Source organism: Anser anser (assembly GCF_964211835.1).
Source record: "Anser anser genome assembly, chromosome: 1".
NCBI lineage: Eukaryota > Metazoa > Chordata > Aves > Anseriformes > Anatidae > Anser > Anser anser.
Window position 1 is genome coordinate 164,341,937 of NC_139720.1, and position 72,089 is coordinate 164,414,025.

The following is a 72,089-nucleotide window of genomic DNA, read 5'->3' on the forward strand; positions in this document are numbered from 1 at the left end:
CAGACTACCAAGGGGCAGGACTCATCTGTATCCTTGGAGTGACAGGGGGATCCCAACAATTAACTGTAGTGGAGGCTGAAATGATCTTAACAGGGAATGAGTGGCAAAAGCACCCTATTGTGACTGGCTCGGAGGCTCCATGCATTCTTTGCATAGACTACCTCAGGAGAATTAGTCTAGGAGGTAGTCTTCAGGGACCCAAAATGGTATCAGTGGGCTTTTGGCATAGCTGCCTTAAGTACAGGGAACACTAAGCTGTTGACCCTCCCTGGTCTCTCAGAAGATCCTTCTACTGTGGGATTGCTGAGGGCTGAAGAACAGCAGGTATTAATTGCTATCACAACTGCACACTGGTGGCAATATCGCACCAAGACTCCCTGATTCCCATCCATGAGTTGGTTCATTGTCTGAAAAGCTGAGGAGTGATCACCGAGACTCACTCACCGTTTAACTGTCCCATATGGCCAATGTGAAAGTCTAATGGAGAGTGGAGGCTAATGGTGGACTATCTTCTGAATGAAGTCAAGCCACCAGAGTGCTGCAGTGCCAGACATGCTAGAACATCAATACAAATTATAGTCAAAGGCAGCCAAGTGATATTCCACAACTGATATCACTAATATATTTTTCTCCATCCCTTTGGCAGCATAGTGCAGGCGACAGTTTGCTTTCTCTTGGAGGGGCATACAGTACACCTTGAATCGACTGCTCCAGGGGTGGAAACACAGCCCTACCATTCGACATGGACTGATCCAGACTGCACTGGAACAGGGGGAAGCTCCTGAACACCTGCAGTACATTGATGACATCCTTCTGAGGGGCAACACAGCAGAAGAAGTTTTTGAGAAAGGGAAGAAAATAATCCAAATTCTCCTGAAATTTGGTTTTGCCATTAAACAGAGTAAGGTCAAGAGACCTGCACAGAAAATCCAGTTCTTGGGGGTAAAATGTTAGGGCAGATGTCACCATATTCCAATGGATGTGATCAACAAAATAACTGTTGTGTCTCCAACAACTAGCAAAAAGGAAACACAAGCTTTCCTAGGCCTTGTGGGATTCTGGAGAATGCATGTTCCAGGCTATAATCAGCTTATGAGTCCTCTATATGATGTGAATTGAAAGAGGAACTATTTTGAGTGCAGCCCTGAGCAACAACAAACCTTTGAACAAATCAAACAAAAAATAGGTCATGCAGTAGCCCATGGTTCTGTCCATACCAGACCAGTTGTGCAAAACGTACTTTACACTGCAGCTGGGGAGCGTGGCCTCACCTGGAGCCTCTGGCAGAAAACCTCAGGAGAAACTCGAGGTTGACCTCTGGGGTTCTGGAGCCGGGGCTATTGAGGATCAGAAGCCAATTACCACCCAACTGAAAAGGAGATACTAACAGCACATGAGGACATTCGAGCTGCTTCAGAAGTTGTAGGTACAGAAGTACGGCTCCTCTTGGCACCACAGCTACCTGTGTTACATTGGATGTTCAAAGGCAAAATCCCTACTATACACCATGCAACTGATGATACGTTGAACTACTGCGTAGCAGTGGGCTTAATGGGGAAACACAACTGCCTGGAAATCCTGGAAGAGATCATGGACTGGCTGGAAGGCAGGGATTTCAGAGTATCGACCAAAGAGGTAACTTGTTCTGAAGAGGCACTACCATATAATGAGTTGCCAGAAGACAGAAAGCAGTATGTGTTTTTTGCTGACAGATCCTGTCGCGTGGTAGGGAGCCATCAGAAGTGGAAAGCTGCTGTGTGCAGTCACACACGATGAGTTTTGAAAGCCATAGAAGGGAAAGGTGAGTCAAGTCAGTATGCAGAAGTGAAAGCCATCCAACTGGCCCTAAAAATTGCTGAAAGATTAAAAATGGCCAGTACTTTATCTCCACACTGACTCATGGATGATGGCAAATGCTCTGTGGGGGTGGCTATAGCAATGGAAATCGAACAACTGGCAGCACAGATGTAAACCTGTCTGGACTGCTACACTGTGGCAAGATATTGCTGCCCAGGTAGAAAACCTGGCTGTAAAGGTATGTCATGTGGATGCTCACATACCCAAGTCGTGTCACTGAAGAAGATTGGAAGAGGTGGACTGAGCTTCAAAAACTGAAGTGGCTCAGGTGGACCTGGACTGGGGATGTAAGGGTGAGCTGTTTGTAGTTCGATGGGCCCATGAAACATCAGGACATCTGGGGAGACTTAAACTGACCAAAGGGATATTCCATACCATATGATGGTACACTCAGCAATAAAAGGTGGGAAAGGGGAAGGAGAAGGGGGCTCCCGTTATGAAGATGTCTGTCCTCCCAAACAACCTCTATGTGTATTGAGGCCCTGCTTCCTGGGATGTGGACGAACACTGCTCATTGATGGGAAGTAGAAAGTAATTTATTTTCTCTCTCTGTGTGTTTCCACATTGCCTTTTGTTTGTTTGTTTGTTTGTTTGTTTGTTTCCCTCTTCCCTTTAATGAAATTATCCTTATCTCAACCCGAGAGTTTTTTTTTTTTCTTTCCAGAATATTTTCTTTGCCCCCTCTTCTTCTAGGGAGGGGGAGTGAGAGAGCAGTTGTGGTATTGTTCAGATGCCCGGCAAGGTAAAACCACCACACTATTCACCCTTCATTTCTCTAGGGTGTCCTACGACATATCAGGAAGTGCAAAAACATTTTCAGAGTTTGTTGGAGGACAAAATCATAAAAATTATAGCCTGCAGATTTGCCTTTATATATTTCCGTATTCTTAAATGGCTTTACATCTGGTCACATGTATAAAGTTGATTGCCTGATTTATCTGTTTATTTATTTTTCTCTTGTTTCTTGGTAATCATTTTCAGTTCTTTTAGTTACATGCCAGTCTTCATACATAGCTTTAACCTCTATGGAAGACAGTCATAAAACTGCATATTTCTTCTTTATTTTCTTGTACATTGTTAATAATAACTTAGATCAATAGGATATTTCAAAGTTACTTAAAACAAAAACAGCATCACACATAGTAATTGTGCATCATGCTTTCTTTATTGTTTGATTCTTAATGTGCAAATGCAAAGTTCAATTCAGAAGAAAGATTCCACAGAGAATGTTAAAACATATGTTTTCCAGGGGAGGAAATAATGTGAACATATATTTGGAAGATGCAGTTCACATAGCAATTGCAAATATATACATATATATATATATATGCACATATATATATAATAAAAAGACTAGTTTTTTGTCTTACAAAAATACTCTGAAGTCAATATAGTTATAGAAATTTACACTTCCTTAACTTTTATGCTTTTATATTTTGCAGTAAAATGAGATAAGCAGACGTTTGTATGTACTGGCATTCAGATTATCAACCTGCTTGCTTTATGAAATACTCGTCTCTTAGTGTTGTTTTTGCAGGTGTTCTCTTGTGTCCAAAATGAATTATGTTCACAAATACCACATACCTTCTTTATAAACATGGCTACAAAAATATACATGTTCTGAAGGTGGCAAATATATATATAAATCATGTGATGCTGCAACAATAATAGTTTGTGAATTTGTGAACAATTTGTTGTTCTAAACATATATTGTTTGTGCTTGTTTTTCTCTGCATGTGAAAGTGGATGTACTTAAGAGAGACCTACCATTATGCTATTCATGTTTGGAGCTCTAAGAAAATGAAAGCAATCACTTGCATGATTCATCAGTGCCTCTATAATTTGTTCAAGATATCCAGAGATTCTTTGACTGACATTTGCTTAAGTCCTGACATAACTCCAAGATGATTTCATATGTATCACAGTAAAAGTTTAAAACAATATGACAACTCCAGAAGATATTTTTGCTACTTGTTATAATTCATGGTGGATATATTGTGCATAGTGTTATTTCATCTTATGATGAATAAGAGTTACAGTAATTTTTATCTGAAAACCCTGAGGTCTTTGTCTGGAAGCCTTAAACATATTTTTTAATCTGGTGACTAAAAAGACTATCTATTACCTCAGATCAAATAGGGATTTGTGTGACTTGAGATGATTAATATTTCTCCCATTTATTAACACATTTATTTTTGTAAATGTGTGATGCAGATTGGACAATGAGCATTTATGGAAAAGAAATAGCTAATTAAAAGCACATTATTGTTCTGAGGCAGATTGATATAAATATATGTAATTTCAAAGATTCTGTCATTTATTCCAGTCAAAGTGCTGTCTCCCCTGTGTATACATCACTTTCACTTCAGTGTTTTGGTTTGTTTTTTCTTCTTCTTTTGCCTAACTGTCCCTTCTCAGTAGTCCGTGTTCTGGGGTGTGCATGACATTTCCCACAGTATTTATGCCTTGTGAGCTCTCTTTTATCATAAGAGGCAAGGATCTTTTCAACTCCACATTAATAAATATTAAAAACATTTGTTAATGAAATATTGAAGTATACCAAGGGCTATTTTGTAACATGTTGTGTATAATATGTGAGAATATGTATGAGTATGTGTTACATACTCTCATATTTTTCTTATTTTATCAGTAATGAAATATTTCATACAGACTCTAATACAAAACAAAAATGGCTGTGATATACTCTGTAATTAATTAATATCACCTGCCAAGGCAGTTCTTTGCACCATAATGATTGTTTCAATATTTCCATCGTTATTTTTATTTTCCACTCTTTTTATCCATCTCTTGATAAATCACACTTAACGTGGACGGACATATAATAACGTCAGTATCTAGTTGAGTAAACTGAAGATCTGGATATCTGACATGTATGAAAGTGTAACTTACTAATTTTTCACCTCTTCCATGATCTAGAGTATAAGTCCAATTCACAGAATCACAGAATAGTTGAGTTTGGAAGGGACCTCTGGAAGTCATGTGGTCCAACCCATGGGCTAAGCAGAGTCATCTAGAGCACGTTGAACAAATCGCATCCAGGTGAGTTTTGAATATCTCTGGAGAAGGAGACTCCACGACTTCTCTGGGCAACCTTATTCCAGTGCTCTGTCACCCTTGTAGTAAAGAAGCGATTTTTTGTTTACTATTATAGAATCATAGAATCATAGAATATCCCGAGTTGGAAGGGACCCATAAGGATCATCAAGTCCAACTCCTGGCACCGCACAGGTCTACACAATATTTTAGACCACGTGACTAAGTGCACAGTCCAAATGCTTCTTAAACTCCAAGAGGCTTGGTGCAGTGACTACTTCCCTGGGGAGCCTGTTCCAGTGTGCCACCACCCTCTCGGTGAAGAACCTCTTCCTGATGTCCAGCTTAAACCTCCCCTGCCTCAGCTTGACACCATTCCCACAGGTCCTATCACTGGTGACTAAAGAGAATATGTCACCTGCCTCTCCAGTCCTCCTCACAAGGAAGTTGTAGACTGTGATGAGGTCTCCCCTCAGCCTCCTCTTCTCCAGGCTGAACAGGCCAAGTGACCCCAGCTGCTCCTCGTATGTCTTCCCCTCTAGGCCCTTCACCATCTTCGTCACCCTCCTCTGGTCACTCTCCAACAGTTTTACGTCATTTTTGTACTGTGGTGCCTAGAACTGCACACAGTTCTCGAGGTGAGGTCGCACCAGCACAGAGTAGAGCGGGACAATCACTTCCCTTGACCAACTAGCAATGCCGTACTTGATGCATTCCAGGATACGGTTGGCCTTCCTGGCTGCCAGGGCACACTGCTGGCTCATATTCAACTTGCTGTCAACCACAACCCCCAGATCCCTCTCTGCGGGGCTGCTCTCCAGAGTCTCGTCGCCCAGTCTGTACGTATAGCCAGGGTTGCCCCGTCCCAGGTGCAGGACCCGGCACTTGCTCTTGTTAAACTTCACGTGGTTGGTGATCGCCCAGCTCTCCAACCTGTCCAGATCTCTCTGCAAGGCCTTTCCACCCTCTTTTGAGTCCACAACTCCTCCAAGTTTGGTGTTGTCAGCAAATTTGCTCAAAACACCTTCTAGTCCTACATCCAAATCGCTTATAAAAACATTGAAGAGGACTGGCCCTAAAATGGAGCCTTGAGGGACCCCACTAGTGACCATCCGCCAGCCTGATGTGGCCCCATCAACCGCAACCCTTTGAGCCCTGCCCGTCAGCCAATTGCTCACCCATCATATGATGTTTCTGTTTAGTTGTATGCTGGACATTTTGTCCAGTAGGATCCTATGGGAAACCGTGTCAAAAGCTTTGCTGAAGTCCAAAAAGATCACATCAGCTGATTTCCCTTGATTGATTAGATGTGTGATCTTATCATAAAAGGAAATCAGATTTGATAGGCAGGACCTACCCCTCATGAACCCATGTTGGCTGGGACCAATGACTGCATTGTCCCCCAGGTGCGCTTCAATAACTTCAAGGATAATCTTCTCCATAATTTCACCAGGCACTGACGTGAGACTGACAGGCCTGTAATTGCTAGGGTCTTCTTTCTTATCCTTCTTGAAAATTGGCACAACATTTGCCAGCTTCCAGTCCAATGGGACCTCTCCAGATTCCCAAGATCAATGAAAAATAATTGAGAGACATCCCCCAATGACGTCAGCCAGCTCTTTAAGCACCCTGGGAAGAATCCCATCCGGCCCCTTGGACTTGTATGGATCCAGGTGGAGCAGCAAATCCCGCACAGATTCAGGGTTGGTTGGGAGTTTATCATTCCCACCGTCATGGTCCTCCAGCTCAGGGCACCCTGTGTCCCGAAGCCCATCATCAGCGTTGAAGACAGAGGCGAGGAAGGCGTTAAACGTCTCTGCTTTGCCTATTTGTCTGTGAGGAGACCTTCCCCATAAAGTAGCGGACCTATGTTTTCTTTGGTTCTCCTTTTTCTGTTCACATATTTTAAAAAAAAAATATTATTGTCTCCCACAGACATGGCCAGCTTCAACTCTAGTTGGGCTTTGGCCACAGGAATTTTCTCCCTACAAACACGAACAGCCTCCCTGTATTCCTTCCATGTCACCTGACCCTCCTTCCAGCAGCCGTACACTTTTTTCGCCTAAGCTCCAGTAGAAGATCCCTGGTCAGCCAGGCCGGCCTTCTGCCCCGCCTGCCTGCCTTCCGATATTTTGGAATCGCCTGATCTTGTGCTTTTAGGAGGCAGTGCTTAAAGACTGACCAACACTGATGGACGCCAATGCCTTCAAAAGCAGTTTCCCAGGGGACCTTGCTGACTAGTTCCCTGAGCAGCCTGAAGTCTGCTTTCCCCATATCCAGGGCTGAAGTGTTGGTGGCAGTTTTCCTTCTGTCACCACAAATTTTAAACTCAACCACTTCATGGTCACTATGACCGAGATGGCCGCCAATTGCCACGTCTCCCACAAGACCCTCTCTGTTCTCCAGCAACAGATCTAGGAGGGCGCCTTTCCTAGTTGGCTCCCTTAGCACCTGCACCAAGAAGTTATCATCTAGGTGCTTTATGAACCTTCTGGACTTGCTCGTGTCAGCCATATGGTGATCCCAGTTGACGTCTGGCGAGTTGAAGTCCCCCATAAGGACAAGGGGAGTTGATCTCGAGGCATCTCTTAGTTCTGCAAAAAATAATTCATCGGCGTTGTTGTCCTGGCCAGGTGGTCTGTAATAGACTCTCCCAACGACATCCCCTTTATTTGTTCGTCCCTTAATCCTTACCCAGAAGCTCTCAACTTTTCCATCGCTAGCTTGAAGTTCCACACAGTCTAGCCCATGCTTCAGTCCAGCCCTGCAGTCCAGCCCTGCCACCTCGCCTACCCTTCCTGTCCCTCTTGAAGAGCCTGTAACCATCTATTGCAACACACCAGCCACAGGACTCATCCCACCAGGTTTCACTTATGCCAATGATGTCATAGCTGTGGGACTGGGCCAAGACTTCTAGCTCATCCATTTTATTCCTCATACTGCGTGTGTTTGTGTAGAAGCACTTCAAATGCACTGGGACTGTTTAGCCTAGAGGAAGGAAAGTTCAGGATGGATCTTATCAATGTATACAGATACCTGAGGGAGGATGTAAAGAGAATAGAGCCAGCTTCATTTCAGTGGTGCCCGGTGACAGGACAAGACACACAAACTGAAATACAGATTCCATCTGGACATCAGGAAACCCTTATTTTCTGTGTGGATGACTGAACACTGGAAAAGGTTGCCCAGAGAGGCTGTGAAGTCTCCATTCTTAGAGATATTTAAAAGCCATCTAGACATGGTCCTGGGCAACCTGCTCTAGGTGGGCTCCTCCACTGGCGGCAGTCTGGAGATATGCTGTGCTGTGGTACACCATGGGTTGCAGGGGGACAGCCTGCTCCACCAGGGGCCTCTCCACAGGCCACGGGAAACTTCTGCTCCAGCACCTGGATCACCTTCTCGCCCTCCTTCTTCACTGACCTTGGGGTCTGCAAGGCTGTTTCTCACTCATCTCTCTCCCAGCTGCAGTTGCCCAGCAGTTTTTTCCCTTTCTTAAATCAGCTGTCACAGAGGTGCAAACAACATCACTTATTGCCTCAGCTCTGGCCAGCGATAGGTCCCTTTTGGAACCTGCTGGATCTGGCTCTGATCTAACATTGGGCAGCTTCTGGACTCTTCTCGCAGAGGCTGCCCCTGCAGCCTCCGCTACCAAATCCTTGTCTTGTAAACCCAATACACTATTTTATTCACATATTCATATATATGAACCAATAAATAAATAAATAAATAATCTGTGCTATTTCTTCTTCTTTGCTATTAACTTTGTTTAAATTGTTAGTATAGACAGAAAGATAGCTGAATGCATAAAAAGTTAGTTTGGAAAAGTCTCAGAGACACTTTGGAGGTCTTTCTAAAATCTATGATTTGATTTTGAAGTGAGTGAAGAGCAAGGGGAATTGGGCTATAAGGTGAGATTGATGTTGTTGTATTTTATTTACACCTGGGAGAATATAAAACCCTTCAATTCTGTAATGGAAAGCGTGTAAACACAAGAAATTTTGGACTTTGGTGGTGAAAATAGTTATAATGACAATCAGATATGATAAAACATTCAAATCACAAAATGTAATGTAAGATAAGAGAAGAAGAAGGGCTGGATGAAAAGTTCTGCTGGGGCTGAATCAAAGCAGTTACATTCATGTGTCATTCAGATGATAAGGGATATCTCACGTAACAAGAAAAATGAGGTTAAGAATTTAAGACTGAAAATAAAAATCAGGGTACATCTTCACTGTTCAACGAGCTAAAGCTTAGCCTCTGTCTATAAAAGATCCACATCTGTAGGGCAATACCCACATTGTACCAAAAACTCATGTGTCAGCACTAAAATTTGCAGAGCTGAAATATCCTGTCCTACAGCTATGCACTTGCCAATAATAATCTGTTCAGTCCTTAAAAGTGTACTATGAAGGATAAGTTTTCCTTACTGGACAACCACTCTGAAATTATTCTTAGCTAATGCAATCTGCTCACATCTGTATCCTGTTCCACTTACATCTTCTCTCTATGAATGCTGAAGAGTGGAAGCCATTATGAGAGCCAGTCGTATTTCAGACTGAGAAGAACAACACAAAACAGAACTTGTCAGAGAATCACAGATGAGTTGCAGCACTTTTTGTTGCCTGAGAGAGGTGGCAGCATGACTTAACTGAAATCACATACGAATTTACTAAGGTCAGACATAAATGAATGAAAAGAATCCTTTGGTGTTTTCTTTCAGTTCTGAAGCAGGATTGAAAACATAAAACTTTGTAGCTGCTTTCTCCTGCCTGCCTCACATGCCTGAAACTGCATCTAGAAACTCTAGTTAGCTTCTCAGTACTGTCAGAGCTCTAACTCAGCACCAGGTGCTGCCAGATGAGAATCAGACTTCTGTTTTTCCTGCTACACAATTGTAGTTAAACAGATTGATTGAATGTGCCAATTGTTGGGCTAATGATTTGCAAAATAAATGTTCCCTATAGCTGTGGGCTGTGAAAAGACCTCTTAACTATGATGTATTTATCAAGGGTGTGCAGTCTGACTGAGTGTTTTACATGAATGTGAAGATTGGAGAAGACATTAGTAACTCATTAAGAACATTTTTATCAGTCAAGGAAGAAGAATAAGAAGCTCCATGATGGCAACTACAGCTGTATGGCAATGCACTTTTAAGTAAAACATGTATTTACAAAAGTTTCTTTCTATTGGTTCATTCCTGAAATGATAACAGTGCTTATCAGAACAGGATGTGGATTTGGCTGAGTAAAATCAAGTTGACAGCTAATAGGAAATAAGTGATAGCTTTGTACTAATACCATTCTGTTTGAATTGTAACCATCATTTTATATGAAATCAGTGCACTGGATCAGTGTACCTGTGTGTCTGGGTGTTTTTTTTCATCAATTTTACCATCATGAGAGTCTGAGATTTTAGAAGCTATGCTTCATAATTTCTGCTTTTTATTGTTGCTTTCCCTTAATACCTATAAAGGAAAAGGACAAAAAGAGCATAATCTTAACCATAAAAATCTATTAATCTAATCTTATAGTCATCTAGTTTCCCTCTCTATTTGGACAAGAAAGATAAGCACTGTCAGAGAATGGTAAATTCCCCTTTGAGACAGGCATATCAGACAGCTCTGAGGAATCCTTCTCTGATGGTATTCCTAGTTATAAAGAGTCTAAATGATAAGTTCAGGTGAGATCCCTAATATGGAATGACAGTATCTGTTCAGGGTTTCAGAAATGATGTGAAAGTCTAGCACTGCTCCTGCTAGAATTTAAACAACTAAACTAAAGACAAATTCAGATATCTGAAAATGAGAAATAAAAATATACACCCAAAATGTGATAGGAATTATTTTTTTTCAGGCTAATAATTCACTTTCACCTGAGGAAGTGGGTTGGTACATGCTTCTGCTTACAAGTTTCCATTCGTTGAACTTCATCAACAAGATAATTATCCCTTAGTAGTGCCTCAACTTATAGCAGACATGGAGGATGAAAAAGACTGAAAGTGGACTGGATATTGACAGAATTTTAGCCACCTACTGTGGGGAAGGAAAAGATCTTTGAAGAAGTGATTAGACGACACTACTCTACTCCCGCTCTACTCTGTGCTGCTGTGGCCTCACCTCGAGTACTGTGTGCAGTTCTGGGCACCACAGTACAAAAATGATGTAAAACTGTTGGAGAGTGTCCAGAGGAGGGCAACGAAGATGGTGAAGAGCCTAGAGGGGAAGACATACGAGGAGCAGCTGGGGTCACTTGGCCTGTACAGCCTGGAGAAGAGGAGGCTGAGGGAAGACCTCATTGTGGTCTACAGCTTCCTCACGAGGGGGAGTGGAGGAGAAGGTGCCGATCTATTCTCTTTAGTCACCAGTGATAGGACCTGTGGGAATGGTGTCAAGCTGAGGCAGGGGAGGTTTAGGCTAGGCATCAGGAAGAGGTTCTTTACTGACAGGATGGTCACATACTGGAACAGGTTCCCCAGGGAAGTAGTCACTGCACCAAGCTTGTCTGAATTTAAGAAGCATTTGGACTGTGCACTTAGTCACATGGTCTGAATTTTTGTGTAGACCTGTGTGGTGCCAGGAGTTGGACTTGATGATCCTTATGGGTCCCTTCGAACTCGGGATATTCTATGATTCTATGATTCTAGGACACCAAGTTAGGTGAATGAGTCGATCTGCTCGAGGGTAGGAAGGCTCTGCAGGAGGATCTGGATAGGCTGGACTGATGGGCTGAGGCCAACTGTATGAAGTTCAACAAGGCCAAGTGCCGGGTCCTGAACCTGGGGCGCAACAACCCCAAGCAGCGCTACAGGCTGGGAGATGAGTGGTTGGAAAGCTGCCTGGCAGAGAATTACCTGGGAGTACTGGTTGACACTCAGCTGAATATGAGCCAGCAGTGTGCTGAGGTGGCCAAGAAGGCCAACAGCATCCTGGCTTGTATAAGAAGCAGTGTGGCCAGCAGGGCTAGGGAAGTGATTGTGCCCAATTTTGCCCTGGTGGAAAAAGAGTTGCACCAGGGGAGGTTTACGTTGGATGTTAGGAAGAACTTCTTTACTGAAAGGGTTGTTAGGCATTGGAATGGGCTGCCCAGGGAAGTAGTTGAGTCACCATCCCTGAAGGTCTTTAAAAGACGTTTAGATGTAGAGCTTAGTGATATGGTTTAGTGGAGGACTTGTTAGTGTTAGGTCAGAGGTTGGACTTGGTGATTTTGGAGGTCTCTTCCAACCTAGATGATTCTGTGATTCTGTGACTTAAATCAATTACACAGAAAAGCATAAGAATATATTGTAAGCAAAATGAAACATAAAAACTCAAAAGAAATATAAAAAATGCATAGAATAGTGTTATGGCAGAACACAAATAAGAATGTGTGAATTTAGAGAGAGGATTAAGAGGAACAAAACCACAATTCAAGAATCATGAGAACAGAAACTCATACGTACATAGATGACAGAGAGGAGACAGTTCATCCACATGCTAGAAAGTACGGGAAACTCACTAGAAGAAAGAAAGTTGTCCTTTGCAGTACTGAGCTAGGAAGAAGCTAGGAAAAAAAATAAAAAATAAAAAATAACACAAACATTTTGGAGGTCAAATTATCTCACTTAAATTTATGCATTTAACTCCCGTTAGTTTCAATACAAACTGCCTGTGAATAGCAAAAGTTAGAATACTATGTTTATGCAGTAGGGAATAATTTTAAAAGTTAAATGTAAACACATAAATGGTCATAAAATATAAGTTGGTTATATGTTAAGTACACATATGCATACACAAAGGAGACAAATCATTGTATTTTTACATTTGTCTGGATGAGTTATGACAATAAGCATGTTTTCATTGTAATTTATGTCTCTAAGTCCAGTTACTTTCTTTCCTAATAAGAGTGATCTTATCTTCTGGGTCATTTATCCTTCATGAGCTCATAACTTCAAGGTGAATTGATTTCAGTTAAAGAGAACAAATATATTGCTTTCAGATATGTTTTATAAATGTTATCTGGTATTTTGTCAGTGTTTTAAAAGCCAAGTTATAAATAAAATGGCAAAGGTTGTTTTAACCAATAAGAACAACATGCTTCCACTTTATTAGACACACACAAAACATAAAGGCAACTCAGCCATTGGAGAAGCTAAGGTTCTGTATCTTTATGAAATAATAGCAAAGAAAAGAGAAGAAAGAAATTTTGTGTTTGGAAGAATTTATTTCAAAGAAAAACTACAGGAATATTTACTGGGAACTAGGTGATGTTATCTAAATTCACTCACAATTGTAGCATTCATTGAAAGTGTGATGAATGAAGTTTATGACAGAAGTTAATGCTTATCACCATATATAAAAATATTATCCATACATATAATAATTTTGTTCTCTCATTTTGTCTTTTAAATAGAAATCAAATAAAACTTTTATTCTGAGTGGTAAATCATGACAAGTGATGACTCCTTGATGGCAAGAGAGGAAAAATTAAAATGGAGAATGAGACTGGAACAACAAAAACAGGATATACATTAGGAGCCTATTTCCATTTTAAACACCGTTAGCTTTTCTTACCAGTGCCAGTACATTTCTTTATTCTTACATTTTGAGTCCAAATTCCTAATGGCATATATTTGTGGTAATGAAGAAACTGTTAGATATATATACACTCATATGCACAGAAACGGTACAAAGGAAAATATGAGAATTACCATGGGGTTCTTTTTTCTTGGAATACAAAACTTTTGAATCTGTAAATTCTGGATATACTAATAATATGTCTGTTAGAAATCAACTTCAAGGTGGGAATGGTGCAGTTGAAAGGACTATTTAGTCAAAATAAATAATAACAACAACAACAAAAATTCCCCGGGATAACAGCAACAGAGATCCAGAGCTCTTCCTTGCTGAAAACCAACCACAGAATTCTGTTTTCTGTATATTAACAGAGTAAGTAAGTAAGAGTCACTTCTTTTGGTTTTGTATGTAGTTAGTGGGCTACACAAGATTTTCCAGAAGAATAAATATCTAATTTATGTTAGGTGTCTGTTTGTTGGGACAGACGGACAAAACAAATCAACAACCCTCATCACCACTACCACCACCAAAATAAAAAACAAAAAAAAACACCACCACCACCAACAACAACCAAAAAAACACCCAAGCAAAAGTTTCTTCATGTTATGTAGCTCTAAAAGTATTTAGCTAATGAAGGTGAGTAGAATTTAGTCCTTCTACTGAACTCTGACAAATTTAGGCATAACAACAAACATCCATAACTATTTAAATGAGTTCCAGTAAATGACTATTCCCAGTCTGAGTGCCGCAAGTAAAATTATTTGTATACTATCAATAACATATATGATATAATTTTGCTTCCAAAATCTTAAGCTTTATCTCTACTGACTGAATTAATTCGTTATGAAAAGACGATATAATATTTCTTGGAAATGGTTTGCGTATTTGCTTTCACCTAAAGTTTATAATAGCTGTATAGAAGGACTCTGAAATGTTGTGTTTGCATCTTTCTGGAAAATTCTATGCAGTGTTCAATGTTTGGAAAAAAAATAAAAATAAAAGGAAGAAAAGATAAAAAAGAATACTGTTATCACAAGCACTGCTTTTTACTGAATATGCTGAATTGCAACAAAAGAAAATGAGGCTTGTTTCTCACATCATAAAATCCTCTTCTATAATATTCACACTTTGATTATAGGATTGCTATTCTCCATTTAGTGCATGTAATTTTGTCTGTGGGGTGCTGTTTAACTTGTGATAGAATAAGAAAGTAGGCAGTACTTTGCATACAATAATTTAAGGTGGAAAAATTTTCAGTGGAAAAATGTTTCTCCTATTTTTACCTTAGTAACTTCTTTGTGTATGTTGATAACACTGCTTGGTTTTAAGGGAGAGTTAAGAAAATAAACATGTTACTATCTGGGAAGTACCCATGTCTTGTAACAAAGACCTCTACATAAAAAAAAAAAAAAAAAAAAAAGGATTAGTACAATTATATATATATATATTTTTTTTTTCCCAGAAAAAATACCAGTATGTATACATGTGTTTTAGATATATAGGTAGATAAACAGATAGACAGACAGAAAGAAAATGGCACAGAGCCCAGAATGAAGCAATGACATGACAGAAAAATAACTTGCAGCTAGTACATGAACCAGTATTGCAAACTTTTGCTTTTTTTTTTTTTTTTGCCTTTTTTTTTTTTTCTGGTCCTCTCCTAATGACAGAATGCTTGATTTTTCACTCTTAATGTATTTATTATTTTATTTATTTTATTTTATTTTATTTTATTTTATTTTATTTTATTTTTTTATTTATTTTATTTTATTTCATTTCATTTCATTTCATTTCATTTCATTTCATTTCATTTCATTTCATTTTTCCCTGTGCAACCAGTATTTAAGACAGCTGCATGATGTACAATAGCTATTCTTTGATGCAGATGTTCCTATGGTAGAGAATGAATGGGAATCCTATCTGAAAAATTCTGAAAAACGAATCATTGCATTTCTTCAAGAACCACTCAGAAGTAGCATTGGCTTTTCTTCATGCTTTTTAACTGATTTGTTAATGCATTTGTGAATAAAGTATAATATTTGTGTATGGAAACTTATTAGGTCAGCTAAGATATGAAAAAAAAAATAATAAAAATCCATCCTGATGCATAAAAATAATCTCCAATACTCCTGGTTTATGAAAGCAGAGCTTTTATTATTTTATAAAGAGACATGATAAACTCTCCTGTAACAGGAAGTGTTCTCACAAAGAGTAGTCAAGCTTGTGCACATTTGCTGTTGATGGGCAGCTGGCATTTGTTCTAGCTATCTGATGATCACCTCTCAAAAATTTCAGTATTTCCTTACTTTATTTAAATAATTTGATAGATGATTATAAAGTAATAAAATAACAAAACTTAATTCCCAACAATATATATATGTGTGTGTATATATATACACACACTATATATATACACATATATACATATATATACATACTTACATATATATATATATATTATGAGGAGTATGGACTAATACTTCTCTTCTCTGCTTATGGTTGCCTCCAGCAACAAAGGAGAGAAGGCAGCCAGCGCCACCTTATAGGGGTTCAGTGGAAGGAAGCCTCTAGATCCTTATATGTGTGCAGAAGTAGAAACACATTCAAATAGCTATCATACTGGTGCCAGCAGTTGGACTTGATGATCCTTATGGGTCCCTTCCAACTCGGGATATTCTATGACTCTATGATTCTATATTTTTACAGCTGTGTAATTTTAAAATATTAACATGGAATTAACATGATATTGTATCAAATGTAGATAAAAGTAAAATAAGAATGCTATTATGTAATAAAAGTTAAAGGATTTGAAGTATACTTAATGAAGCATAGCATGAGGATGGAATTAAACGGAACCAAACCAAACAAAAATCCCCAGTATTTGAATATATACACACAATATTCATTATCATTATATTATTATTATTATTATTGTTGTTGTTGTTGTTGTTGTTGTTGTTGCTGTTGCTATTATTGCTATTATTACTATTATTATTTTTTAACTACTGTATTAAGGTTTATGTGGCAAAGTTTTGGTAGCAGGGGTGCAGCAGGGGTGGCATCTGTGAGGAGTCCAGAAGCTGCCCCATGTCAGATCAGAAACAACTCCAGCTGGCTCCAACAGTGACCTGCTACTGGCCTTAGCCGAGCCTGTGAGTGATTCTGGTTCAGACTCTGAGAGAGCATATTTAATAAAGTAAATATCTTCTCTGCAAGAGCAGCTGGGAGAGAGAAGTAAAACAAAATGTGAGAGAACCAGCCCTGCAGACCCAAGGTCAGTGAAGAAGGAGGGGGAAGAGGTGCTCCAAGTGCCAGAGCAGAAGTTCTCCTGTGGCCTGTGGAGAGGCCCCTGGTGGAGCAGGCTGTCCCCCTGCAGCCCATGGGTCCTGTATGGAGCAGATCTCCACGCTGCAGCCCGTGGAGGAGCCCCCGGTGGAGCAGGTGGATGTGGCCTGGAGGAGGCTGCGGCCCATGGAGAGCCCCAGAAGGAGCAGGCCCCGGGCCGGAGCTGCAGCCCATGGAGACAAGCCCATGCAGGAGCAGGGGGTCTGGGGGGAGCTGCTGTCCATGGGGGATTCGTGCTGGAGTAGTTTGCTCCTGACGGATGGACCCCGTGGTACAGACCCACACTGGAGAAGCTCCTGAAGAGTTGCTGCATGTGGGAAGCCCACGCAGGATCAGTTTGGGAAGGGAGGGACCCCACGTGGAGCAGGGCAGAGTGTGATCGTGAAGGAGTGGCAGAGATGAAGTGCTATGGAATGACCGCAGCCCCCATTCCCCCCTTCCCCCTGTGCTGCTCAGCGGGAGGAGGTGGAAGAGGATGAATGGTGGAAGGTGTTTTTAGTTTGCTTTTAGTTTCTCACTTCTCTAGTCTGATAGTCATAGGCAACAAATTATATTAATCTCCCTATGCAGAGTCTGTTTTACCTGTGATGGTGATTGCTGAGTGATCTCCCTGTTCTTATTTCAACCCTTTAGACCTTTTCATCGTATTTTCTTCCCCATTTCCTTTGAGGAGGGGTAGTAAGAGAGTGGTTGTGGTGGAGCCCAGCTGCCCAGCTGGGTAAAACCACAACTATTTGTAAGAAAATAAAAGTAAAAATAAAAATAAATAAAAATAAAAATAAATAAAAAAGGTATTAATGAAACATTTGAAAAGAGATCGAAGGAATTAGTCCTCACTCCACAATCCACCTATAGTTTTGTATATATCTGTTTACTACAGCTAACTTCTTGCAGTCTTCTTCCTGTAAAGTCCTTCTGATCCATGTGAGAAATTGAATGAAGTATGAAGGGAGAAAGTGAAGTGATTTTTCTGGCCTTTACTTATTTATTTATTTTAAATGGATCTATCTCCATCTTTAGACAGTATTAAATAACTTACGACAGATAAACCATACTTGGGCACACTAAACAAAGAAAGGAACGTATTTACTGTTTTATTTGTTATTTTTATTTTTGAAACATGCTGTCTTGTGTCAAGTACAGTCTGTTCCCAATCAATAATGTTGTATCCCTGCTCCTTCCCCCTGAGACCGGCATTGCAAGGTTGTATTAGATATGTTGTACAATTTAACTCTTCATTAAAATTAGAGATATATTAGAGATATATTCATGGAAGACTGAAGATATGAGCAACATATATTTCAACAAATAGAGGATGTAAGTTTTGATAAGTGAATATTCTTTTAAGGCACAATTCATCTTGCCTTTTTTTTTTTCTTCTTTTTTTTTTTTGATTCTTCTTTAAAATGAGATGAACCACGCTCTAGAAATGACTATTTATCTCAACTGTTTGTAAGTGAATTTAGGGTAGTGTAACAGAGGTACAGACATCTATATGCATTCAGATGAGCTCTGCATTATACAACTACACTGAAAGAGTGAAAGCCACTGATAGAAGTGTTCAAGGAGTTTACAGTTGAAAATACCTATTTTTAAATATGAATTTGCTATTTCTGTAATATACATTCAGAGAATTGTATTTTATTGATTTGGAACCTGAATTTATTTTCTGTTTCTTTTAAAATTAAGCATGAATATTTTCAGTTAATAATGTTTAACGATTTTACTTCCCTTCAAAACCCATGTTTGGTGCTTTGGAAACTGGAGAATATATTATGTAATCCTTTATTGAAGTTTTGAGTTTTTAGCATGAAATACTTCAGTTGGAGGTAACATTTGTCTTCAATATTTTACTTCATTTTTTCTCCATAGAATTCAGGATTTCAGGATGAAATCTTAATATAAACTGGATTCATCTAAGAGTTCAATAGCCCTGACTCTGTATACAAAAATAAATGATACTATAATAAATACTAAAATAAATGAATACAGTTTTAATAATAATAATAATAATAATAATAATAATAATAATAATAATAATAATAAAGGTTCCTAACAGAATTAAACCTTGAAAGTAATATATATATATGTGTGTGTGTATATATTTCTGCTTCCAAATATCAGGCCACTAACAAAAGCTTAATATTCCAATAAACTCCAGATGTCTTTGATCCATCTATATATTCCTTCTACAATCTTATCACACTTTCCCTCAGCCTCATACTTCGAAAAGAGTTCACTCTTTCGATTGCTCACATCTGAGTTTCTGACAATATCTCATATTTAGCACTAAACTCATATTTTATTTTATTTTATTTTATTTTATTTTATTTTATTTTATTTTATTTTATTTTATTTTATTTTATTTTATTTTATTTTTTTTTATTTTATTTTATTTTATTTATATTATTATTATTATTATTATTATTATTATTATTATTATTATTATTATTATTATTATTATTTGTTTCCTTCTAGCAACAAGTCAGCACTTCTTTCTATATTTTCCAAACGCTGAGTGGTCTCCCACATCTCTGATGTTGTGTGGTCAGGAATTTAACCTGTGACTTATTTATCCAAGTTAGGACTTAAGTTCTAGCTTGAAAGGTAAAATTAAAGAAAACAAAAAGATGAGTAACTTTCTTCCCCCCTCCATCTCTGCTGTTAAATTCATCACCTAGCACTGCTCATAAAATAAAACAAAATACATAAGGCCTCTCATCCCTAAATACACATAAGAAAACAGCATACAGAACACATTTCTGTTCTACAAATTCCTCCTCAAAATTCACAGCTTTTGACTACATCTCCAAGGTGACCTGTATATGTATTCATTAAAGACGGAGTACAAGGCACATCGGATGAAAATTCTTTACCTTCAACATCCCCTCTTTATCTACCCTAGATACAACAATTGTACTGAAAATTGTATTTTATCGATTTGGAACCTGAATTTATTTTCTGTTTCTTTTAAAATTAAACATGAATACTTTCAGTTAATGTTTTACCATTTTGCTTCTTCTCAAAACCCATGTAAAGAAAGTAAATCCTAAGTAAAGAAAGTTTTCTTCATCTGGTAAAAATCCTGTATGATAATAAATAGCATTGTTTCAATAACCATAAAAATATTTCAAATAAAATACATTAGAGAAAAAAAAAAAAAGACAATTGCATGTGGTAGATTATGGAGAATAATAAATATAAATCAGAGATTGATGAGGGTAGCGCTCTGATATATAATTGTTTTTTCTCTAACTCAGAGCATTTTTTTAAAGAATAAAGAAAATATTTGTGTTATGAAATAGATTCTGTGACACAGAGCTTCCTATCTTATAGAGGTTAGATTCAAAGGCTAGAACACATACCGCGTGATTCATCATTGCACAGTTTTTCTGAGTCAGCTTGTAGCTTCCTCAGTAAGAATAGAATCATACAATTGCAGAATGACTAAGGCTGGAAAAGAACCTCTGGAAGTCATCTCGTTCACCCTATCTGCTCAAGAAGGGCAAAAGCTATTTGCCCAGTACCATGCCCAGATGACTTTTGAAGATTTTTAAGGAGAGAGATTTCTCTATACTGGTACCTTATAGGCACCGGGCACAGCTAACAGCAAACTACTGTGATGTTTCCACTTCATTTTATGCATTTGTATTTGTCTTCCTTTATTTATCAATCAATTTGTTTCTGTTCACCATCATTTCCCTTTTTGTGTAGCTTTGTTTTGCTGGTTTCTTAATTAGCAACAGACTCTCTTCTTAGCTGATCAAAATGTCCCCTTTTAAAACAAAAATACATTCTAAGAGGTAAAAAATCGCATACTTTTTTTGTCTTGTGCTGTTTAAAAGTAGTTGCATTCTAAGCAACATCAGTCTAATTATTGAGAATGTCTCATAAATAATAGACTAGATTATGTAGCAAATGTAAAAGTGAATTAAAAAGGTTTGTGACAATTTCTTCTTCAAGCATACCAAAAGGAAAAAAAAAAAAAAAAAGGCAATTTTTAAAATATATGCCTGTTTACTTAATAGATTAGTAGAAAATAGTAGAAAAGCCTCCAAATACATAACTCAAGTGTCCAGATTCCAGTTAGGACAGAGTTAATTTTTCCTCATAGTAGCTGGTAGGGTGCTATGTTTTGGATTAGGATGAGAAGAGCGCTGATAACATGCTGATGTTTTAATTGTTGCAGAGCAGTGTTTACACCAGGCCAAGGACTTTTCGGCTTCTCGCTCTGTCCTGCCAGCGAGCAGGCTGGGGGTGCAGCAGGAGCTGGGAGGGGACAGACCCAGGACAGCTGACCCAAACTGGCCAAAGGGGTATTCCATACCATCTGACGTCATGCTAAACAATATATAGGGGTGGCTAGCTGGGGTGGGGGGCTGGCTGCTCGGGGATAGGCTGGGCATCGGTCAGCGGGTGGTGAGCAATTGCATTGTGCATCACTTGTTTCTTACACATTATTATTATTAATACTATTATCATTATCACTATTATTATTATTATTATTGTTATTATTATATTCCTGTCTTAATAAACTGTCTTTATCTCAACTCACCGGCTTCACTTTCCCGTTTCTCTCCCCCTTCCCAGAGAGGGAGGGGGGAGGGTGAGCGAACGGCTGTGTGGTGTTTAGCTGCCGGCCGGGTTAAACCACAACATCAAGTAATTGTGTTATAGGAAGAATACAGTGGAGAAAAAGGGCAATATGTTTAGTTTGTTTAGACACAGACACTCACATACACACAGAAGCAGACATTGTCCTCTATTTTTCTATTCTCCCTGTAGTTCAAATACTAAATAAATAAATAAATAAGGAAAAAAAAAAAGAGAGAAAAAGAAATTTATTTATTTTTGTAAGCTTGGATCCTGAGTAGGCCTTGGCCATAGGAATATGCTATAAAGTTTGGTATCAAAACTTTGGTATCAAAACTGGTATCAAAATAAAATGTTTGTTCTTTCATTAAAAATGTCTTCTGGATTTTTTTTTTTTTTAATACTTTTAGATGTAAGAAAACTAATAGAATAACTATCTTGTAAGAGACAAAGGATATCAAGCTCTGACAGGCTGAATAGAATTCAATTGACAATGCAAAATTGAACTTAAGGAGATGCCAAACAACAACCGCTATTTTTATGGAAAATAAACTAGCTAACAAAAGACAGTCTTAAGCAGATGTGTCACTAACGAAAAGCTTTAATACTGGTTTACAAATGCAGTAAAGACTCAGGGTCCTCATGGAATAATTCTGACACGGATAATAAGATTAATTGTTAATTATCTAAATAGAAAGACACAAGTGATATGTATATGGTAACAACCAAAAATTATCAAAATTATTTTTTATCTTAGAAATTGATATGTATATTTTCTTACTAGAGTTTGGATTAACTTAATGAAAAATGCGTTGTTAGTGATGCTTAAAGAAATAAAAGCTTCTCTAAAGAAAATTAATAACAACCATTTCAAAAATAAGTTATTCTGTTCATTTTAGGCAGTCATTGCAAAACTGTAAACACAGACGTAAACTCAGATTTTCAGCTTTCTCTGAATTCCATTTGGAAAAAAAATGGTTAAGGACAAAAAGATAAGATCTCAAGGTTCTTATATTTATACTGATTTATAAGTTGCAGCCATTTGTCACTGAAGGACAGCTTTTCGTGTATTTCACATTAGGGAACCATCAGAAGAGAGAGAACAGCAATAACATATAAACAGTTTTTTTGTTTGTTTGTTTGTTTGTTTGTTTGTTTGTTTTTAACCTTCAGTGCTTCTGTTTCCTTCTGACTTTTCCAATCACAAACTAGAGACATTTTTCAGCTCTTAGTTTTAGAGCCCATGTATCTGTATCATGTCCTGGCTTCAGGAAATACATCAAATGCTCTTAGAGAGTACTCTACAGCAACTCATAGAGTAATTCTCCTGGCATGTGAGAAATATGAATTTAAATGACCAAAGAAGGCCTTGAATGAGGGTATATCAATCTTTCTAGACACATGCTCTGACAGTCACCACCCATCCCACTTTACTATTCAGCAATTTTACTCTGTCCTGAATATATCTAACAAATAAGACCACACAAAGTTCTTAGACACAAGTATTTTTGTTTTTAAATTGCTTTGGACAACCTGTAGCTGCCTTGAAGCCTGCTTGGCTAAAATTCTGGTCCTAGTGGTTGGGGGTGGGGAATGATTTAATGATGAAAAGAAATTTTCCCACAAGCTATGGGTTTTACAACTCATTTTACTATGAGAGTACTTTCTAGATTGTTTATTTTCTGTACTTTTTGATGGATCTTAACTTCTTGAACCCTTTCCAAGCTTCATATTTGTGAGTTCAGTACTGTAAACTTACTACTGTAAGATTTTTCTTTTATCTCTAGAAAAATTCTGCAGTGTTATGGAGGTCAATATTATACAATCAGAGGTAAGCATCATATTTGCTTGTGTTCCCATCTCTAAGATTATATTTCTTTAAATATTTCCTAAATGTATTCAGGACCATTTTATATCTGTTCTTTATTGTGCCAATATTTTCTTTATTTTACATGTCTCTTTGCTAGCCTTTCCAGATGTTTGTGTCATTGATATATTTATAGAAATATACTGAGATATTGAAATACTGAGATATGGAAATACACTGAGATATAGAAATACACTGAGATATTTATAGAAAGCTGTCACATCCCATTCAGATTTGGCTTTGCCATACTAAACTAGATAATCCCCTGTAATGTCCTGTTGTAAAAAGGGGCTCTCCATTCCTGTTATCACTCTACAAATTCTTGTCTATTTGTTTCACTCTGAAATCATGTTTCTAGACCACAACTATGTCCAAAATTATACAAGTGATGTTCCAGATGATTCATTCATTCCATGTGTCTTTTTAGTGGGACTGAAACATTCCCAGTTCTACTAATAAACCTCTCTGATACATACAAGAATGGCAGTTTCCTTTTTAAGAGGTCACTCTTCAGTTTCTTCTTTCTCCCTTTATTTTGTCTATTTTTTTTCTAGCTTTTCAGAGACAGTCTCTTGCATAGACGATTACAATTGTGTTGTCATTTGCACCCTCGATTAATTCAATTTTTTTCTCCATTATAGTGATTCACACTAATGATAGATATCAGTGGTGTCTGGCTAACATTTTAAATACTTAAAAATCCTCTTATGCTTTAATGTATTTGGTGATTGGAGAAATTAATTGTTTTCCTGGGGATGTTTATCAACATTGTCCAACAAAAGTCATGTGATGAAGAAATTAATGTTGTTGTTTTTTTTTTCTTCTTTTTCAAAAAAAAAAAAAAAAACCACAAAGACATTGGCATAATTTTCTGATTAAATGCCAGTAGGATGATTTTTTCCTTGTAGATAGTCAAAACTATTCAGATTTCACCTCACCATGTAAGTAAGGAAGTGTAAAGGAACAAAAAAAATAGGTAAAAAAAAAAAAAAAAGGTTTTCATAAGATAAACCTTGCTGTCATGATTTTAGCTGGGGTTAGTGCTAATTGTCATCTTAGGTGTTCACACAAATTTTATTTTATTTTATTTTTTTTGGAGCAAAACAGTGACAATAAAACACCAATGTTTTTAGTTGTTGCAGAGCAGTGCTTGCAACAAAAGCCAAGGACTTTTCTACTTCTCATGCTGCCCTGACAGCAAACAGGCTAGGGGTGCACAAGCAGCTGGGGACACAGCCAGGACAAGTGACCCAGACTGACCAAAGAGATATTCCATGTCATATGATAAAATGCTCAGCAATAAACGTTGGGGTAAAGAAGGAGGAAGAGGAGGAATATTCAGAGTGATGGTGTTTGTCATCCCAAAAAACAGTTACATGCGATGAGTCCAGCTTTCCTGGATGGACCTGACATCTGCCTGCTGTTGGAAAATAATGAATGAAAGCCTTATTTTCCTTTGCTTGCACGTGTGGCTTTTGCTTTAAAGTGTCTTTATCTCAACCCATGAGTTCTCACATTTTAACCTTTCCAGTTCTTTCACCCATCCCACCTGGGGAGAGTGAGCAAGCAGCTATGTGGTACTTAGCTGCCTGTCAGGGCTAAACCACAACACCTGCGTTTGAGAAAGATCCCAAAACAACTTTCAAGTATACACTTCTACAGGAAGAAAAAAAAAAAAGAAAAAAGAAAAAAAAAGAGTACTAAATGTAAACTACTGTAAGAAAAACACTTTCAGTAGTTTTTTGTAGGTCACAGAGTACTTTGAAATGTTTTTCCAGCTTTTCTGTGCAGTGTGCTGCTGACATGGCATCAAGTCAGTTGTCTGCTTCAGAAACCTCAGCAGTTCTATTTTTTTGTTTTGTTTTACTGGAATAAATAAGACTGTGTGCTGTGGCAGTAGATGGGAAGTTAGCATAATAATTTCTGAACCTTTAAACAATGAATGTGACAAATGAACTCAATGCTACATATCAACCGTATGTTAGCCTTTGCAGTTTGTCAAGATCCTTTTTTTTTTTTTTTGTCTGCTACTATATTGAAACAGACCTCAGTGATGCCATAGGCAAAATAAGTTTTTGTGTAATAACAGTTTGTTTTAAAGTGCTTCAAAACTAAAGAGAAAAGAAAATAAACCAAGGCAGATTATTTGGGATAGCAGCAGCTATTTGATAAACACTGTATATATATGTAGATTTTGACATTCTAGTCTAATTTAAAACTTCACTAGTGTTACAGTAATAAACAATAGCAATAATTCTATATGATTCAGTTTACATTTTTTTTTGTTTGTTTCTTCCTGAAAGATTTTGGTTAAAACTTATAAAGAATAAATATCTTTTGGTTAAGTCACAATATGCATAAAAATATTAATTTTAATAACCCAAATTTCTGAAATTGTCAGAACAATAGAGAGAGAAGAATTGCTATATTTTATAATAGTTACCTATGATTAGGACAATACCAAAAATATGTTTTCAATGGTACTTATCCATATAATAATAACCTTATTAATCACCTTAAAATGTATTATAGTTATATATATAGGGGCAAATTAATTTATTTGTATTAAGACAATGAATGTCTTTGATCTAGAGTACACATGATTAAATATATTTAAGATGTTTTCTTCAGAGGCTTTCTTCTCTAGGCTCAAAAAACAAAGTGACTTCAGCCACATATATCTAAACCCTTCACCATATTTGTTGCCCTCCTTTGGACACTCAAAAAAAAAAAAAAAAAAAGTTTTGTTCAATAACATTATATCATTGTAATTGTCTTAAAAATGCTCTTACTTGAATATCATGGAATTTAATAGAATAATACAATATCCCAAGTTGGACAGATCCTCACAAGGATCATCAAGTCCAACACCTGGCTCCACATAGGTTCACCCAAAAATAAGATGATATGTCTTAGAATATTGTACGAATGGTTCTTGAATTCCAACAGGCTTGGCGCTGTGATCACTTCTGTAAGGAACCTGTTCCAGTGCCCGACCACCCTCTTAGTGAAGAACCTTTTCCTTATACCACCCTGAACCTCCTCTGATGCAGCTTCAACTTGCCATTGACCAAAATTCCCAGATCCCTTTCTGCTGGGCTGTTCTCCAGTAGGTGGAGTAGAGCAAGTGCCACTGTTCTTTTCTCTCTGGTGAACAGAGATAGGACCCAAAGGAATGGCATGAAGCTGCATCTGGAAGGGTTCAGAATGGTTATTAGGAAAAGGTTCTTCGCTGAGAGGGTGGTTGGACACTAGAACAGTTCCCCAAGGAAGTGGTCATAGCACCAAGCCTTATGGGGTTCAAGAAGTGTTTGGACAATGTTCTCAGACATATAGTTTGATTTTTGGGTGGTCCGGTGTGGAGCCAGGACTTGGACTTGATGATCCTTGTGAGGATCCGTCCAACTTGGGATATTGTATGATTCTATGATTCTAAGCTTAGCAAGGACTAGGTTGAGTATATTTTTACATTGCAGGAAAACAGGTTTCCAATCCCCAATCCCATAACCTAGGAACATAGATCTCATGATGACATGACAGTTCTGTTTAATGGCACTGGCTTTCATGCCTGGCTTCCTGCAAACACTGCTAAATCAGTATTTATCAGGAGATAACACATGACTCTCCAAAAAAACAGTTTGAAGACTCTTAATCCAAATAAATTGTTGCTTTTATTTGTTAAGAACATATATATATATATAGAAAGAGAGAGAACAAAAAAATCAAATACAAATGGAACCATAAGAAAATATAGAAAATTTGTATTTGTATACAGTACTGGCCTACATTTGGGGACAAAAAAAAAATAAAAAAAAAAAATACACATCAGTCACATTGTTTTACTTCGTAGAAATTTATATCCCAGTAAGCAAGATCAGAAAGACCATCTAAATGGTGAATAAAAATATTTTAACAGCTGAAATACATTATTTCTCAGTATCATAATGTATTAGAGAAAATAGGAGAAAAAAGATCATATGCATAAGTTCAAAACAAACAAACAAACAAAATAATAAAAAAAAAAAACTTAACAGAACAGAATAGATATTGTTACCAATAAGTACTGTTGCATGAGAGACCTAAATCTTATTGCTGTATTTTAATATAGGAGCCGTTAAAACAAAACTTCTTTTATTACACATAGGCAGAATGTATTCTTTACATAGATTGATTTCATATCCCTTATGGGATATCAGGAGGATTTAGTTATTTTCCGTCAGAATAGTAATTGCTCAATCCTATCATATGTATAGTCACTGTTGGTTGTCATTTTAGGAAAGAAATTCAATGGAGTGTCTTCACTATAGATGTTGGTACAATCACTTCCATCTTGGTGTTATAAGTGTCTTGTAGCTTGAAAAGCACATGACAGGAAATAAATTAAGTCACTTCGTTTACCCTACCTAGTAAAAGTCCATTTATTTTTTATGAACTAGTCAGTTGTGCTGAATATTTTAGTGCCACATTTCTGTTTCATTAATTTTATGTTAATAGAAGTTTTAACTTTTAAAAGATGTTGATACTTATACCTGGAAGTTACTAGCTGAAAACAAAGAAACCAAAAAAAATCTTATTGGTTATCAGATTTTCTGTCTCAGAATAGATCCACACTGAAGATGGGAAAGAGTTCCTTATCACTATTTTGCTATCAGAGATGTTTTGATTTTTTTTAATAATAATATATTGCTATTAATTAAATCATCACACAAATGATTTTTTTTTTTTCTGTATATCAAAAAGTGACACTAAGAAAGTACCAAAGAACATGTATGTGCTGGGTCCTGCACTTTGGTCATAACAACTCTATGCAATGCAACAGGCTTGGGGCAGAGTGGATGGAAAGTTGTGCAGAGGAAAATGATCTGGGAGTGTTGGTTGACACTTGCCTGAACATGAGCCGGCAGTGTGCCCAGATGGCCAAGAAGGCCAACAGCATCCTGGCTTGTATCAGGAATAGTGTAGCCAGCAGGACCAGGGAGGTGATCATCCCCCTGTACTCTGTTCTGGTGAAGCTGCACCTCGAGTACTGTGTTCAGTTTGGGGCCCCTCACTTCAAGAAAGACATCAAGGCCCTGGAGCGTGTCCACAGAAGGGCTACAAAGCTGGTGAAGGGTCTAGAAGACAAGTCTTATGAGGAGAGGCTGAGGGAACTGCTGTTGTTTATTCTGGAGAAGAGGATGCTCAGGGGAGACCTTCTTGCTCTTTACAACTACCTGAAAGGAAGTTGTGGGGAGCTGGGAGTCAGCCTCTCTTCACAGATAACCAGCAGTAAGACTAGAGGGAATGGCCTCAGGTTGCACCAGGGGAGGTTTAGGTTGGGAATTAGAAGATATTTATTTTCAGAAAGAGTAATCAGTCATTGAATCAGGTTGCCCAGGGATGTGGTGGAGTCACCGTCCTTGGGGGTGTTTAAAGAAAGGTTGGATGTGGTGCTTAGGGACATGGTTTAGTGGGTGACATTGGTGGTAGGGGTATGGTTGGACCAGGTGATCTTAGAGGTCTTTTCCAACCTTAATGATTCTATGATTCTTTGTTCTTCGTATTGCCACTCCACCTCACAGACCTAAATTTGGGGCAGTGAAAATATTGTGAGGAAGAACAGTGAAATAGCAGGTTTCATCAGTAGTCTCTGTAAACCAGACTTCATATATTGTCTTACATCCCAGTCATAGTACATTCTCCAGAGTGTTGGAGATGTTCAATTTAAGACACTAGTTTATTTCCTACAGAAACTTAACTGCATTGGAGATATTACACCAGGTATATTTGACAAGACTTAATTTTCTTAAAGCCATATTTTTAAAAATACTATTTCTAAAACTCTCTAGTTTTTTGTTGTTTCATCCCATATGATCTCTTCTGTAATTTTGGTCTGGTTGCTGTCAATCTATTGTGTGGTAAGTAAATTTAGATTTCCTGACCATCTTTTTTTTTTTTTTTTAAATATATTTTAATTAATTCTCAAAGTAGACTTCTGATTCATCCTCACCAAGTTGTATGACATTTCAGAACTTTCATCTAGCCTTTTGCAAACTTTTAGATATTTCTAACAGGTCTTGCAAGTTACATGTTTCAGAAACATTTTTAAAAGAATATATTCAACTTAAAACATTTTACCATCCTCTTTAATTGCAGAAAGAATAATTTTATCTTTGCATGTTAAAGTATATATTATAGTATATAATAGTATAGTATATATTATATATATATATTATATTCCTATATGGAATATAGGAAAGATACATTTGTCACTATCTGATTTATGACTATAAACATCATTATTAGTCCTATTTTAATGACCTCAAATGTTTGTTTGCTTGTTTGTGTGTGTGTTTAAATATGTTGTCCCTGCATTAACTGCAAGACTTTTTTTAATGATATTTTGCTTCCTTAATCAATTCTTTTTTTTTTTTTTAACTGAACCTAACTGCTAGAGTTCAGTACAATATTATAGTTCTAATCTATATGAAATTAATTAACAGGTTTGACAATCTGAATTTGAAGCTTCCTATACTTTCATTATTAATTACATATAAATGTAATCTAAAATGCAAGATGAAAGTGCTGGAGAGAAGTTGAAGCCCACCTGGCTTGACTATATTTATCTTCATTATTATTCAGTGAACAGCCACAGTATATCCTGAAAGCTCTTTCATTTGTAGCTTATTTGTAAATCTTTTCCTGATATCAGCTTCATCTTGAAAGGAAACTATTATTTGACTTGGGAATACAGGGGAATTACCTTGAGCTTTATTAAGGTCTTTGTTAAGACATGAAACTTAAGGGATGCAAGAAAATCAGTTACATATTATTCTTCTAAAAATACAGAAGAAGTTTCATCCTAATATTTCTTCAAGTATTATAAGGCTGGATGATGACAGGGAAAATCATGTATCTGTGAGATCATCTCCAAACTAAGAGCTCTATTGTAAATAAATTATATGCAGAAGGCATATATTGACTCTAACAGTAACTTGGGGGAAAAAACAAAAACTAAACAAAACAAGAGATGTAAATAAAAGGGAAATTGGTAAGCAAGGAAGCAGTGACAGAAATCTTTAATATGAGTGTATTCCTCTGGGGGTCCTCTCTAATGCAGCAGGTGGTTGCCTCATAATACTTTCCAGATAATAATTACGGAGTTTTTTCCAGGAACTTGACAGAAGTTTTTGTTCCTCTGTGTGTTGCCCATAATGATGCTATTAGAGCTGACTGAAGGATGCTTTATTCAGGTGCAGAAATTACACTCTGATTTGATGCTAAGCTTTGTGAAAGTTCATGAAAATAACAGCAAAAGAAAAAATGCATGAGACCAGTAGCAGAAAAATACTGATACAACAGCTCAGTCAAAAGGATATGCAGTTGCAAGTGAAAGATTGTAGGGTTGAAAGTGAAGACCTACAAGCATACAGGTGGAACCCCTTTTTATTGCAAAACTTAAGGTGCTTAGGACACTGTGCAACACAAGAAACATAAGGGCAGATATGCTAATTGCAGGATTAAATCCTTTCTTAGAATCATAAGATAAAATCAATAGAAGTGTAGGAAATCCTGGTTAAATTTGGGAATCACCCATATAGTCACTCATAAAGAGAATTTAATTCTCTGTGATTGTGGCAAAGGAGATAAATGATCATTCTGGAACCATAGCACCTGCAGTGCAAGCTTGCCTAAATCTCAGCAATATCTTACGTGTGGTGTAACCACAAGAATGACAAAGAAATCCGCACCATGCACAACACCAATATTTAATAAATAAATTTAATAATTTCAAAGATCTATATGCAAAAGCCTGAATACAGAAAGAAGAAATCACAACATGAAGAGATGAAACAGTTGCCTATTCAAGCAGGACTGAGAGTGGTCAAGTGTGAGAGTGTGGCCGTGGGGGTTGACAAGCCCCATGGCTGGTGGTAACATCGGACTCTTAACAATGAAGCCATCAGGACTGTAAAGAGTTTAGAAGGAACAAAGAAGGGTGATTCAGGAGACACCTTGCTTGTTCTTGACTGCTTGTTCTCCAGTCGTTAAGACATGGAAGTTTCTGGGTGTTTGCTGTTGCCGGGCAAAGTTGTTGACCAATGAAGAGTTAGTGGAAAAGTACTGCTGTAGAACAATTGGTATAATTGGTGTACTGTCCTCAGTAAAGTTAGATGAAGTTATGCCCTCAATAAAGTGGTAACAGTTACTGATCCTAAAAGAACCCTGGTGTCGGTGGGGTCACTACACCACAGTCAAGGTCTTCTCTTTTGACATAAAGTTTTCATGCAGAGCACAAGCGCTAAGACAATAAAAGACACTAAATACTACACATAAGTAAGAAAAATTCCAAGTACACTGCACTGAGATTTGAGAGCCACTGTCTGCCTCTTATGTGGACATTTCATGCGCTGACTGGGACATATTGTCTTTTTGACCTCCCATGGCTTGCAGCTCAGTTGAATAGCATCAATTGGACTGGCTTATTTTCTCTAATGAGTTTAGATCTTTGTTTCTCTTTTAAGAAACAGTGACATATGAAAACAGTGTTTTCACAAATAAAACGACTTTAAAAATAAAATAATTATGTAATTACTGTACGTTTTCTCCCAGAATTAACTTTGTCATTTGTCTGCAGAATTACTGAATAAACTAACAAGAGACAGTGCTGTAACTAAAAAATAAAAAAATGAATGTTTCTGTTTTCACAGAAACAGTGAAACTAGATACTTGATAAAAATGAAGAATAGCAAACAATAAAGGACATACTTGACTGGTGCAATTTGAAAGACAGTATCAGTCACACCTCTAAATGTTCATTATTCATTTCTGCAAAAAAAGCATGCAAAAAATAGTCCTCATTACTTATTTAGATATTGTGAGCCTTTGTGGTAATGTTGATTCACAGATTGATATCTTTTGGTTATTGTTGCATTATTATTGTTGTACTATCAGCATTTACATCCAAGAGATAGACATATGCTTTCATTTTCAACATTTTCTCCAAGTAAAGTTCTGTTCTATCTATATTTCACATTTTGTTTTATTTTTCTTATGCTAAAAGGTACTCACTGGTTACTTTATTCATACTACCATAAATTATAATGAAGATGTAATTTTTTTCTGAGAAACAGAAAAATGAAAAAAACTGGTTTTTTTTTTGTTTGTTTTTCAAAATAAACTTAGGCCCAAGTATGTTTATAAAATAACCAGGAACAAAAAAACAACAAACTTAGTAGGAATTGCAAACATATGGAAGACAGTGTGGAACTCCTTACCTGATTGTCTAGCCTACAAACTGTCCTCGGTCAGCTCCCTTTGGTAATTTAATCTGTAGAAATAATTAAACATTCATGAAAGGAGACTTCACTGGCTTACCAAATTTTAAATCATAGTTCTGCCTATGGACTGTGAACAGTTATTCACTTTACAGTGCAATCCTTTTGGGACATATAATAAATAAATAAATATATATATATATATAATTTATATATTATCAAATAACCTGACCTCAGCCTTAAATCACATTCTGGAAGAGCTTATCTCACTCATGCACACACAAAAGTAGGTCAAGCTTGTGATTTAGAATCAGATCCACATTGTAAAGCATAAATTATGTCTTTCTTTAGAATAAAAACCCTTTGTGTAAATATATGCATTAATACAGTTACATATACATATACTACATAAAATATACATATATACTTGCACAAAGGATTTATTTATATATATATATAAACACAGAGGGTCTTTTAGTCCTAATGTATATATGAACACATCTAATGTATATCTGTATGTCTTTCTGTACTTCTGTACCGTATTTCTTTCTTCTAGGCATCTCTTTTTCTTCATTTCACTACGTAAAATTACAGTTTTACATAACCATTCTGCATTTTCCTTCCACAGAATATCAGCCACAGTGCAAGAGATACTGAACATTAAATCTCTTATTAATAACATCAATTTACGTACAAATATATTTTCTTACCAAACCTCTCAAGTTAGAAATAATCAGTCCAGATCATGTTTACAAAAAAATATTTATGTTTGCTTGTTAATATTTTTTCCAAGCTTGCATCTTCTTCTAAGGATATAACAATTAACATAACACAGCATCTCATAGCATTTTTTAGGCTGGAGAACAGCAAACAACAGGATTCAGAAAAGGTGTTCTTATTGAAAATATATTCCCACCTACTGTAATAATGCCTATTTCACTGTTTCCCACAAAGCTGGTGGACTGAACTAAGTGATCCTATCACCCTTTCCTATCTCCAATCACAGAATTTGGGCTCTTCCTCTTGTTAGGAAAATGGTGTAACAATGTGATACAACATGTAATAGAAGTTTTAGTCTGACACCACATTCTCTGCATGTCACCCAGTTTTGAGAAAGTACCCAGTGCACTTGCCCCACCGTTGTTCTGAAATGTTCACTGAAACTGCCTCAAAATTGATGATACATTTTATGATTGCTAATTTTAAGATGGAGTATCATCATTAGCATAAGAGAGTCCTATCTGTTAACTCCCGATTAAGAAGAGAATAGTTCAGTTAGAAGGGATTTACAAAGATTATCAAGTCCAACTGCATGACATATTCAGATCTAACCAACAGTTATAGCATATTATTGTGGCCGTTGTCCAGGTGTCTCTTGAACACTGACAAGGATGAGGCATCAACCACTTCACTAGGAAGCCTGTTCCAGTGTTTGACTGTCTTTGCAGTTAAGAAATTTCTCGTTATGTCTGAGCAACCTGATCCAGTGTGTGGTGTCCTTGCCTATGGCAGGAGTGTTGGAACTAGATGATCTTTGAGGTCCCTTCCAACCTGAGCCATTCTATGATTCTATGAAAATCTGAACCTCCCTGGATGCAGCTTTGTGCCATTCTCACACATTGTGTCATCGATTAGTAGGGAGAAGACACCAGCACCTCCCTCTCTGCTTTCCCTCTTCAGGAATTTGTAGACAGCAATGTGGTGGCCTCTTAGCCTCCTCTTCTAACCGGACAAACCAAATGTCCTCAGCCTTTCCTCATAGGACATGCCTTCCAACCATTTTATCAGCTTTGTTGCCCTCCTCTTGACACTTTCAAGTATCTTAACATCCTTTTCATATTGTGGAGACTAGAACCACACATAGTATTCAAGGTGAGGCTACACCAATGCTAAATACAAAGGGAGAACAAGTGACTAGTTGTGTTGTGTTTAATGCATTCCAAAATGTAGTTTGTCCTCTTGGCTGCCAGGGCATACTGCTGACTCATGTTGAGCTTGCTATCAACCAACATCCCTCGATCCCTTTCTGCAGACTTGCTCATCTCCCAGTTTGTACCTGTGTCTAGCATTACTCTGCTCCAGGTGCAGAACCTGCCATTTATCTTTGTTGAACTTCATGCCATTGATGATTGCCCAGCATTCCAATCTATCTAGATCCCTCTGTAAGGCTTTTCGTCCCTCCAGAAAGTAAACAGCATCTTCCAGTTTAATAACTTCAGCAAACGTGCTAAGAATGTATTCAAATCCTGCATCCAGATCATTAATAAAAGTGTTTAACAGAGCTGGCCCTAGAATTGAGTCCTGAGGAATGCTACTAGTGACTGGCTAGTTAGCAGGACGCTCCCCAGACTCCCAAGACTTTAGGTGAATTACTGAGAGGAGTCCAGCTATAACATTTGCTAACTCCTTCAGTACTCTGGCGTAAATACCATCCTGCCCCACGGACTTATGAATATTCAACTGATATAATTGCTCTGTTACCATTTCTGTGGCCACAAATGGAAAGTCATTGCTCCAGCATGAGGGTGCTCCTAAACAGCTTTCTTGACCTTCTTAATATTCTAATTATGTGGAATTTAAACTTATTATTTTAACGTTTAACAAGTACAGAGTAGAAATAATCTATTTCACAATTTTTTTCATGTGTATATTTTCTCATGTAACAATATACATCTAATATGCTTCAATACAATTTATTTTTTATTTTTTTACTAGAGACCATATTTTGCTAGAGGCAGATTTCTAATCTAAATACTACTTGGAAAAAAAAATCCATTAGTTTTAATCTTAATACACTCTTCACTATTTGGTTTAGTTATTCCCCGAGGTTTTGAAAGAAAATATACTATTATCTAATAGATTCTGGCATCATAAGCTTTAAGAAAAATCTTCATTAACATGCTTATCACAAGTATTAAATTATTTCATGGGAGATGGAACAAATCAATATACTGCTGAAACCTCCCCAGAGATGTATGGTTCAGTTATGTCTATAATAAACAGCCAGGCATGTATTCCAAATCATCTAGAATGATGATAACCTTGGTTAACACAGCTAATATCTTTATTCAAAAGGTAGAAAGGTTTGTTTTTATTGTTTGCTGTTTCCTTAATTAATTTTATATATGTGAACAAAGCTTCTGAGTGCTAATGATGTGTGGTTGGTATGGTACAAAGAAAGAATTTACCTCTACTTCATCCTTTCATGCTAAGACACTGTTCACTTCCTTATCCAGATTCAGTGGTCTCTAACAGAGTCATTGGGGAATTATTTTGACTTTGCATCATAAATAATGGAGTGAAAGAGGGTCTATGAGAGTTATGGCAGTATATTTGTAGGGAATCTGAAAAAAAAATAAATTGAAAAAAAATATATATTAGCTTGTTATTCAATACCTATAGTAGGTATTCAAAATAGTAATTTTCTGTCCTGACTCTGAATATTGCAATGAATATTGAGAGTTAAGCTTCTGGAGAGAGAGAAAAAATAAAAAGAAAAGAAAATATTAAAGGGTACTAGTGTGTACTATGTGTACAAAGATATATATATATGGAAAAATGTGTTGGGGTATAAAGAATTAATAAATTAAAAGATTGAAACATGAAACTCAATATCACTGGTATAGACCTTCACTCTTCACTTGTTATAAGTAAGGTGAAAACACATATCTACAATTTGTTTATTATTTTCCACAGAGAAGCTACATGATGTAAGGAAAAGTATTGTGTTTTCTGTTTGTTTGTTTGTTTGTTTTGTTTTTCTACTAAAATGTCAGGAGATTGAACTAAGATGTTTTATACTCTTTATCCCTCCATTCTCCATTACTGCACCCTTTCTACATTTCAAGAAAATATTTCTGTCTCTCTCTTTTTTTTTTTTTTTTTCCGTTGTCTGGAGCTGCATCAAAAGAAGTGTAGTTGACAGGTTGAAGGAGGTGAGTCTCACCCTCTACTCTGCTCTTATAAGACACCACCTAGAGTACTGCATTCAGTTCTGGGGCCCGCAGCACAAGAAAGACTTGGACCTGTTAGAGTGACTCCAGAGGAGAGCCATAAAGATGATCAGGGGGCTGGAGCATCTCTCCTATGAAGAAAGGCTAAGATACTTGGGGTTGTTTATCCCAAAGACAAGAAGGCTCCAGGGAGACCTTACAGTGCCCTTCCAGTATCTAAAGTGGGACTACAAGAAAGCTGGAGAGGGACTTTTTGTGAGGGAGAGTAGTGATAAGACAAGAGAAAATGGTTTTAAACTAAAAGAAGGTAGGTTTAGATTAGATATTAAGAAGGTATTCTTCACAATGAGTATGGAGAGTCAGAGAAGTTCTGGATGCCCTGTTCCTGGAAGTGTTCCAGGCTGGGTTGAATAAGGAAACCTTATCTAGTGGAAGGTGTCCCTGCCCATGGCAGAGGAGTTGGAGCTAGATATCTTTAAGGTCCAACCCAAGCCATTCTATGATTCTATGATTCTATGTACAGCCCGGAAGACATAGATTACAATTTAGCACAGCCCAATGTATCCTAAATAAAACAGAGAGTGGATTTGGAATGAAAATTATTACTTGGGGGGGTGAGGGGGGGAGGGAGGAGAAGCTTCAAGCTGGCCTTCTGGATAATTTCAAAGGTCTTCATGTCTCTGTATCTATCTGTGATCTCTGATAACAGCTAACAGAAAACTTTAAATTTATTCAAGGATTTTTCTGAGTCAGATTATTTTTCTAGGTCTTATAGTTCTCTCTCTTTTTTTTTTTTCCTAACTGTCTGATCAATTACAAAACTCAGTGGCAAACTTCAGCAGATATAGTATTCTGTAGCAAATAATTCCTTAGCTTTGCTACTTGTGGTGGTGGATTGTACAACGAAATGGTCATTCAGATTATGGGGTCTGAAGTGTGCATGCAAGAAGGGGGGTTGTTGACATTGTTCCAATTAGTAAGTAAAAATAAAATAAATTAATAAAAGAAAAAAAAGAAATAACTCTTTCTTTGATGATTTTTCTCTGTAAGATTAAAAAAAAAAAAAAAAAAAAAAAACCTTTCCTTTCTCCTATTCTTATAATTATCAGGTCTTCAGTTAATTTCTGATTAAAATGTTTTCCAGTTGAGGACATATTTTCAAAAATTCAGTTATAATTTTGGACAGATGTAGCTACTGTGTTCAGTCTTTTCCCAGGTGCTTACTCTTGGGTTTGTTTCAACCCTTGACATCTTATATTTGATATGTAACGTAGAATGTCACTTTTGTTTTTCTTTATCATTCATCATTCCATTTGTCACTCATTTTACACAGGGTGTTTCTGAGAAGAGGTGAGGTGTTTCAAAAATGTTTAAGCAACATTTCTATGTATGAAACAATCTCTAAATCAAACCATCTTCTACAGACCTTAGCCTTTTCCTTCACTCTTTCCATTTCTTTATTTTTACACATATGGTGGATACTGTCTCTGTATTACTTTTTAAGCAAAATGTATTAGACAGTGCTTCAAATTTATCCCATACTTATAACAACAGAAATATTATTATAATTCTGCTACATTGGAGTATTTGTTCATTAAATGACAATGAGATTATCTGAATGAGCTAAAATTTGGCAACTAAATATAAGACGTGCACACCAGTCACAGAAAACCACTTTGTATAATTAAAAAAAATTCTTGCAAAAACATGTAGGATATTGAAATCATTTGTATCTCTTGCTGTTTAAAGCTGATTAGTCATCTGTATAATTGCTTCTGACCTACGAAATAGGAAGTAAAATCATTTAACTCACTTTAGATCACCAAGGAATAGGATTTATTTCATATTTATATCAGAAAGGTAGGCAGAAAAGCAGTGAGATAGATCCCTTTGCATCTATTAATATTTTTTTGTTTATATACTATATTGCAACTGCACTCTTAGACATGAGAAACTAGTTAAATAGTAGGATCTCTTGCCATTGATTGTAACTGGAACACAATGGGTGACTGTGTCAGGGACCAGAGTGCACCCTCCTCATCCCACCCAAGTGTTCGGCTGTTAATGCCTCAGGCAAGTGTTGGTTTGGTACAGCTGTGTGAACTGAGATTGGGCTGATGGGAAGCAGCAATGCGAGAAATGTCTGGGAGATGTGGGGCCTGACTCCAACTCCTTCAAGTGCTGCTTTTAAGCTCAGGATCTCGCAATGGGTCCTGGCTGTAGTCAGACTGAAGACATGCCATGTGCCTTGTCAATACTGACCCACAGGCACAATTATACACTTGTATTTGGACCTTCCTGGTCACTGCAGACTGGGCCAGGCCATCACATGTCTGACCACAGTCACTGTCCCTGTCCTGGCCCTGCTCTCCTGACTGTGGGACTGCACCCCTTGGTGAGTTACTGTCACACCCACCTCTCTCTCTCTCAGCTCTTGACTTCACCACTCCTTGACACTTTCACTCATATATATATATATATACACACACATACACACATATATTATTATTATTATTATTTTATTTATTTATTTATTTATTTATTTATTTATTTATTTTTAATGTATGTTTCATACATATGTATCCACCAATTGTGTCAAAAAGTTGTCTTCAGTGCTCTGCAGGAACATCCTGGACTGTTTGTGCCTAGCTATGTTGTCTTTCCAGAAGATGCCAGGGTGGTTGAAGTCCCCCATGAGAACCAGGGCTTGTTATTGTGAGGCTACTTCCAGCTGTCTGTTGAAGGTTTCATCTACTTCCTCTTCCTGATCAGGTGGCCTGTAGCAAACACCCAAAACAGTGTCAGCCATGGAAGCCTGACCTTTAATCCTTACTGATAAGCTCTCAACTTGCTCTTTATCCACCCCTAGGCAGAGCTCAATGCATTCCAGTTGTTCTCTCACATAAAGAGCAACACCACAACCTCGCCTTCCTGGCTCGTCTTTCCTAAAAACACGTATCTGCCCATGACAGTCATCCCACCATGTTTCTGTAAATGCAATGAGATAAAAGCCCTGCAACTGCACACAGGTCTCTAATTCTTCTTCTTTTCCCCCATGCTACACACATTGGTGTACAGGTATTACAGAGAGGTATTCAAGTCTGCCAATATTCCAGGAGGGGTGCAAGAGGACACCCCATAGCATGTTAAAAGACTATGCTGAGAGCAATGGGTGCTGGGACATTCAAACACTCGGTACACATTCAGCAAAAGCCACCTGGTTAATCAACACTAGGGGATCTGCCAGCTGAGCTGGTCCTGGCCAATCAAAACTGTTATGTACTGTAGAAGGAGATAAAGTTCCTGTAGTGCACATAAAAAAAACATGCTGGGGAAGACAGTCTAGGTTATTCTAGCCTTGGGGAAAGGAAAGCCCATCCATGGGATGGCTTTTGTTCAAGGACCTGGGTGAACTTGGTGGGTAATGCAGAAGGATGGGTAAGTCTGGACTAGATGGTGTTTGTCACTCATACATTCTGTGATGTTTATGTATTTTACTTCTATTATCCCATTCTTATCCCATTCTCATTACGTCCATACCCCTTTCTACATTTTTTATTCTATTCCTCTGTTGAAGATGAAAAAAATTAAAAACTAGAAAACTAAGCATAATTAAGTCTAATTGAATATACAAAAATGTTGTGTAACAGGCAGTGTGTTTTTGACTGGATTACTAGTTTGTTTTTAACCCCATATTCTTTTGTCAATATATATATCATATAGCCATTAAAATCTCTTCTCCACAGGGTTGCTGTCTGTCCACTCATCAAATAGACTGTATTCATGTTTGGGATTGCCCTGATCCAGATGCAGGACCTTGCACTAGGCTCTGCTGAACTACAAGAAGTTCACACAGGTCCACCCCTCAACCCTAACAAGTTTCTGTGTTGACCTCATGACACAGCCTGGTGTCATTGGCAACTTGCTGAGGGTGCATTCAATCACACTGTCCATGTCTCCAACAAAGACGTTAAATAATACTGGTCTCGATATTGACCCCTGAGCTATACCACTAGTCACTGGTCTCTGCCTGGATATTGAGGCATTGCCCACAACACCTTGAGTACAACCATCCAGCCAATTCCTTATCGACTGAGTAGTCCATCTGTCAGATCCATTTCTCTCAAGTTTGGAGACAAGAATGTCACGCAGGATAGTGTCAAAAGCTCTGCACAAGTCAAGATATATAGTGTCAGTTGCTCTTATCTTATCCACCAATGCTGTAACCCCACTGTAGAAGGCCAACAATTTGTGAGGCACATGTTGCCTGTCACTGATCACCTGTCTATCTATGTGTGCCTTAGAATACTTTCCAGGGTGATCTGCTCCATAATCTTGCCAGGCAAAGGTGAGACTCACTGGCCTGTATTTCCCCAGGTCTTCCTTTTTTTTCCCTTTGTGAAAATGGGGGTTATGTTTCCACTTTTCCAGTCTCTGGGAACTTCACTGGACTGCCATTACTTCTCAGATAAGATGGATAGTGACTTAGCAACTTCGTCTGCCAGTTCCCTCAGTATCCATGGGTGCATCTCAATAGATCCCATGGATTTGTTAGATGTCCTTGACCCTTAGATGGTCTTGAACCTGGTATTCTCCTACAGTGGGTGGTTCTTCATTCTCCGAGTCATTCTTTTACCTTCTGTGATTTGGGCAGGATGGCTAGAGCTCTTGCTGGTGAGGGCAAGTGTTTCATAGGCTTAAGTCCTGTAGATATTAAATTGGGTGGCAGACACTTACTAAATTTATGTTGTGGTTTAACCCAGCTAGCAGCTAAGCACCACACATCTGTTTGCTCACCCTCCCGCCTCCCTCTCTGGGATGGGGGAGAGAAACAGGAAAATGAAGCCTGTGGGTTGAGATCAAGTCAGTTTATTAAGACATGATGATGATGATGATGATTAATAATAATAATAATAATAATAATGTGTATGAAACAAGTGATGCACAATGCAATTGCTCACAACCCACTGACCGATGCCCAGCCTATCCCCGAGCAGCCCGGCCCCCCCACCCCGGCCAGCCACCCCTATATATTGTTTAGCATGACATCAGATGGTATGGAATACCCCTTTGGCCAGTTTGGGTCAGCTGTCCTGGGTCTGTCTGCTCCCAGCTCCTGCTGCACCCCCAGCCTGCCCGCTGGCAGGACAGAGCGAGAAGCTGAAAAGTCCTTGGCTTAGTGTAAACACTGCTCTGCAACAATTAAAACATCAGCCTGTTATCAACACTCTTCTCAGCCTAATCCAAAACATAGCACTATATCTGCTACTAGGAGGAAAAATAACTTTATCCTAGCTGAAACCAGGACAATGTAATAAATTTTATTTACTTTACTAAGTTTTTTAGGGAAGATTGGCATGCAGGACTCTTCCCACGTGTCTTCTACCAGACTTTTAAAAGAAAAAAAAAATCTAATTTGTCTTGTTTTTCATATCAAATTTTTGTATATACATTAATCTTTTACCCCTGTGAAACTGAGATTATAGCTCTGTGTGGAATGATTTCAATATCTGTCCAACTTTTTTTTTTCAGAAAGGACCTGTATTTCAGCATTATGGACACTACTTGAATTTCAAGACAGTCTTTTCATCCTCACTTCTCTGGCATGCTGATTCTTATTTTAATGATTGTTTTACATGTTCCTTTCTTGAAGTCTTTGTGTCAGCCATTCAAAGAATGAATAAAGTACAAATGAGTTACTTTTGAAAATTCAGCTCCCCTCAAACTAAAGACAGAACTCACCTGCCTAAAAATAATCATCTAGAGTGCTTTGATATATCCTAAAGTATGCTACTTTGCCAAAAACAGGTCTCTGTAGGTCTTCCTTGGTTTTATTAGAATAATATTATTTGATCTTGAAATATGTTCTAAATTGGTATTTAGATGTCAAGAAACACAGAGGTGTGTTCTATGCTGATGAGGGCAGTAGATGACTTACAAGGTGTTACATGAATGGCTTGACAACTACTGTTTGAGATGAAGGTTTGATTCTTGTTTGGAAGCTTTTAACAGGACACAGTCCAACTGCTGTACTTCAAAATACGTTTACACTTGAACCAATTTGTTTTGTTTTAATTATTATTTTTAACTTGATTACCTCAGAAATCTTTTTTGTTTTGTTAAGGTATGTCTATGTGACTTCAATGCGATGGGCTATACAAACTCTCCCCTTGACTGATTTTTTTATATATATATTTTTTTCCCACTACAAATCAATGAAATTTCAAGTAGTTTTTAAATTTATTTTGTCCTTAGGACACAGAGTGCAGAGTTCCCTCATTATCACTGTAAATATGTTAAGTTATGAAATTAGAAATTAATGAAATATATACTATATGAACATAGGGTTTACCCATTTTAATTACAGATTCTTTAATTATTATAATACACTGATTTCATTGCTTCTAGTCTTCTTACACTCTTTAAATTCAATTTATTTCTACTAATTATGTCAGTTGCAACACTATCAGTTCAACAACATCAAGATTTCATCCAAGGATTCTCAGTTAGGTACCAAATGGTGGACCAGCATGCTGAATGTGACTCTAGTGTGATAAAGTCACATTAGAGCATGCACAAACACTTTGTGTTAAACTATCAATACCTAACTAGTCTTTATACTGTCTGGTATATTATCTGCAGTACTACCTGGTAGTTAATTTGTTTTACAGGAAGGTCAGGTAAATTAGTAGAGCAGATCATAACACTTTCAGTGATTTCATGCTTACATGAATATAATAAATGAAATTGTCATGACCACAAAATACTACTAAGGAATTTTTTTCTCATAGTATTTCATTTTTGACAACTTCAATAAAACACATTTTGGAGGTTGTTGTGTCAGTGGCTCTCCAGACATTTAATTCCCAGGAATTTTCAGCTGGGAAATGGAGGCTCCATGTTGTTATTTGTGATGACTTTCTTAGAAACGTTCTTTCTGTGATAAATCACCACAGTTTCCCTCTGCAGGAAACACTACAGTACTTCATAGAAGTCTCAAATATCATATACTTTATGGAAGCCTCATAATGTACTTCTAGACATGTGTGACAGGTAAGTTCCTTGCTTTTCAGTCCAAATAGAAAAAAGCAAAAATCTAAAAGTAGAAAAATATATAAATAAATAAATAAAAAGTGTAGGTATTTGCTAAGCTCTCTTGCAAGCCTCTGGGTCTCATGCTACAGTGTGCCAGTATAATTTTTCTCTTCTGGAGCAGAAATTACAAATCTTTACTTCTCTTCGATTGGAACAATAATGACAGGATAACCATTTATTTATTTATTTATTGACCTTACAGAATCAATGCAGGCATGGGAAAGTGAAAGAGAATTCTGTGTTTTGCACTTCATTATCAGTGCAATTAAAAAAAAAAAAAAGAAAAGAAAGAAAAAAAGAAATTACAGGGAAATATCCTGCTTTAAATCAGTGAGAAGCTCCATCATTTTACCTTTTTTTCCCTTGTGCAGTCTTTGTGGAAATAACTAAGACAAGTGTAACTGTCATACCAAACTTTTATGACTGCTGAAAAGATTGTACAATACAGGAAGAATCAAAATTAGCTTATTGAATTAATGGGATTGATGTCTGCAAATGTAATTCAAATTAGATATTTAATCATATATGTTGCAAAAATGCATAAAATGCAATAAATGAAAATGCACAATATTATTTTAGGTTCATTTCTCCAAATACACACAAACTTAAAAAATCCAAGACATTTCAGCACCTCTGACTTTTTTAAGTTTATTTGTTCTTTTTTTTTCTTACTGTAAAAATGCCCTATTCTGCATTTTTTTTTTCCAAAAGTAAATGATTACTTTTCACAGTGCAACAAAATAGTTATCTAACAATCATTTGCTGTTATTTTGAAAGGAATAGACCTAACTATTATCAAGGAAAAAAATTATAATCCAGTATAATCTTTCATCTAATAGAATGGTATTTTGATATTGTAATATTTGCAGTGCAATTACCATTAAGTATTTCACTTTGTAATATAACTTATTCTGATTGAAATAGCTACTTGAAGTCTTCAGCTTGTAATAATGACAAAATAATTGATACATGCCTCTCATTTATTCCAGTTAAACCATAACTTCCCCCATATTTCTTGCTTTGCAGAAAAGAATACTAACAGAACTATCCAGATGCATTTCAGCACATATATGTAGTTATTCTTTCTTACAATTCTTCAAGAAAACACCATAGTGAAACACTAAAATGGATTTCCAAGAGAGACTCTGTAATCCCTGTCATTGAGCACATTCAGAACTCAGCTGGATAACGCACTGAGCAACCTGACCTACTTTGACCTGTTTTTAGAAAGAAGCTCGACTAGATGGCCTTCAGAGGTCCCTTCCATCCTACATGACTCTGATTCTATAAACACTATTAATATTCTGGTACTACTGTTTACTAATGCTAGTGGTACTTTACTATTAAATCCTAATACTGAAAATAATTTACTGTTCAATGCTACTACTACTACAATACTGGTAATCTATAGATATGAATAATGTACTGTTGCATACACTCTGTGCAAACACAGGACTATCCTCTTCATAAATAGTAACTGGCTTAACAGGAGTACGAATGGGAATTATGAGGAAGAAATGAAACCATATCATCAACAAATAAGCAAAAGTAAAGCTCCAAATCAAGCTCATCATAGTTCTAATCATTTCTAGGAAGGAGGTAAGTTTTTGAATGCCCCTAACTGGAACAACAGTGTACATGAATTTCTACTTGTCTGCTAGGTCATAGTATACAAAATATTCAGAGCCTCAGGATATTCTGGTGACTTGTGATATGACCTTATTTGATGTTGCACAGTCATGAACTTCTGAATAACACTGTTCGCTTTTACACTTACATTCACACTTATAATAAACAAGGAGAAAATATACATATTTCAGTCTTGGGAATATATGCACAAAGGTGACTTGTCACCTCCTTCATTAGGAACACATAATCTGGGGCACTTTTTATCGCTATTTGTAAGCAATAGATATCATCAGTAGTAGACATGTAAAGCCTATTGATATAATATTAGGCTAACAACCCCTTTAGACTTCAGTTACTTTAACATGAAAGTCTGAAACTAGATAAACTTTAATTTTTTCTTGTTAGAAGAAACTAGTCATTACATACATTCAGACAAACATAATAATAATAATAATAAAGACCATACAAAAATCATCTGCTTGTAAAAGTTTCTAAGATATATTTCTTCCATAATGGATGTATTATAGAAGCTTATAGAAGCCTTGGGGTCAGGTTTCTTACAATTACAAATTGCAATTTCCTAACCAAGAGTTTTCACTGAGAGGAATATGCTTCCTGCTTTGGAGCTGATCTCTTTCAGTCCCTCCTTATCTAGCTACTCCATTTAGTAAAATAAATTAAGCCCAAGGTCTCTGAAATTCACTCATGTTAAGAATATAAATTACTGATAAAGCTAATAAGTAAAGTTAGTAAATAAAATTCTTTCTTAAGCTACACATGGATTTAAATATTTACATAAAATGAGTTAGAGAAATAAATGAGCTAAGCTTTCACATTTTTTTTATACTTTCAGATGCTTCCAAATTCTCTTTTTCCTCTCAGGAAAAAAAGAGAACACCTTTAAATACAGCAGTGATCTACGTAACGCGCTGTTGATATCCCTCTTGTTTTACAGTTGTTTTAATTGTGTTACTGGAGCATTATAGCTCCATTCAGCATAGTAGGTGGCATTTCAAATGTCTAGGGTATGTCTAAAAATGACACAAAATACACATAAAATATGCATTCCAGTTGGTGTGTTTAGTTAATAAAATACAAAAGAATCATAATTTGATTTCTGGTATTCTTCTGAAAGGCAATATTTTCTTATAGGCTTAGCCAAAAAATCACTTACCAATCCAGGTTGTAGGTCCATTTAGGAGAACCAATGCATTTTTTGCTGTTTAATACCTAGAGTAGTAATACATCACAGAGTGCACCCTCAGCAAGTTTGCTGATGATAAAAAACTGGCAGGAGTGTCTGATACATCAGGGGTGGCTGATACATCAGGCCATGCTGCCCTTCAGAGGGACCTTGTCAGGTTGGAGAGTTGGGCAGTGAGGAACATCACGAAGTTCAACAAAAGCAAGTACAGGATCCTGCACCTAGGGTAGAATAACCCCATACACCAGAACAGGTCTGGGGCTGACCTGTTGGAAAGCAGCTCTATGGAGAACGACCTGGGAATCCTGATGGACAGCAGGTTAGTCATGAGACAGCAATGTGCCTTTGTGGCCAAGAAGATCAATGGTATCCTTGGGTGCATTAGAAAGAGTGTTGCCAGCAAGTCAAGGGAGGTGATCCTCCTCCTCTGTTCAGCCCTGGTGAGGCCACACCTGGAATATTGTGTCCATTTCTGTGCTTCCAGAAGGACAAGAGGGACATAGAACTACTGGAGCAAGTCCAGTGGAGGGCTTCTAAGATGGTTAGAGGAGTGGAGCACCTGTTGCATGAGGAGAGGCTGAGAGAACTGGGCCTGTTTAGCTTGGAGAAGATAAGACTGAGAGAGGATCTTGCCAGTGTGTATGCATCTTAAGGGAGGGTGTTGAGGATGGGGCCAGACTATGGACTCATTGGTGCCCAGCGACAGAACAAGAGGCAATAGGCACAAACTGAAATACAAGAAGTTCCATCTAAACAGGAGGAAAAACATCTTTACTGTGTGGGTGACAGAGCACTGGAATAAGGTTGCCCAGAGAGGCTGTGGAGTTTCCTTCTCTGGTGATATTCAAAACCTGATGGGATGTGATCCTGTTTAACATGTTCTAGGTGACCCTGCTTAGCAGGATTTTGGACTAGATGATCTCCAGAGGTCCCTTCCAACCTCAAGCATTCTGTAACTAAATAGGCTTTGTTTCAGTGCTTTTATTAACAAAATAAAGTCTACTACCAAAATAAGTATGTATTAAGCTCAGGACAACTCAATTATAATACAAATATCTGAAAATCTACTCATTTAAATCTCTTCAAATGTTTCATTGCCTCGCCTTAGTTGTAGTCACCTGTTATCAAACAGGTGTTTGCCAACATGACTAAATTTTACAATGGATTTTTATTTCCCCTGGATTTCGGCAGAGAGAGAAGACAGGAGTGGATCAGAAAGGACAGGATTAAGACAAAATGTATGAGATAACTTAGATTTTCACGTTTATACGGCATTTGATCTAACATTCTGTACTTAACAGTACAGTATTCATGACATAAATCAATGCAGACAGATAATAGAAGGGTGATTTTTTTCCTCAGATTTATTCATAGTAAGGACCTCTCAATGTACAAAACAATCATATAAAGTATCTTTCCTTTCAAAGCAGAAATGAAAGCAAATGAAATTACATAAATCACAAAAATCTACAGATTTTTTTTTAAAACAGAACTTACCAGAATTAAACAGTAAATATTGCCATTATTATTATTATTATTATTATTATTATTATTTCCGCTTAATGTATCTGGACAAAGTCCAGAGAGATTCTTCACTTACAGTGTGGCAATGGATATATCATTGTGTACAACAGGCTATGATAGCATAATAAACATTACCAAATAATAACTGTAACAAATTGCTCTACTGAATCATACTAATATTTCAAATAAGTCATTACTTGCCTCTCCAAATAAACAATTGCAGATACTTTACAGAATACAAGAAAACTTCAGCATCCTATTACGAGATCTCTTGCCTCCCAGGAAGAATGTTCTTCTAAATCCTGTCAGCTAAATGCTAGTTTAAAAGTAAATGACAATGGGTGTAGGGACTGAAGCTTACCTGTTATAAATGTAGATGTTCTCATGCTCTGTGGAAATGATGAAACATGCTCGGACACTTCTAAGATCTTTAATATTGGGGCAGTGAGATCCTTACGTACTGGTAACTTGTATAATACCTTGCATGTGAACAAGCTGTATGTGATCCACGTGATTAAATGTCACTCTATAAATGAGCATCACACCTGAGCTTCTGTTCCAGTCAAAGGGGTTTTAATTTAATTACTTATTTGTATACCAAGGTCTTATATCACCTAATAAATCCTAGTGTATCTTATATGGCATCTAACTGCTGTTCCAGAAAAGCACATTTCTATATGTGTCTCCATGCCGATATCTCAGGAATACATCAAGCTATCTCTGATACTTTAGGATATTTGAAATAATAGTAGATACCTATGATGACTGAATATAGCCTGTAAACAATTCAGTCAGTAATGTCTGGGAGGCTAATCAGCTAATGAAATATATGTGATCTTTTAAAGCTGTGTTTTGTACTTCTCACCACTGATTTGGAAATTCATTCAGACACTTAAATGCTGGAAACTGATGCCAAGTTATGGTGATTGCAAGCTGGGACTTGGCCAGAGAGTCTTGTCAGGAGTGGCTGGAGACAAGCTACAGTGTGGGCCTAATATATACATCCAGGAGATGAGCTTCCAGCAGCTCTTGGCCCCGAGCCAGAGTCTGGAATGGTCACAGGCCAGAGACCTCCACAGTATCTCTGGAATTGGTTTTGGATCCAGTTGAGCCAAAACAGAGTATAGAGACCCTGAATACGGAGGTCCCAGGTGAGTTCCCTCAGGGAGTTTGGCCAAATGGTGTCTTCAGGGCCCTAACATACACATCCAGTGCCTGGCTTATTGATCTTTGTATGAATATGAAGAGATGGCTTTATTGAAATGCTTGGAACAAAATAAATGTGATGAATAGTGGCAACACGGTCACCAAAAATTTACCTGTATAACTCTTACAACATGGGTGCAGTCTCACTACTATAAAGAAGTGCTATATGGTTATACATTCCCTTTCCTATTTTGTGACAACTATCAGGATGAGGAAATTTGTAGGTATATCTAAGTCCTTGGGCAGGTTTATATGGATATGGAAGGAATGAAACACATAGAAGTAAAAAAGCAGAATACCTTTCAGTTAATACAACCCCAGAGATAATTTCTTCATGCTAATGAAATTCTGCTCTTCCCATTAACCTAAATCAAGGCTAGAATCAGACGTGGCTCTCATAAATAAGATTATAAATTTTACCTACTGTAGAAGGAAACTTGTAAAATTTTTTCATACAGAAAATGCCTACACCTTATTCTTAGTAGTTATAATTATTTAGAAGATTGTTATTGTGTCACTGAAATGAGAAGGAGATTTCTGGTTGACTTCTCAGATTCTTCTTTAATTTTGAACTGTACTATTTTCCCAATAGTTTCCATTGCAGTCTCATAACATAATTCTTTGTCAGTTGCACTTATCATTAATGATGAGGGAAATCTTTAATGATCTTCTAATTCTGGTTTCATCTTTATATATGACCATTATGACAGCCTTCCAATAATCTTGGACTTAGAAAATAAAATCAGATTTAATCATGTTTCCATGTTTAAGTAGTACCTGGTCATATGTTGTTACTCTCTTGAAGCCAATGGAGAAATTTTATTTATTTATTTATTTTCCAGTGGAAGTAGAATTGTGCTCCATATAGAAATACACATAAAGAAATAAAGAGAAAAGATATACTTGGTGGGACAGTATTTCAGCTGATATAAACCAGTGTCATTTTATTTACTTTTTTTGTTGTTTAATTAATGAGTAGTTAGAAGAATATCAATATATTGCAATAAATATTTCCTTTAAGTCATTTCTTGAGTAAATACATCATAAAAGAAATTCAGTTACCATCATCAATAAGATATATTTTATATGTGAATTACAGTAAACACAGGAAGGAAAATAATCTGAATTATTCTAATAAGTCTGATTAATGCTATAAAGTTAAAAATAAATAAAATAAAATAGTATTAGTAAATTAATAATAATAATAAAAACTCTGAATCAATCGTGAAGAGAAATTTAATGTGGAAGACCTGTGTTATTTTATATGTCCCAATACAGCAACAAGGTATTTTAATGAACCTCAGCTCTGCAGGTCAGCTACTCTGAACTCTTAATTGAATATATAGTTTACGTACATTACTGTTCCTGTAGTATTCACTGGATTGTGATTTTTATAACTGTTCAAAATTCTTAAATTTAAAAACAACCTTGAAATACAGATAAGTACTTTTAAAGTAATTGGTTGAGAAGAGAAGACAAATAACATATCCAGAGTATATTATGTAGCTAAAGTAGAGGCCAGGTACAACCCATGAAAAGAGTAGTACACAAAACAAATTTTAAAATTTGCTAATTATGAACCCAAACATAAGCACACTAATAAACTCTAACCACATAAACACCTCAATACCTGGTAGTCTACTGAAAAGATTATTGTCTCTGTTAGCAACAGACCATAGGCCTTTTATTAGGTGTGCCTTATTCTGACTGTGTAAGGCCCTCATCCTTGCCTACTGTTATCAACTTGTTATGGGGACTAGCTGTGTGAGCTTGTTACCAGGTGTCTCTTGTCACAATATGTAATTCAAGTGAAGATAACAGCAAAAACCTTGAAAATATGGCCACAGGTTGAAAACAAAGGTTGCATGACTATTAACAACTCAGTGATTGACAGTTACTGGTCATTGTAAAAGTACGAAATGGTGACTTGGGAAAAGACTGTGTTTGCTTTAAGGAAACAAGCAACAGCCAAGCAAGGAGAAAACAAAACAAAATAAAAACTAAAGCAGCAATGAAACTAGACAAGCTACAAGATAAGGTACCTGCCTGTTAGTTCCACCTCATATTTTGTCTTCTCCCTTTGGAAACAAAAGACTAGGAAGTTTAAGTTTAGAAACTTAACTGTCTTGTAAAAAAATAAAGTTACAAAATCAGAGTAGGAGAGAGATGACAAACCTACTTCTGTCTGATTTATCCTTGACGAAGAGCTCTCAGGTCTGATCACCTTAGACTCTTCAATAAAGACTGTCCCAGATCTTAATCATCAGTGATAACTAGACATCACTTTGGTGTGCTCACAAGTAATGTAGGATATAATTACTAAGGATTGACCACTTTGAATACATAATAATAATGAACTGTAATCTGTAAGAATTAATTAGCATGAATTGTATTGTTAATTAATGTCAGTGCAGCAAAGATTTGTTTTAAATTTTGAAACTGACCTGGTTTGTTAATCTTCTAAATGCTACAAACATAATGATCACCAATTCCTGAATTTATATATATATTATATATGTGCATATACAGCTACATTTATTCAGTTGCAATAGTATCTATATTCATTTCATCTACAGCAAATTGTATGAGGAAAAATGAATGAGGTAGGATAAAGTTCTTGTTGTTTTAGGTAATACATTGAAGACTGGCATTATAACATCCTTAGAGAAACAAGAAATTATTATTTCTGTAGCACCTGGATATGTACACTGGAAATTACTGAGATTGTGATGGTATTGCTCAAAAGCAAAAACTTAATGAAACCATAAAATGACAAAATTTGTTGTAGAAAAAGGAATCTTGAATACTTCTATACAATAGAAAAACAGGGCTCATCACCTTGAGTCAGGTGAGAAGGATGAAGATAATGTTTTACCCCATGTAGTGCATGCTCAGTATTACACAATGTGTGGCACAGACAGCACTATGCACTCTCTTGTCAGCAGCTGCAGTTGCTTTCATCTTGGATAAAATTGTTGAGAATTTCGCTCTTTGATACAGCTGGATCAAAATTTCTTCCCTAAGGGATATCTTTATGTCAGATGTTCCTGAACCTGAATAACTGAAATTATTTTATAAATAATAGCAATTGTTCTTGAGAAATGTTTTACTTCTAACTTCCCTTCAATAAAGACTGCAAAAACAGGCTCCTCGCATGTCAGTTCTCAAGTTTGTCTAAAATTATCTAGGATCCAACTTGGATCCTGCCTGTTTGATGTTGGTATTTAAATGGAACGAGTTACTCCAGTTTTCCCAATATTCCTCTACTTAAGAACAAAGTTAGGGTTGAGAAATAAATGTTTATGTATCGTAATTTGGTTTTGGTATTCTAATACACAGTTTCTGTCCTTTCATACCTAGATTCATCATAGAAACTGAGAGATCCCAAAAGCTTAATGTCGAACAGGATATGACAGGTGGTACTAATTCCAAAGTGACTCCAACCTTGGTTATCATAGAGCTCTTGAATCTGATATAAACAGCTTTGCTGCAAAATGCATTCTGTGGACTAATTAGAACTTTGTATCAGTGAGGGAATACTCAATAATCTGTGGAGAGAGAATCTACTCAGAATTCTGTCACTGGGTTTTCTGAAGTGGGAAAGAGAAGACTGTGATTTTCTGAAATAAATGGTTCTTAAGGGGTTGATTATCTTGTTAGATTTTGACTCATTTTGTGTCCTTCCAGCCTGAAGATATTTGAAATGTTTTCCTCTGCTTGCCAAGACAACACCATAACCACTAGGCTGTCATTTACTGAAGGAATAAATTTATCTCCTACTGAATTTGTTATGTTACAATGAAAATATTTTAGGTGCAAAAATAAGTAAGAAACAGAATGATCAAATGGGACAGAAACTACTATAGAACTACAATTCTGTAACCCTTCTCTCCCCACTCTATCTAGTACCAAAATGCAACCCTCTTCGTGTTCACTCAATCCTTCTAGACCAAGTCTTTCAGGTATAAATATGACAGGGAATATGTCAGGCTATCCAAGGGGGTTCTCCCAGTACTTAATTGGCTTGTCAGGTATTGGTTAGCTATATTACTGTCCCTCATTCCTTTCACTGGGAGATCCTACCCTCCTTTGTTCTTTACCTGACTTCCTGACTTTACTCCTCCTTTCTCTCTTCTCCCTCTCCCCCACCCGTTTGTTTTTTTTTTCCTCTCTGTTTTTCTACCTATCTTTTCTGCCTCTAATTTTCTCTTCCTCATTAGTCTCATTTCTGTTATTTTATCTTTCTCATTTCACACATACCCAAATGTCATTTCCAGTGACAGGACTAATTTGGTCTTACAGGATATTGCTGACAGTGTTGTCTAGATGCAAGCATCTCTGCTGGGCTCTGAACCCCAACACTGCACAGTAATTACCCAGTTCATAAATGCAACACAGTCTTGCTACCTTAGACACTCTTAAAGGTACAATGTTCTATTTTAACCTTGATTCCTTTACCAAGTTTTAATTAAGCACAAGTGTTTTCTTTTCTTATACACATTCTGTGTTTCTACAGTCAGCTATTGTGTTCATATGGAATTCTTGGTCTAGAATTGTTTTCAGTATTGTCTTGGCTCCGTGCAGAAGCCCTAGCTAGTTAAGAGTGCTCTGTTAGGACTTTTGTTCACAAATACAAAAGAAGTGAAAAGTTTTCGTACAAGCAACTAGAACTCAATAATCATTATGTCTAGGAAAAAATGTACTCATCAGTGTATTGTGATCTTCTTTACTCCTGGGAACGTATACATTGCATAGATAATTTCTGTGTCAAACAACATAAATCTTACTTTATAGACGTTTGTATTTAGCAGGAAGACAGGACAACTTTTTCGCTTTCTCTTTTCCATTATAACCTCTGGACTGATATTCAAGACTGTCTTTTGCCACAGACTTCTGCAGTCTGAGGAAGGGACTACTGTAGCATTTCCTGCTTTGGACTGGTGATTTAATCACTACTATGTTTTTTTTAAAAAAAAAAAAAAAAAAAGTGGTCACTATCTTGTCATTATCTGCCAGTATAAAGTTTACATGAGAAATGCTAAAGGATTTCTAAGCTTTCTTGGGAATTTAAATAGAATTTTAATTTAGGGTACCAACAAGCTTAATCTGACAAATCTGAGTATGTGTTAAACATTTCAGTTGTCTAGGAAATTTTGCTCGCCATATTGACAGATCAAGAGTCCCTGGGACAATTAGTCCCAGGTCTCTCAGCCTTTCCTCCTAGGAGAGATGCTTCAGTACCTTAATCATCTTTGTTACACTTCATTGTACTCTTACCACTATGTCCATATCTCTCTTTTACTGGGGAGCCTGGAACTGGACACACTAGTCCAGATGCGGTCTCTTCGGTGCTGAGTGTAGGGGAAGGATCATCTCCCTTGACCTTCTGGCAATACTTTGCCTATTGGAGCTCAGGACACCGTTAACCTTTATTGCAAGATGGGCACATTGCTGGGTCATGAGTCTCTCATTCTTGAAGAGTAAGTAATTTCAATACTGCTTAAACTTTAGTCTTGTATTTTACCCAGATTATGTGCTTAGTTCTGGTATGCATGTTAACTTCTCATCCTCAATGATATTTTACCTCAGATCTTGGATATGCTTTCCTTGCCCAACAGCTTTTTTTTTTTTTTTTTTAATATATATATATTATTTATTTATTTATAGAGATGTACATATGTTGTAGTTTAACCCGGCTGGCAGCTAAACACCACACAGCCGTTCGCTCACCCTCCCCCCTCCCTCTCTGGGATGGGGGAGAGAAACGGGAAAGTGAAGCCGGTGAGTTGAGATAAAGACAGTTTATTAAGACAGGAATTTTATAATAATAACAATAATAATAATAATAGTGATAATGATAATAGTATTGATAATAATAATGTGTAAGAAAACAAGTGATGCACAATGCAATTGCTCACCACCCGCTGACCGATGCCCAGCCTATCCCCGAGCAGCCCGGCCCCCCACCCCGGCCAGCCACCCCTATATATTGTTTAGCATGACGTCAGATGGTATGGAATACCCCTTTGGCCAGTTTGGGTCAGCTGTCCTGGGTCTGTCCCCTCCCAGCTCCTGCTGCACCCCCAGCCTGCTCGCTGGCAGGACAGAGCGAGAAGCCGAAAAGTCCTTGGCCTGGTGTAAACACTGCTCTGCAACAATTAAAACATCAGCATGTTATCAGCGCTCTTCTCATCCTAATCCAAAACATAGCACCCTACCAGCTACTATGAGGGAAAATTAACTCTGTCCTAACTGGAACCAGGACAACATATAATCTGAAACCTCTCTTGGGCAGACATCAGGGCAAAACGTTTCTTATGTCTCATAGCTAATGCATTTTTTTTTCCTAGCAAATAACCTTGCAGAAATTTCAGATTTTGTATTCTGATGAGCTGTACACACTACACTCCCAAACAGAACCCCATAACAGTTGAAATAGAGACTGCTACTGATCAAGTTAAATTATTTTTGAAGCTAGAACTTTCACATTGCCTCTCACATACCTTATGAAATCCTGCAGCTGGATTCTCTTAGGATATTTTCAAAATTGCACAATTTAAGACTCCTGTCTTTCAAATTTTATATTAGATTTCTTCCCTAGAAAGTACTTAACACAGTGCTTCACCAATTTATAGGACAGATAAGAACAATCATAAGTGCTTGGCTACACAGTAGAAAGAAAGCTATTCAGGCTAGTTTGGTCTCTGGTATAGTCCTTGACCTCTTTAATTCAAATATTTCCTCCAAATATTTGACAGCTATATTGTTAACCTTTTCAATTCATGCAGAGATTGTAGATCAGAATACTTACAGAGATTGTAGACCAGAACATTAGGCTTGAAACAGAAGTAGCAAATATACTGTACAAGATTGTTCCTATTTATTTATTCATTTATGTTTATTTGAGCATTCAGTCATAGAAATTGTCAAGGAAGTTACTTGAAATAGTTAACAGATGTGCTGCTAAAAGGGTCTATAAGAAGGACTTATATTTATTTATAGTTAATCATATCCATATAAATCTAATACGATTCTAATGATGCTCTGTATATAACTAAAAAGTAAGATGCTGTTTATGCTATATATTGATATTATTGATGCTATATATTGACTTATATAACCCCCAATGTGACACATGACATGATGTGAAGGTTGGGTTGTTTCTTGAGAACCACAATTTAACCAGATCAGAAGAAATGTAGCATACATTTTGGACAGGGTTGCCTTATTCTATTTATTTATTTATTTTTCTTCTTCTTTCTAGACAAATTGATAATACATTTTTGAAAACTGGTTGGAAGATACATTTTTTCATACTTTTTTTTTTTTAAAGCTTATTATTTTTCTACGTATTCTGTCCCTGTGAAATGATAAACAGAAGTTTCATCCAGATTCATTACCTTGCTCAATTATCCTTTGAACAACATTTTCATATAATTAACTTCTATTCAGGAAATTAGATAAGTTTGAGAGCAAGACTAAATGTGTGTCTCTCAAAAGAAGTGTGTGAAAGCAGGATGCATAGTTGTATAAATTCTGTGCATTGGAGAAACCATGTGTCTAAAAATAACTTTTTTTTTTTTTTCTTTATAGATCAGAATTGAGCCCACAGTTCTTCAACTGGAAAAAAATATTTTACATTATATTGTTTTGTAAAGGATTTCTTTCAGAATAAATGAAAATAAACAGTCTAATTCTGCATTGTTGGAAGAAAACTACAAACACTGTGTTCTTAAAATATTTTGTGAATTTCTATTCTACAGGATAGCTCTTGTAGCATTATTGATTCATTATGGTCTAAAAAGAAAATCCACCCCCACCTTTCCCACTAAAAATTTCAATTTATTATTCCTTGTACCTTGAAGGTAAAAGCAAAAGATATTCACAGGAACCTTGGAGTAGTCCATATAACTATGTTATTAATTTAAATACATAAATATTTTATTTTCATATAGATTTTCTCTCTCATAAAAACACCAGAAGATTTATGAGCAAATGTAGTTGCCATGGGAAACAAAAAGACATACAGATATACTTAAGGTACTCAACCAGGGAGTTGTTTTGGCTTGGATTTATGCTGCTTAGGTAAAAGTGACACTGAATGGCTACTCCTTCACTTGAAAATAGCTCTTTTAGATCCACAAATGCATATGAAAATCACTCGTTATTCCAGAGACAGTCTAAATGAAACCAATGGAATAAGTTTGTAATTGACTCTATGCAATTAACTTCTTTGCAAATTGTCCTGTTTGGCTGAATACAATGAACAATATGGTTTATATGAGACCCAATTTTGTGAGCTCTCTATTTGTATTTCTATGCTGTTCTATGACAATCTTGAGGTATGTGATAACGTGACATATAAATGTAATACTATATCATATCATACTGTATTTATTACATAAAGATGTCATTTATTGTCTAAAGTACCCATAAAAGTGGAAGTGTTAATAAAGGGGAAAAAATTACACTTTCTCAGATCTGGCACAAGAGTTAGAAAGACTTTTACTTCAAAATTTAGTTTGCTAGTAGAACAATTGTAGAATACTATTATACAATGGTTACACAAACTAACTAGAATCTGTGCCTGACTAATAAAAGCTGAAGTAAAAAATAAAGTTATTATTAACTACAAGTGTAAACTCTTAATATTAGATAACTTTATACAAGCTTAAGTACAGAGACAGGAGAGAACTAAACCGATAAACTTCAAGAAAATAGAGAAACAAGTGAGTTCTAAAATGAGATATATATATATTTTTAAATCAACAGTTTTTAAATCTTATTTCTGAAAAACGAGTTTCCTAGAAGCTTGTGGTAAATCTTGTATGTATCTGGTTTTGAGTATACATATATTCAGTTGGAAGTTAATGGATTATTATGTAAAAAAATATAAAATGTGATTTGGGCATTGAACTCTCTGAAATTTAGCTTATTTCCAGGAAAGTCTTGTTAAAATAGACATCTATGGATTTCTAGTAACTCTATTCCACTAATATTCCCCTAAAGATTACTCACTGTTTCTCACTGCAGATATGATTAAGTTTTTGACTCCAAAAGTAAACTAATATAGACTGGCAAGGACTGGAGAAGACTAAAGATGTGCTGGGATGGAACTGGAGGAAGAAAATTTCCACATAGATATGGTATCCGAACTATAGTTTTAGAGACAGGTGGATAGAAATGTCTGTACATTGGAGAAGTAATTGTTCTCATGTTTTTCTTGTTTTGTTTTTGTTTTTCTCAAGTTTGTAGCACAGCAATTTTGTAACAAGTCTAAACAGAGAGAAAAAGAAAGAGTCAAGGAGAGGATGGTATCACTTATGAAAACCTAAACGGCAGTATAGGATCAAAACACTGAGGAGGAAAAGTAGATGAAAAAATATTTGGAGAAAAAAATGCATTATTGATTGCAATATACATTAAATAAATAAATATATATATATATATTTTAAGTCATGTCCTAAGATTGGCATGATTGTATTTGTACCAAAATGGTCTTAAGAAAGAAGCTGATTGTCTGATTGTCTGGAGTGTCACCTCAGGAAACAATTTATTTAAACCAATTACTCTATTTTCAATAGAAGGAAAAAGGGGGAAAAGTTAAAAGTCTGCTGCCATAACTGCAAGCTTTGATGTTTTAAAGATGTTCTATTGCTTTTTTTTTTTTTTCCAACATCACTGAGCTTTACTTTACTCTGAATCTTCTCTTAATAAAAGAATACTGAGTCTGTGACAGCTATCAAATCATTCTGTAATAGTACAGCTCCTCATTCAAAAGAAGTAAAACTTTTGTGAAAAGTTTGCAAGTAGTGTATTTTGAAGTTTTTGGTATATACCTTCTTCTCAGCTGGAACATATTCAGTGCTGCCTGGGCTCTTCATGTGAAGAAAGTCAGCTGGGAAAATGGCAACTAAGTCACACTGAAATACCAAAATAATATGTCCAATACAGTTTTCATTATCATGGAACAGTTTGCTGCAACTCTGATTTATTAGGAATGCAAGCTTATCTCTCAGGGTATTGAGATGATTTTTTGTAAAGTGTGTGGCTTAGAAGACTACAATAACAGATTGTCAATTTTGTGGAAAGTAGAATTTCAAACAGTGTCTTACAGGAAAAAGGGTTGTGGAGACTGGTATCAAAGTGAAGCTGACATTTTATTTGTATCTCTTCCATTACTTTTTAAGGTACTTTCAAACAAAACAATGAGAAAATTATTTACATGGGCCCATCAAGTTACCCAGCTCAACCCTCATTGTTAGCAATTGGTTCTTATAAATAAATTAAGTTTCTCAATTTTCTTTAAAGAGCCATTTCCAAATAGGATAAATTTAACTAATGATATATGACACATAAACACTTATTTTGGAAAAAATCAGGTGAAATAATACAGTATGCTGTTTACAGAAATCTGTATAGAATCTCACCTTCCTTTTGACTTTTCAGTTTAATAAAAAGATTAAGATCACTATCTATCTCACCTGATTAGTATATAAAGAATCTTCTTATAATAAAAAATAAATAACTGCAAGTATTTGAAATAATATTGTCACATTATATGTAAAAGTTTATGAGAACTACTAATTTTTGAGTGCTAATGCCAGAGAAAAAATGCACCCTAATTTAAATATATGTGGAATTTGGGTGCCCCAATCTGCACTCTAGTCATTTGTCTGGCTGTATCCCAGAATGTACCATTGCTTAACTTTGGGTTCAACATTGCTTTGGTGAGCATTTATTTCTTGAATTAGACGTTGAAGAGAAAGCTTGTAGGTACACTAATAGTATGCTAAGGACATTATGTATAAGAAAACTAAGTTAGAAATATCAGTGGAAGATATGGTAGGAGAACCCTTTATTAAAAATGACCTTATTCCTTATAATCAATGCCAAAGAAATTAGAGATCTTTTTCCAGGTCTTTCTCAGTTCAAAAGTGTTTGACACTACAATACCAGAATTTGAAGTTATCCTGGTTCAAGACATGTTAAAGTCTGCAGGGGATGAGGAGAACTAAGAAAACAAGTAAACAAACAAAACAACAAGAACAAAAAAACAAATTAAAAAAGAATTTATTCCTGTGATTAAAGTGTTAGTATTCTAAATGGAACATATATGCATATATTTCCCAGGATAATTCACATGTTAGTGTTTGAGACACACAACATGAAGTCACTCCAAGCTGAGGAGAACTTAAGACATCTGTTTGCCAAGCAATTGCTTTTACTGGAATGTATTGAATATATGAGGTGTGAACACATTAGTCCACATCAGTCCATAGCAGATTTTTTTCCAATATTGCCTTCTGAATGGGAAATGGAACAAATGAAAGACAGGATGAGTAAGGAAAGAAATAGTTTTTCATAAAATTATAGAATATCTTGAGTTGGAAGAGTTCAAGGAACATTGAGTCCAACTCCTGGATCCACACAGGACTACCTAAATATTAAACCATTTGTCTGAGAGCATTGTCAAAATGTTTCTTGAACTCCAGCAGGCTTGGTGCCATGGCAGCTTCCCTGGGAAGACAATTCCAGTGCCCAAACAGTGTTACTTACTTCAATAGAAATTAAAAATATTCAGATTTCAGAAGCATGAGAAATCAGAATGTAGTGATTCTATTATAGTATTATTGATGTCACCTTGGAATAATATATTATGTAACTTATATTCAAGAGCACTCTTATTAGCTTACAACATCTACCTTAGATTCAAAACTCAATTCATATCTTCGAAGGCATCTTTTGGCCTGCTATTTTCATTATTGCTGAAAATTCTGTAACAGCTTCACTATACCAAGCAATATTGCAAAATAATCTAGATGATTATTTTTACTTTTTTATTTTTTTTGGTAGTATAAATGGTTAAGGATCAATTATATTTTAAAATCCCTTAAGCTTTAAAACACTTTTACCAGATTCCCTCCTTTTGAAATGGAAATGAATATAAGTTTTGCTGAAGCATCCTATGATTTGAGTTTAAATGTATCTATCTCATTTTTAATTCTAATAAATTCAAAGGGTATCAAATATATTCTAGAGGAAATTCATTAAAGGATAAACTGATAGAAGATTGTTATGTACAAGGAAGCTAAAATGAGCTTATTTGTACAAAAAAAAAAAAAGGTATTAAAATCACTGATTTTTTTTTTTTTGAAAATTCATACACTGCACATTTTCAGGACATCTGTCTCTTTTTTTAAAAAGGTCTTTATATCAAGATTAATATTTAAAAATAAACCTTCTGGCAAAGTCAACAGATTTCTCTCAATTCTTAGAGGAAAAGTATGTATGCATCATTATCATTCCGTTTTATTAGCTCTACTTTCCTGTTATGTTTCAACACTGGAAAGAAGACTATGCCTAAATTATAGAGGTTAGTACATTTAATTTGGTATATGAATATATGTTTACATAATTTATCATAAGTATGTTGTTGATAAATATTACCTCTCATAAGGTACTGTTATATTATTAATATTTGTAATTGTGGTGGTTCTACTCAGGTGGGCAGTCGAACTCCACCATAAATGCTCTCTCACTTCCCCTCCTCAAAGGGAAAGGAGGAGAAAATACGATGCAAAGTGCTCAAGAGTTGAGGTAAGGACAGGGAGAACACTCAACAATTATAATGACAGGCAAAACAGACTCAGAGTAGGGAGATAGTAAAATTTATTGCCTAATACTAACAAGATAGAGAATTGAGAAGCAAAGGAAAGAAAAAGAAAACACCTTCCTCCCATCCACCCTCTTCCACTTCTTCCCGCCGAGCGGTGCAGGGGAATGGGGGAATGGGGGCTGCAGTCATTCTGTAGAACTTCATCTCTTCCACTCCTCGATCACTCTCTTCCCCTGCTGCAATGTGGGGTTCCTCCCATGGGAAGTGTGTCCTTCCTGAACTGATCCTGCATGGGCTTCCCACAGTCAGCAGCTCTTCAAGAATTGCTCCAAATATGGTCCACACCACATGGTCCATCCATCAGGAGCACACTGCTCCAACGTGGGTACCCCATGGGCAGCAGCTCCTGCCAGGTCACGTGCTCCTGCATGGTCTCCTCTCCACAGGCTACAGGTCCAGCCCAGAATCTGCTCCGGCAAGGGTTCTCCACAGGACACAGCCTTCTTTAGGGCAGGTCCACCTGCTCCACTGTAGAAAAGAAAAGAAAAAGAAAGAAAAGGAAAAAAAAAAAAAAGGGAAAAAAAAAAGTTGTTCTGGAATGAACAGATTTGTCTGGGGAAAACTGTAGATGGTTGAAGCCCTTTTTGTATCCATCAACCACATAAATGGAAGCCGAATAGAAATGGAAATATGGTAAATATGGTAAATTAGGTAATTCTGGTTCAATGTCTGTAATACTTCTAGTTTTTAACTGATCAAGTTCTTTCTAAAATGGGCCCATGTTGGAAATAAGATTTATCAAATACTGAATAAAAGTATATAAATAAAAATACAGATTAAAAAAAAAAAAAAAAAAGAAATAGTACCTATATTTTGCACACATTTTGAATAATGCACTTAATTCTCTGAAAATGATTATACTGAGAGTGGGAAATCTTCAAGGAAGATCTGAAAAATGCCTAAAGTCATGGCTACCTTATAGAGATAAGTCTATACGCTAAGGATCTTCAAATGGAAAAAAAATAAAGATGATTGTTTTCAAAAGGGAGGTATGTTAGATTTTTATAAAAACATGAGTGTCATGAGGAGAGTAGAAAGTGATAGACAAGAACTAGGCATCAACAAAAGGAAATATGTTCAAAATACCCAAGAATTCAATGTTTCTTCTTGAAAAAGGTAGCAAATATTTGGAAGGCCTGTTCAACAGACACTGATAAAAAAAAGTTTCTGTGTCTGTCCCCATGAGGATTTTTTCCATCTTAAGGCACCTAAGCTACCATGTATAAGATGTTAGGTATAACATTAATCACTTGTGACTTTCCTGCCAACATAGCGCTGACAGAATGGGAATTATTGAAACAAAAATATGATAGTTCTGTCTTGACAACAGAATGATGAGGTGGCAGACTGTGAACAGAGTGCCAGCTGGGGTGCTGCTGGGAAAATAACTGTCTATTGAATTAATTGTGTGGGGAAGTAGTCCCCATGGGCAACCTACCTCTCACATAACCCTGCATTCAAAGTAGATCACCAATGCACTGTGAGAGGGGTGACTGACACTAGGAGAGGTCAGTTCTGTGAGGTAACAGGCCCAGCAGATACTTGTTCTTGAGATCTCTGACCTCTGTTATCAGACTGCAGCTGTCGTCCTCCTGCAAGGAGGACCCAGAGGAAATCATAACGTATAATCCCACATGACACCTGCCAGCACTCTATGCACACCTGGTCAGAAGGTGTGTGGTGCAATTGCCTAAAGTAACTAGGAAAATAAAACTAACATTCACATTTTAAAGAAAATGTACGACACTGAAGAGACTTTCAGGGTAGGGAGTAGCTGCATTACCTGAGCGTTCCCTAGGCTTCCAACCTTAGTTACTATCGCACTGGGGGAACCTGGTGTGCTAGCTCTAAGGAACAGTATGGAGCATAGAGTGGAGTGGAGACACCACGGCTAGGCTCTGTGACCATGTGGGGACTTGATTGTTCTTGTGCACACCGAGACCAATAAGCCGCACTTTTTGCTACCCTGAGCCAACGACCTGTCATGTTTTGACAAATGCTGTACTCTAGTGTACTTTTGCTCATTATAATATCATTATAATACCAAAACACACCTCCATCCCAAAAGCTACCTGCCTCCAAAGTGCGACCACCCCTCTCTGAGTACATGCTCTGAATTTCTTGGAGCCTATACCTTTAAACAGAGATGGGAAAACTTTTCACCAGTCATAACTAAGATATGCTTGACTAGAGTCACTCAAGCTCCACCTAAAAGATAGAAAATAACATAAATTGGCCTAAGAGAGAGGGGTTGTCAAGGGAAGATACCGCCGTCAGGGGAGATACCATCCCGAGGGAATACACCATCCCGAGGATCTCCTGACTCCTGGGATCAGTCGACAGGCTGAGCCTCTCTTCCCCCCCATTGGGACGCCTTTGGGTGAGATTTGAACACTTGGTTATACTGTGTGTCTCCACGGAAACTTAGAAATCTCTATAGAGTCTTTGTGCCTTTTAACACGTTAATTTCAAGGCTGTGCACCTGTGTATTTCATGCATGCTAGCTTGCTTTTGCAGACAGTAACTATCGCCGGCAATCCAAAGAACCTGTGTACCTGTTGCTGTAATAAATTGCACATAGCTGCATTGTTCCTAGCCGTGATAGTTCTCATTGAATGCGACTAGAGTAAGGGTGGTTATACGTTACTGGTGAATCCGTGACCGTGGCAGTTCAGTGCTCTGAATCCGACCAGACCCATATCAGTTAATGCGTTACTGGTGAATCTGTGATTGTGATAGTTCAGTACCCTGAATACGACTGGACCCGTAACGGTTAATCGGCTACATCCCATAACGCGACAGGGTGCACTGGGAGGGATCTGCAAGGATTTGCCATTTGGTCAAGGATGTATGAAAGTATCATTTAATCAGAGATTCTGTGTGATTCTAAGTACGTGTTAGATGTATGTGATGTGTAAAGGCAATTAGGAATTATCCCTTTACTTGCTGCAAATTCTTTCCCACGTAAACAATTAAACAAATGATATATGAATTGACAAGTCTCACATATTCCATCGTGCTTTGCATGGCAAAGGTTCAGGGAAGAAACAACAGAACTTAGAAAACTAAACATGAGAAAATTACTAAACAGTCAAACCATACCAGGGTCAGGAAATTCACAAAGATAAAAATTGTGGAGATTTATAAACTTAGGGGAAATAATCAATAGTCCTTCTCCTGTTATTACATTTCTCTAAGCACTTGCTCATGATCATTGAAAGATACAGGATACTGAGCTAGATGGAGTTTTTGTCCGGAGCCAAACATAGCCATTCCAATATTTCTCAAAGAGAAAAAAAAAAAAAAAAAAGTGTTACCTGATTTTATGTAACACTGACCTCTGTGTGTGTGTGTGTGTGTGTGTAGACATGTGTGTGCTCCTGAACCTGGTAAACTGCTCATAATTCCAGCATGCTATATTTTATTTTTTTTCCTGAGGATCCTAACACCAGCAATGGTACTAGCCTGTAACCTGCTGGTTAAGACATGCTGATTGAAATATCTCAGTCTTCTTCTCAGAAGCTTTACAGTCCTTTCTTCTAATTGAAGCTCTAGATTGGCTCTTGAATTCTGTAGATTTAATCCACTCTTCTATTGGATTTACATTAAAAGTTTTTGTAGGACAGGGGCTACAGGGATGGCCTCTGTGAGAAGAGTTAAGAAGCTGTCCCTTGTTAGACCAGAGCCAGTTCCAGCCAGCTCCAACAGGGACATACTGCTGGCTAAAGACAAGCCAATGACCAGAGTTGGTTGGGTCTCTGTAAGAGCACATTTATGGAAGGAAAAATCTACTGTGCAAGAGCAGCTTGGAGAGAAGGGTGAATAAATGCGAGAGAAACAACCCTGCAGACCCCAAGGTCAGTGAAGAAGGAGAGGGAGGAGATGCTCCAGGTGCTGGAGCAGAAGTTCCCTGGTGGCCATAGAGAGGCCCATAGTGGAGAAGGTAAATATGGCCTTAAGAAGGCTGTAGCCAATGGAGAGCCCCTGCAGGAGCAGACCCTGGGCCAGAGCTGCAGCCCATGGAGAGAAGCCCACGCAGGATAAGGTGATCTGGCAAGAGCTGCTGCCTGTGAGGGACCAGTGCTGGAACAGTTTGCTCCTGATGGATGGACTCCATGGTACAGAACAATATTGGAGCAGTTCTAGAAGAGCTGCTGTCAATAGGAAGTTTATGTAGGGCTGAATCCCATGGGAGGGATCCCATAATGGAGCAGAAGACAATGAAGATGAAGGAACAGAAGATGACAAAGTGTTACAGACTGTCTGCAAGACCCATTCCCCATTCACCTGCATTGCTCAGGGGTAGGAGATAGAATAGGCTGGGTGGAGGAAAGGTGTTTTTAGTTTGCTCTTAGTTTCTCACTGTTCTAGTCTCCTAGTGAATAGACAATAAATTATATTAATCTCCCTATGTAGACTCTGTTTTGCCCATGATAGTGACTGATGAGTGATCTCCCTGTCCTTACCTCAGCCCTTGAATTCTTTTTTATCATATTTTCTCCCCCTTCTTCCTTTGAGGAATGGGAATGAGAGGGCAGTGTGGTGGAGTTAGCTGCCCATCCATGTGAAAATATCACACTTTACAAATTGATTCCTTCCTGGTCCTGATGTTTCAATGATGCATTTAAACATACAGTGACTGAGCACTTACTTCATTCCATAGATTGTAATTGTATTATACGTGGTAAATATTCCATGTTACTTTTCTGAATAGAAGCAAGAAGCAATTGTCCTCATAAATAGAAAAACAGCTGTAGGAGCAGTTTTAACAGTCCGGAATGGCTCACAAGTAGTCAATTACAACATGCAGACTTCAAATACTGAAATTGTCTTCCTGAGGCTTTGCATATTGATTTTTCATTGCTGTTAAATCCTTACTCGCAGGAAAAAGGAAAAAAAATCATTGTACCCCTCAAATAAAAGTGTTTCTTCCATAAATGACCATGTTAGCTTTTTAAGTTTTACGGTTTAACTTGGCAGGGAGCTAAGCACCACACAGCCATTCACTCATTCCCCACCCCCACACCCCCCCCCCCCCCCCCATGGGATGGGGTAGAGAATATGGAAAAATAAATAAATAAATAAATAAATAAATAAATAAATAAAAACTTGTGAGTTGAGATAAAGACAGTTTGACAGGACAGAAAATGAATAAATTGGTAATAATAATAACAAAAATATACAAAGCAAGTTATGTATGATGCAGTTTCTCACCACCTGACAAACAGTGCCCAGCCAGACCCAGAGCACTGCCCCACCCCTTCCTCCCCAGCCAACTCCCTGCAGTTTTATTGTTCTGCGTGATGTCATATGCTATGGAATATTCCTCTGGCCAGTCTGGGTCAGCTGTCCCCTCCCAGCTTCTTGTGCACCCCCAGCCTCCTTGCTGGTACGGCATTATGAGAAGCTGAAAAATCCTTGACTCAGTGTAATCACTGCTCTGCAACAACTAAAACATCAGTGTGTTATCAGCATTTTTTATTATTCATCATCCTAAATTTAAATGACAGCAACATACCAGCTAGTAGGAAGAAAGTTATCTGTATCCCAGCTGAAACCATGAAAATAAGTCAGGACCTTAATCCATTTTAGAACTGCGGTACTACTTTAGCTGAAAATTCAAATAAACCCACTTTTTACATAGGCAGATAGTAATAGGAAAATGGGGAAGAGTTTTAAACTAAAAGAGGGGAGATTTAATTAGATCTCATGAGAAAATTCTTCACTGGAATGGGTTGCTCAGGGAATTTGTGGATGCCCCATCCCTGGAGGTGTTCAAGGCCAGATTGGATGATGCTTTAGACAACCTGATCTAGTGGGTGGTATGATCTAGCCCAGGACAAGGGGGTTGGAACTAGATGGATGATCTTTAAAGTCCCTTCCAAACTGATTAATTCTATGATTCCATGAAGATTTGTATAATGGCATTTGTAAACATTATTTTACTAATACCCAAAAATAATCCTCATTAAATTATGTATTGCAAATAAATCTTTCTGTAGTACGGTAGGATTTTGGTCAGAATTGTAAGACAAATCTTCTTATCATCATTTTTAAATGAAATTCAATATATAATTCTATTAATATATAGTATTTGGCATAAACTTGTCTATATCTTTCTCCCTCTCTGTCTGTCTAAGATTAAATAGGCCATGGTTCTTCCGAGGGCCCACATTCTAAATGAGAATTTAAATTTTTCTCTCTCTTTTCTCTCTTTTTTTTTTTTTTCCAGAAAACAGAACTTTCCATCAGTTGTCCATTCCTTACTGTTGTTCTTGTTCTTTGCCCATGTTCCCAACACCTTTATTCTTTTTTCTCTGATGGAGTTTTTCCTTAAGCAGATAGTTCCTAAACTCAGTATCTTCAAAATTGAATTTTATGAGTGTTCACTGAACTGTCAGAGAGAATCATCTTAAGTATCAAGCCTACCAATATTGAGTGCATTTTACTATAAATGTTTTTTGTGTATAAGGTAGACCAGAAGAATATGTTCTCTTATCCTATGCCACCTGACAAGAAGAAAAGCATGTTTTAACTGAAGTACTGTCACATTACACAAGGCAAGGACATCTGAAGCGGGCACAAATCTGGACTATGAACACTCACAACCTTCATAGTAAAAAGTGACACCCTGCACTTATGAGAAGGGAATTCACATTTCTGATTCCCATTTATTTATTTATTTATTTGCCTTGTGTCAGGAGTATTATTCGAAGCAAATTCAGCTTTTTCCATCTTACTCTGCAGATCAGTGTTGGGTACGTGAACTGTCTTCTTTTCAGGTGAGAATTCATGAGAAAATGTGTTCTGCCTTAATGAACTACAGTCACTAATATAGCAATAGAGCTGTTTCAATGTAAACCTCCTATGAAATATGTTTGCTGGGGACATGGAGTTCTCAGTTACATTATTTGATAATGTAGAACTGACCCTTGTTCTTATTGCTCAAGCAGGATCCTCAGAACATGGTTGCATTTGTTAAATGTGACTATACATCTTAGCTGATAAGGTTTACTTGAAGTGAAATTAGAAAGAAATATTTAGCCAGCCTACTAGAATTATTTTTGAATATCTGAAAATAGGTACTTCAAAAGCATTGATCATTTAGGGTATGTTCCAAGAACTCCCTGTTCCTGAGCAACATGCTACTTTGCATCAGTACTTTGCTTTTCATGTTGCCACTGACATGGCAACACCTGAGTCTTTGGTATTTCAAAATTAGTGAAATTGTCTGTATATTAAGATCCTAGAGAACAAAAATCAGAATTTTATCCTTTATAAATATGTTTTTTTTGTTGTTGTGTTCTATTTTCCATCCTATTTCTGCTTTTACCAAAGATATAAAAATGTCAAACTTTTATCACATTCACTTTAAATATTTATTTTATGAAGCACAGTTTTGAATTTGTAGGCTATGCATGCACTCTTCAAAAAAGATTTATAAATATAACAGGACATCTTGCCAAAAACATACTTATGCTTTCAGTGAAATTGCCTTATCTCTTCCAAGAAAAACAAAATGATTTAGGTTGTAAAGGACCTCTCAAGGTCATCTGGTCCAACCACCCTGCTCAGTCAGGGCCAGCTAGAGTTGGCTGCCCAGGAACATCTAGAGATAGATTTTGAATATCTCCAGGGAGGAAGACTCCACAACCTAGCAGAAACGTTTCATTGCCCAGTCACCACCATAGTAAACAAGTGTTTCCTGATGTTCAAATGGAACCTCCTGTGTTTCATTTTGTGTCCATCATCTTTTGTCTTGTCATTAGGCACCACCGAAAACACCCTGGCTCCTCTTCTTTGCACCTACCTTTCGGGTTTTGTAGACATCAATGAGATCCTCCCTAAGCTTTCTCTTCTCTAGGCTGAACAATCCCAGCATGTCATCATCAAAAAGTTCAGGATTACCTGAACAGTTTAGAAATTTTGTTGTTGTCATTGTTTTCAAAAGCATCACAGATATTTGCAATTTCAAAAGTGTTCTTATTCAATATCTAGAAGAATCAGGGCTATTCAAATGTATTCTTGAAAGAATAAAGAAGTGAGGGAAAGATAATGCATCATACATGTACATGGGAGTAGCTTTTGTTCTCTAAGAAGAGAAGTAATTGTTTTAAGGAAGACACTATTCAAATCACTCTCATTCATCTTGGGGAATCGAGTACTGGAATATATTTATATGCAGTCACGGCAGCTCAGCTTAAGCTAAATTACCTTGCCTCTGCAGTCCTTTTATAGTTCCACATTTTAGGTGAAGTCCTAACCCCTGGAGTATCAGAAATACTGAAGTGGTGTGATCTCAGGACTAGATCTGAGATTTTTCATAACCTAAAAATTTTCCTACTAAAACAGATGGATTTGTTCCTAACAAAAATTTCAGTTTCAATAAAACTCTAGTGTACATTGAAAAGTATTTCCATTGGAAGCTTTTTTGTTATCTCCAGAATGTAAACTAACCCTTTGAACTTTCTCTTCTATTTGACTGTCATGTCCATGTTATGTATGCACATATCTGTATGTTGTCTATATATTTCAGTAATAGTTTAATTTCCCATATTTATATATTTTATCTAAATGAGTCTTCTAACAAGGATTGTGATGAAATTCAAAATATTTTCCAGCTCTGAAATTCTTTTTATTTTCTATTACCCACTTATTCTATACTACTGCAGTCTTGGAAGCTTTAGGCAGTATGTTTTTTATAACTACTTTCTCATTTGTTGTTGATTTGTGGTTTTTAAATTGATACTTGCTCTTTCTTCCTATTAAGACAATGTTTTTTCTTCTAATTTTATTCTAATTTCTAATTTTCTTCTAATTGACAGGACTCTTGGCAATCATATATCATCTCCAGTAATAATGTTGCTCCACACTATTGTGCCAAAAAAATTATACTTTTCATCTTTGCAAATTATTTTAAAATTTGCACAGTATGCATTGTGAATACTTCTGCTGTTAAATATAGTTTGAAAGACAATCCTCAAAAACTGTATTTGCTAAATAATATTCTGAAATCACCAAACTTTGAGCTTTGTGTCCAAAGAAATCTAGCAAAATTGTACCACATTCTTTAGCTTGTTGAAAATAATGGTTGCTTCCACTGCAGTGAATAATTTATTTACGAAGTAAAAACAGGCATGTCTCTTAAGTTCAGACATGTATTTATTTTGTACATCAAATAAGGGTAAATTTGAATGTTCCTATAGCAGATTTTTAGAGTGGAGGAATCTGTACGCTACAACTTCTTTAATTTCTAGATCTTTTTTTTTTTTTTTTTTGGTGGATAGATACATAATTTCTAAAGCCTTGATATATTCTATACTCACATCAATTTTCCTGTTTATTTTCTCTCTCTTCTCTCTGTGCACGTCTTAAGTTTCTGTCTTTATTTTTCCATGATGGTCTAAATTTAGCTACAATTATGGTTTCTTTGCTTTGTTCTGATTCTTGACACATTAGTATTAATTTATCCAGCTGCCAAATTTGTTGCCTGGAATATCATTTTGAAACTATTTTCTACATTTATGTCACAAATGACATTGTTATTCAGTGTATGAGACCTCTAAAATTCCAAATGTAATAGTTTCCTCTTTTAAATTTTAATCTGCTACAAACTACTGTATGCCCTTTACTTTTTGTCAACCACAAAAATTTGTTTTAAGTGTTGTCATGACATGGTGAACCTTAGATATTTTCACTAATTCTTCACTATTTTTTACCTTTGCTTCTCATCTTCTATATTAAAACGTGTATTACATCTGGCACATACATTATATTTTTCTTACTTCTTCTCATACAATTTTATTTTCATAATTATTCATTCATCTAAGTTTCATTATAAATATTTTCCATGTAGATTCTCCTTACTGAAAAAATTCTAGAGCTGTGCTCCTATTGTCATTATTGAGTTCAATTAGGACTACTTTCACTATGCAGTCTACATTTTTTTTTTTTACATAGAATGACAGAATTGCTAAGATTGGAAGGGACCTCTGGAGGTCTTCTGGTCCAAGCCCCATGCTCCTGCAGGCCTGCCTAGAACCAGTTGCCCAGGACCAAATGCAAGTGGGTTTGGAAGATCTCCAAGGAGGAGACTCCAAAATCTGTCTGGGCAACCTGTACAATGCTCAATAACCTTCATAGTAAAAAAGTGTTTCCTGTTTTTCAAATGGAACTTCTTGTGTTCCTGTTTGTGCCATTGACTCAGGTCCTGTCAATTGGGCACCACTGAAAAGAGCATAACTGCATCATCTTTGCACCCTCCCTTCACATATT

At 36.7% G+C, this 72,089-nt stretch overlaps 2 long non-coding RNA genes across 2 annotated transcripts; both read left to right on the top strand.

Moving 5' to 3' along the window:
* Positions 1–20,687: 20,687 nt before the first annotated feature.
* LOC310880525 lies at positions 20,688–45,892 on the top strand. Its single transcript, XR_014571743.1, has 3 exons — positions 20,688–23,231; positions 43,447–43,530; positions 44,599–45,892. It is a non-coding gene; the product is annotated as an uncharacterized lncRNA (long non-coding RNA).
* A 5,091-nt stretch (positions 45,893–50,983) lies between these two features.
* On the top strand, positions 50,984–58,119 carry LOC310892876. The gene is made up of 3 exons (XR_014578538.1): positions 50,984–51,173; positions 52,496–52,551; positions 56,729–58,119. It is a non-coding gene; the product is annotated as an uncharacterized lncRNA (long non-coding RNA).
* The last annotated feature ends 13,970 nt before the right edge of the window (positions 58,120–72,089 follow it).